At 29.4% G+C, this 72,089-nt stretch overlaps 1 protein-coding gene across 2 annotated transcripts; it reads left to right on the top strand.

Moving 5' to 3' along the window:
• Positions 1-16,949: 16,949 nt before the first annotated feature.
• LOC111296881 (P-loop containing nucleoside triphosphate hydrolases superfamily protein) lies at positions 16,950-37,965 on the top strand. 2 transcript variants are annotated; one of them, XM_022891355.2, is made up of 33 exons: positions 16,950-17,105; positions 17,200-17,289; positions 18,288-18,406; positions 19,787-19,900; positions 19,981-20,062; positions 20,337-20,404; positions 20,485-20,565; positions 20,714-20,859; positions 20,940-21,042; positions 21,942-22,022; positions 22,228-22,296; positions 22,383-22,442; positions 22,527-22,688; positions 24,120-24,176; positions 25,807-26,052; positions 26,127-26,192; positions 26,282-26,473; positions 26,607-26,711; positions 27,523-27,609; positions 27,804-27,950; positions 28,118-28,231; positions 28,373-28,447; positions 28,540-28,743; positions 28,823-28,999; positions 30,224-30,430; positions 30,560-30,649; positions 30,757-30,897; positions 33,904-34,001; positions 36,225-36,303; positions 36,392-36,535; positions 36,652-36,771; positions 36,859-36,930; positions 37,578-37,965. In XM_022891355.2, exons 1-33 carry the CDS (start codon positions 16,982-16,984, stop codon positions 37,794-37,796), a joined length of 3,939 nt encoding a protein of 1,312 aa, XP_022747090.2. In that variant the 5' UTR covers positions 16,950-16,981; the 3' UTR covers positions 37,797-37,965. The 2 variants fall into 2 exon arrangements, with proteins under 2 accessions (XP_022747090.2, XP_089625362.1); XM_089769236.1 differs by having other exon boundaries at positions 28,361-28,447.
• Positions 37,966-72,089: the final 34,124 nt, after the last annotated feature.

Raw genomic sequence — 72,089 nt, 5'->3', positions numbered from 1 at the left:
GTGCTTCATCTTTTTCTTGCATCTTTGCTTGCAATTATCCATTTTCTTTCAAAAGTCGAGCTAACTCATGATTGGTGGATGACTGTGTGATGTTAAGATAAAAAAAAAAATTCTTCCATTCATCAATTTCTTGTTTGATTATTTGAATCATTTGGTCCATTTTTCCCTCTAGCTCCTTTTTTAGCATTTTGTTTTCAAGCTCTAATTTATCTTTTTCAACTTGGAATTTTCTTTTAGTGGTTTCTGCTATTAATAGAGGATTAAGAGGTGATGATTTCATTGGACCATTTGGAGTTGTTTCTTCAAGGATTTTAATGTTTTTACCTCACCTAATGTGCTACATAAAATACTCGGAAGTAACCTTATTTGAACACTTTTTCCTATCTTCCCTTTGAGGCAAATTCCAAGCTCGTAAGGCTTTCACTATTTTTATAGGGGCATCGATTTCAACATATGAGAACTCCATTTTACTAAGTTCAAAAATGGCTAGAATAAACTGTTCATAGCTATATTGTCTTTGCACTATGATGGGAGAATAACTCACTGTATCCCAAAGGCCTAAAAAAGAAATCCAAAGCCTATCTTTACAACCATACAACACTAGTCCATAAGCATCCAAAGAGCTCTCCATATTACATCTTGGCTAGTGTAGAAATAAGATCCATGCTTCCTTGGATTTTTGTGTAAGTTATTCATTCTTACATAATTCCTTAATGAGAGTGCTTGTAGTGAAATAAGGCTTGCGAAATTTATCACCATTATTTTTTATATGACTTTTCATCCAAATGGTTAACAATTGAACACATCCAATAAAACAACCCTTTCCATTTTGATGATAACGGTTTAAAGATCTAATGGTTTCAACTAAAATTACAGGAATAGAGTTGATTTAGTAACCAAGTTGATCAAAGAAATTCACCACTACAACATCAATATAACCCATTACTTTTGGAAATACTATCATCCTATATAAAGTCAATGCCATCAAATCTATTCCTCTTTCAATACCAAAATATCTGTATGTAAAGTCATGAAAAATAGACCAAGGAATATCGATACTTTCACCTTTTCCTTTTACTCAATTTTTAATAGTTTAGACATCTATAGGCATCATTTGAGATAACTTTTTATGGTAACCGATCTTTTTATTTTCTTAATATACCTTGTCAAGATTAGGGAGAACCAAGTGAAGGAAAGTTGAATATTCTTCAATACTTAGCACTATGTTTACCTCATTAAACACAAAGCAGCAATATGAAGGGCCCCAAAATTGAACCACGGCCCTAATAAGTTGATCATCAATAAGGACTGAAAAAAATACTATAAGGTCCCTAAACTTTTTTTAAAAAGTCTCATTGGCAATCACACTCCATTGGTTCCAGAAACTAACCAAATTACTAAGATCATTTCATTAAAGGTTGAGATGGATTTTGGCAGGCAAAGTAGTTACATAATTGACTGGCAAATAATCACCTTCTTTAAGCTGAACTTTTTTGAACTTCATTCTTATGCTCATAGGGAACTTTGATAAGCTCTCTATGGATGTAATTACAATTCTCTTCATTAAGATTATTTTGTGGCAATCACTCATTATGTAAATCTAATAATGCATGTATGCAAAACAAAGTAGAGAAAAAGTTAGTTAACATATGTAAAGAATAATGTAATATATATAAGGAACAATATAAAAGTTAGTATGTAAATATATATATATATGGAATAACATAATTACAAGAATAATAATTGTCCCATCATGTGTCTTATTTATGTTTTGCCTAATAAAAGAAGGGCAATGCTCTAACTTAGGTTTGGATTCTTAAGGTTCATGTACATGTTTGGTTCAAAGGCTTGATAATCTAAAGCCTTCCAAATTGTTTCCTACATCATCATCCATTACAGACTAATAAGATACCCTAATCGTCACTCAACATTATAGGTTGAAATGGAATTGGTTCAATTTGAATTGGACTATTCACTAGCTCATACGGAGGTTATCACCTCACAAAAGTGTGTGTACTTGCTCCTTTCTAATAAAGGGTAAAGCATAGGTATAGAGTTTATGCATGAATGTAAATGTGATGTGTGTAAAGGGACACACTAATAATTAAATAAATTAATGCACATAAAAAAATTAAAATCTATAAAACAAGAAAACAATAACAAATAAGTTAGTAACATGAAAATCATAAATAATTACATAATAAAACTAGCAAAGTAAGGCTTAAGATAATACATGACTAACTAATGGCTTGATTCCCTAATATATGAAGTGAATAATAGATGATGCAAATGTCAAGTGTATTCTTTATGGAGCTCTTGACTCTCATAACTTTAACTTGGTCTCAAATTGCTCCACTTTAAATGAGATATAAAAAAAGTTGGATGAGCTATATGAAAGATAAATTTTCAACCAAAATGCATCATGTCTTATGACTTTTGAAGAGTCTAAGGTAACCTCTAACTTAATTGATTCAAATTCATACACTTTTGATAAATTGCAAGATGCTTATAATGAGCAATATATTGAATGTCAATCAATGAAAAAAAATATAAAAAAATAATTTTAAAATTAATTGTTAAAAATGATTTTTTTCATGAATGCAAAATATATTTTTTTTAAAAAAAATGAAAAAATGAAAAAATGGAAATAGATTTTGAAATTTCTCAAAGTATAAATGAATTTTTAGAAAAAGAAATTTGATGATTTGATGAATGAAAAACAAAATCTTTTCAAGACTTGTTTAAATGCTTAAATGATAAAATACAATTTTTGTAATTTTCATGATCATACTACACATACTTGTCCTATAAAAAGAAAAGTTTCATTTATAATTAGATAAGTGTGGGTTTCAAAAAGAACTAGAGACTTGGTCACTAACTCTCAAGGACCTAAAGCAATTTGGGTACCAAATATCAAATGAAAAATGTCTCTTGTAGGTGTGCTAGAGGAAGGAATTACATTGTGATTTTGAAGATTGAATAGTCTAAACACACAATGGATATGGGTAACTTCTAAACTTTTATTTTAAGTGAATATGAAATTGGTTGCCTATTCTTGTTGAACATTGAGTGCTTAATGGATACTGACATATGCTTTGTTGATATATCTTGAATGCACCAATTTTATTTGATATATGTGAGCTTGAGTTGAGTAGCCATTTATTTATTTTTCTCTTGAATGTATGATTTTAATATATTTCTCATGCTTGTTGATATTGTGTTTAATATTTATTTGCTTGAGATACATTTTTAGGAGAATTCATGAATGCTATAATGAATTTGTGGGATTACAGATAAATGCTCTTGATATTGGGTTTGCATGAATAATCTTGATATTTTGATATTATTTGTGAAATTGTTATTGGTGCTTGAAGTAATTAATTGTGTGCTAAATTATTTTTATATTTATGCACAAACTTAAAGGGAGCATTCAAAGCTTAACAATTTTGAAATTTTATGTTTTGCTTTGAAAATGATTTTTACTAGGTCAAGCTTTAAAATATGAAATATTGTTTTAGTAATTTTTTAAATGAAAATAAATTTGAATATCTTGAATTCAATGATTTAAACTTGCTTAAATAAAATTAACTTGATAACTTACAATGGTTTAAAATTTTCATAAGTGCTACATGCAAGTTTCAAAGGATTGTGGAGTTTAAAATATCAAATCTGGTTTTTTAACATTTTTGGGTATAAAACCATTTGAACTTTTTCAATGTGTGACATAAAACTTTTCTAAATGGTTTGAAGAGCTTAAATGTGTGTTTAAACATATTTGCCCATCTTAATAACCTTTTTCAAAGAAATATGGTGATTAGGAGTTGACTTTTTGATTTTCTTGTTTCTAATGTCAAATGATCACTTGAACAACTTTGTTTCGTCATTTGAAATTTGTTGGAATGGTTCAAGTTGGTTAAAAATGAGCTTGACTAGTTTTGAGATTTATTAAGGTATTTTTCAAGCAAAAATAAATTTTAAAATGTAGAAATCAAAATCCTAGACATATTAAGCTTTGAATGGATTATCTTATTGTATTTTGCATAAATACATTTGTTTGAATGATTTTGGCATGATGAAAATGATTTTTGTGATTTTAATGCATATTGATTTGTGATTGTTGAACATGCTTATATAACCATGATATTTGGAATTGCTCCACTTGTTGGTAATGCTTGGATCTTGTGAAATGTAATTTAAACTTAATTATTTTATTCTTAATTATTTTAACTCTTGATTTGTGATTTTAAAAATTGATGATCACCATATGCTTAAATCATAAATATTAATTATTAATTGTTCATCTTTTGATTTCTTATGAAATAGTCTCGAAATATGCTTTAATTCTTTATCCTTATTAATTCAAGATTTATTTATTCTCTTTTGTTAATAAATTGATGAACTTTATGTGCTTAAAATATATATATATATATTAATTCATTGTTTATCTATGTTTTTGGTCAAGATGTGTGCTCATGTGATCATTAATGCAACTTGACCTTAATGCTTATGATTTAAAAATACTTAAATTTTTTTTATCTTTTTATTTTTAAAATATTTTAAAATATACTTGCTCTTGTGCTAAATTGCTTTATTAATTTTATGAAATATTTTGAAACTTATGCTTAATTGACTTGTCTTTTGGTTTGGGATTAAGTATTGATAAACTAATTGTGTTTAATGATATGTGTTGTTAGTTCATCTATTATTCTTATCAAGTGTGTGCATATATGATAAATATGATTTTTCTTGACTTGACATGGTTGCAACATGACTTAGGTAAATGAATTTCCTATAATGCTTTTTTTTTTTTTTTTGCTTTAGTTATTGTTGATTATGGCTTATAATTTGTGTAGACATACTTATGTTTTTATGCTAAAAATTTTCACGAATATGTTTTTGATGATAAATAAGTCTTCTTAAGTTTTTAGTTTTCATTTAACCTAAAATTCATTTTGATATATTCTTTGTTGATTTCTTAAATATATATGATTATTGAATATGTCCTTTTTGTATTCATAAATGATTTGGAAATATTGATGTTTTGCACATTACTTAAGAACTTTTTCTTTAGTGCCACCATTGTGCCATATGATGTTTATTATGATGAATGGTCTATAGTTTTAGTTAATATTGAATGATTTGCTAGCAAATTGGTAACTTGTGCTTAATGAGCAAAATTTTACTTTGCCTATAATGACTTAGAATATGGAATTCATTTTCTAACAATTAGTATAATTTTTATTTTTAATGTTATTAATGAACATTTTTTTATCAAGAATATTTTTTAAATCTATGCCAGGAGAACTTGAAATGAGTATGAATGAGCCTAAATTTTTAAAATTTCAAATGAAACATGCAAAGCAAGTCATCTTCATAAATCAAGCCTAAGTACATTAAAGACTAGCTCAAATAATGTGAAATGGAGGATTCAAAGCCTCACTCAACTACAATAAGCACAATAACATAGCTTGACAAGAATGGGGGTAATTGTATTGAATTTATGCTATTTGCCTATGATTTATAATGTTTTATACATGATTTGATAAATGCTTGCTTTGATATGTCCGAAAATAAGATATCATGTTTGAATTTGTGAACACTTTGCACAAATTAATCACCAAGCTACTTGATAGAATTTGTCTTAACTTTGTTAAAAGCTTGGATTAATTAATTCACTTTGATTAGTATCCATGCCTAGTTCCTAATTACTTTGATGAGATTGATAGTTTTAATGCATGAATATTTGGTCAATGCATGAATCCTTGAACATGGATATGAGTTAAATTGATTGATTTCTTTGAACATGTTCATTGATTGAGATCATTGAGATGGCAAGTACCAAATTGTGCCAAATGCTTGTATTTTTTTTAATTAGGTATATTGCTTATGTATTTTGCATATGCTTGTACGATTTTGATTAAAATATATAATTGACTACTTGCATATATTTGAGTTAAGTACATTGCTATGCATTGAAATAACTTTCATTATTTCTTTGTTATAGCATATGTGCTCATCATATTTGAAAAATCATGCTTGAATAATCTTTGTTATGACATAATGATAATTGAACCTTATTGCTCATTAGTATTCATGCTTATTAAATACATATGAGCTTTTGGTTCTTGCTTGGATAGGATAGCTTATGAAATATTACTATTATCATTTATGCATGTATTGAATGAATCTTTCGTATGCTTGAAATATGTATACTCTGTGAAAGTTATTGAATAAAATTGTTAACAATTGGTAACAATTGGTATCAAAATTGCTAAAAAATTTTTTTAACTTTCATGGACACTTGTTTATGTGTCTATTCTTGATATAATTTGTACACTTGTTTATGCGTCTATCCTTGATATAATTTGTACCTTTCATGCAAAATTGTGTGTGCCTCATCTTGATTAATCTTTATTTTGAAAATAAAAAGAAATCTTATAATACAATTTTGCTTGATTTATTTTGTGATAACAATTGGTATGCTTCTTGATAACATATTTTTAACAATTGATATCCTTTACATTTGGTATGAGCTCAAATATATGTTTTTGAATTGTATGCTTAACTGATATTAATGTTTTATATTCAAAGCATATTTGTTAAAAACATGATTTATGAGTATTATGAATATCATTCTTTTTTTTTTAGCTCATAATTATCATGAAGTAAATTATGAATGATTTTGTGTCAAATTGCTAAAATTGGATACATTGATACATTTATGCTCTTGTGTTTGAATACATATATGTGAACCTCTTGTGTATATTATATTTGAATGAATGCATTTAATATATTCTTGATATTATTGGTATCATGCAGTTTGTCTCATACCTTAACTTGATCTCTTTTTTTTTTGAAATGACAAAAAAAGGAGAGAGTTTATGGATATTTCTTCTTATATGTTTATAGCAATTGGTATAGGTTATGGATATTTCTTCTTGTATGTTTATAGCAATCAGTATAAAATCTTTGACATTTGGTATGAAAAGCTTAAACAAAAAAATGGAGAAATGCTTCATGAATATCTTTGTTAATGATGCCTTTTGTATTTATATACTCATTAATATGTTCATGCCTTTTTGTTATAACAAAAAAAGAGAGAAATGTCATATAAATAAATTTGCTTGTGCTTGACATGCATATGCTTGATTGTGCTTATTTGATATATTTAACTAACATATGTTTGTTAAGTTGTGTTGGATTAGGATGCATTAATCGAGGGAGAGTTTTGTCATGCAAAGTTTAAGGGGAGTTTTTCAAAATGTTTTCCAAAAATCTTAAATATCTTAAAAAAAGTTTTACATTAAGCAAATTTATCTTTAAGTTTTGTTATATCAAAAAGAGACAGGTTGTTAGCTTTGAATTAATCTTTATTTTGAAATGATAAAACATTAAACTAAATAAGCTTGTTCAAGATTTTGAAAAAGATTTATTTAGTACAAGTTCTTAAGTTTTATTATTTTGATACTAAATAAATAATATGATTTTCAAAGTTTAAAAAAAACTTTCTTTACATTTTCTTATTTCTCAAATCAAAAGTATCTTTAAACATTATTTATTTGAGTTTAAATGGAAGTCCAATTGTTGTAATTAAAGTAAACTTATTCATTTTAGACTCAATGCAATTTAAATAATTTTGGTTTTGAGAATTAACTTAACTTAATAAAGTTGTTTTATAAAAACAAAGTTTTCCAACATTAAACTTGCTTTATTTTTTTGTATTAATTCACAAAGTTTTAACATTTGAATTTTATATGGTTGAAAAGTTCTTTGAGTCTACTTCTAATGGATCAAACAAAATCAAGATTCAAATTTTCTAAGAAAAGATTTTAAATTTTTACTAGACACTTTGTAGTTATCTAAAAACTACATAAATGATAGATTTAAAAATTCACTATAATTCATATACAATGAATTAGGTGATAAATTTTATATGGATAGAAAGCCCTTTAAGTCTAGTTTCTAAATCTTTAAACGATTTTTGATTTGGAATTGTATAACTAAAGATATAATCAAATTAGTGAGTGGAGTGCAAAATAGGAGACAACCACCTAGCTTGATTGGATTAATCCTTTCCCTGTAGGGATCGATTCATTATGGTTTCAAAATGACTCAATTGATCTTCCCTTTAAAGGATCGATCCATTTTTTTTTATAGAGAAAGCTTTTTGGGTTTAAAACATGCGAAAGGGATCGATCTTCCTACATAGTGGATCGATCACTTGGGTAGAGGATCGATCGAGTCCTTTACCTGATCGATCGAGTTTACGCAGAAATGTGCATAATGACTAGTTTTTCAAGCTTCCAATGGGCATTTCTTCTTCCAAACCATCCCCAATATCTAGTTCGTTAATTCTTCTATAAATTGAGCACTCCAACACACTAAAAAGATTGATAAATCAATAGAGTAAAAACTAGCAAGCTATATTTTCATTCTCTTAAAGAATCAAAAGTTGTTAAAGCTTAAAAATCCATATTTCACATTTGTTGTTCATTCATCATTTCCTTCTGCTTAAACTTGGCAAACATTTTGCCTTTGAGAGGTGTTTTAAGTTTGCATTTCTATTAAGTAATTTTGTAATCATGAGGTGAGATATCCCCTTAAATTTGTTAGATTAAAAAGTTGTTACTTAGCCTAGAAAGTAAAGAGTGTTAGGTTATTATTGAAGCCTTAAGAAAAAGATAGAGTTGTAATTTCAATCTAAGAATAATGGATTGAGGCCTTGGTGTGGACAACCAAGAAGAGAGTTTATAGGTGCCTTATGAAGAAGAACCAAACCTCTATAAATTCTTGTGTTTGATTTTTCTATCCCTATTTCTTTATTTTGCATTTGGTTTAAGATTATCAATTTATTGTTATTTGTATCATATTTTGATATTGATTTTAATTTTTCATTCAATTATATTAAAATCATTGTTTGGGAAAATTTTGGAGAAATCCAATTCACCCCTTTCTTGATCACCATCTCACCTAAAAAGCTAACATATTCATAATTTATCATTTATTTTTAATTATCGTGCATTCATCATACGTTATTAATATGTTCATGCATACCATATTTAAAAAAGAAATGTTTTGAATAAGATGATATCTCAAATAATTATAGCTTTTAAGATAAAATGACATCTCAAATAATTATAGCATTTGAGATCTTGCCTAAATATAAGGAGACTTTCAATAGTTATAACTTATTTGAGGTGCATTTCGAATTTTGTGGGGCAATTTGCAAACTCTTAAGTTATTTTTGAAACTCTATTCAAATATAAAAGAGTGGAAGAGGTGTATTGATACTTAGGACTTTTATGATCTTGATCCAAAAATAAATTGTTTTGCCTTTTAAAAAATTAAAATGATTTGCTTTCAAAAGGAAATTTAAAAAAGAAAAAGATTCAAGTTTCTTTTTGGAAAGAAAGAAAGGAATTAGTTTATAAATATTAAAGTGAGACCATCTTTACCAAGATGTAAGATAACATATAATTAATTGGTACCATCTTTTATAAGTGTTGTGGGGTGTTAATCTTTCCCCACGCATAAATAATTCCCAAACCCAACTCTAATTTTCTTAAATCGTAAAATATTCTTTTAGTAAACATTAAATTTGTTTTAAATGTTTTATTAAAATGACAAAAATTTTAAGTGGATAATCACACCCTAAAAAAGATTAGTGTTGACTCATTATTTTTATTTTTATTAAAAATGCTTTTTAGTTTCATTTTTTTTATTCCCCAAGTTTGGCAATCAAATTCATAGAGCCGTACGATGTGACATAATATTGATGAAACTTTCATCATAAGCAATTTTAATATTTATGACTGTTTTTTAGACGCTTTAATGAATAGTAGTGAGAATATCTTTGTCACTATTATAAATTTAGTTGTGAAAACAAAATTTTCTTAATATTGTTAATGATTTTACTGTTGGCATACTAGTCCCAAAAAATTGAGTTCTTGTGGCATAGTTACTAATTGCAAAAGAATTGAGTTATTATGATGAAGTCAATGGTCACAAAAGAATGTAGTTATTATGACAAAGTCATGAAAGTCATTACTAATACAATATTGACAGAATTATTTGTGACAATAAGTGACAACTTAAAAAATGGTAAATAACAATTATAATGACGAAGTTTTATGCTTTTAGTGACCATTTTCTTCATCGGTCATCATTAAAATTCATATGAATGAAACAAAATAAATAATGTGAATGTAAAGTAAAATGTATGAATGCAATAAAATAAGTTATGTATATGACAATTAAAAATGTAAATTCATGCAATAAATTATATTAAATAAATAAAATGCAAATGCATGTAAATGCAATATGGATTTAGGGTTTTGGGATTTGGAAAAGCGTTCACTTTTTATGATTTAACTTTAGGTTTAGGGTTTAACTTAATGTTTATGGTTTTGGATTTAGGGTTGGACTTAAGGTTTTGGTTAATTTAAGTTTCAGACAAAAAGGTAAATTTTAAAGTTTGGATAGGATTTTGGGCAAAAGGTGATATTTAAGGGATTAAAAAAATGAGTATCAATGATAATTTAGATCTCTTCACAAATTCTTAATATTTAGATGGATTTTTGAAGCAAATTTAATTATCATTATCATAACGTATAAATCAATGGACCTACCGCTAGTCATGAATAAAAATGAGTCGTCGTCAATCTTTTTTTCTTAGGTATGATTGGTTGCTTGATATAGATTCTGGTCTACAAAATCGAATGTTAAGTTCAGGAGTCGGTTACACATGAAAAATGTTATAGCATCTCTACAATGCCCATCTAAAGGATGATACCATTAGATTTCAAACTATCCTAGCCTTGATTATTTTATGATTTATCAAATAATTTAATATTGAAAATGTATCTTAAAATTATCTAAATAGTTTGGTAGCAATCTGAGATAATTCTCTCAAATCAAGAGTATTTATAGAGATTAGTGTCCCATTCTAAAGAGGTTCCGTTATTGGATTTATTAATATATTTTTATTCAAAAAAATTAATAAAGTCTCCAATAGTTTGGTAGGACTTACTTTAAGGCAATCTTTCAATATTTTAGAGGATAAAAATTATTTTTTATTTTTTTTGAAAACTGATTTACGGAATTTCTCAATAGTTTGGTGGATTTTATTTTAAATCTATGAAAATTCTCTAATAGTTCGATACGATTCATGCATTTATTTTGAAATTTTTGTTTTATTTGAAAATGATTTTCTTAAGATTTTTTTTTTGGGTTTTTATAAAAACTTTTTTTAACTTAAAAAAAGATTTTTTTTTTCATTTTTTAATTATTTTTATTCCTTTTTTTTTATCAATTGATTTATGAAAGTTTTTAATAGTTTGGTGGGTTATATTTTAAAATTTTAAACTCATAAAAATTCTCCAATAATTTGATGGAATTTATGAATTTATTTTGCAATGATTTTTATTTGAAAAAGATTATTGAAAGGATTTTGTTTTTTATAAATTTTTTTGAAAACTTTATTTGAAAAGAGATTTTTATTTGAAAAGATTATATATATATATAACATTATTTTTCTTTTTTTCTTTTAAAAAAATTCATTTACTTTTAGAAATAAAATGGCAGAAATAAAATTTCTTAAAAATAAAACCAAAAAAATAATATAATAAAATAAAATGAGTTAAAAGTAAAATCAAATCAAATCAAATCAAAAAATAAAAATCAAATCAAAAAATAAAAATAAAATGAAAAAATGAAAACCTGCAATCGGGTAGGGTCGATACCAAGATCAACGAGCAAATCCTTGTCGGATCACCTGCGAGTTAGGACTTGCAAAACGCTGTCATTCCGTAATAGTATAAAAGCTAAAGCTTCAGCATTTTCCTCAAAATTGCCCGAGCCACTCTTTCTTTCGCTCTAGGATCATTTCCCTTCTCTCTAAAAAATCTATCCAAAAATTCAAACAGAATCTAAAAACTTTGTTGGATTCTGAGAATTTTACTAGAATTTGAAAATCATCGTTGGATTCTGGGAACCTCGTAGAAATCTCATTAGAAACTTCAAACCCTCATTGAAAAAATCATCGAAAAATTTAAACCTTCATCGAAAAATTCATCCCAACCCAGAAAAACCCAAAAAGTTTTAGAAAAAACCCATATTTTTTTTTATTTCTTTAAATTTTTTCAGATTTCTCCCAAACTTGCCCTAATTGCTCCCAAAATTATCCAGAATCCTAATTCTAACCCCAGAAGCCTAAAATTAAATCTAAAAACTTTATATTAAACCCATAATCCCAAAATCAAACTTCCAAAATGCTCTCGCTACCCAAAATTTTCCAAACCTTTCTCTCTAATAATTTTGTGTGTGTTTGTCCTCTATAGAGCTTGCCCGATTTATAAGCAGCCTAAAATCCAATTTTTGAAAACGGATAGAATCAATCCCAGGCTTGAATCCCAGGATTGAGTTCTTATCAGCATGATTTTTAGGCTGAATTCTTGTTAACGTCTAGAACCCGAATTAAAGGCTTTGTAATCTATATCATAAACCTTTTTTAACCATGATCAATTGATTCGATTTTAGTTTCCAACATCCATCTCGCAGATTAAACAAGAAAAGAAAATATAATGATAATAATAATAATAATAATAATAATAATAATAATAATAATAATAATAATAATGTACTATGTATTATACTATACTACCATCATATACATTATAACAACATCTACACCATAGTAATAAAAATGATAAAGACAAAAAAAATCGACCCTACTCGATCTCGGACATAAACAGGTGTCTACAATTATAATTCTCACTTTTTTACATACATTTACACTTAACAAACAAAGACCAAACTTTATGCCAAATGTAATTAATATATATGCACATAACTTGTATTAACTTAAATGACATTAAACTTAAATGCAAATTATGGATAAAGTAAGTAAAAGTAAATGCAATGAATTCCTCAAATGACCTAAAAGAACAAAAAGGTTTGAAATTTAGTATATAAATTTGGATTCAAGTTTCAAAGAAACTATCAACGATTTATTCAACCTCAAGGTTCATTTCTACCCTCATCAACCTGTGCATTCATTATTAAAACTATCACCAAAAACATGATTTATTCTAAACATCATAAGCAAACAAACATAAACTAATACATTTTTCATTCAAAACTTAAAAGAACATAAAACAAAGCAATGTAAAATCGTAGAAGAAAATGGAGGTCTCGGCCAAGCATGATGAATTGCCTAGGCCAAGAGCCTTCATAGCCTCCTTAATGTCATTTTTTGCTATTTAATTAAAAATAAAAACTAAACTTTCAAACACTTAGATAAGCAATAAGAAAATGAAGAAGTATTATCTTAACCATCCATAATAAACTCACATCTAAGAACATAAAAGATAAAAACAATGCAAGCATAAAGTTCTAATCATGCAAAACAAAAAATATATGAAAAAAGAATAACAAAAGCATAAAAAGGGAAGGTATAATCTTGATCTAGGATGAATCCCCTAGACCGAGAGCTTTCATGGCTTTTTCTCATCACATCTTTTAACCTTTTTCTCATAGGAAGCCTTTTGCAACTTAGATCAACAAATCAAAATTTTTGGAGCATTAAAAACCTCATTCCATTCATCTACCATGGATAAGATAGAAAGAAATGAAGGATCAAGCACAATTTTGAAGAAAATAACCATAGTAAAAGTTGCTTCTTCACAAAATAAGGAACTACAAGCATGAAAATGGAGTTTGCATGGAAATTATCAAAAGAAGAATAGGAAGGCTACCTTAGAATTTTTGGAATTTTTTTCTCATTATTTTTTAAGAATGCCATGACTAGGAAGTGAGCAAAAAAAGTAAGTCCTCCCTTAGTTCTTGTGCTCTCTTTTTAAAGAAAATTTTCCCTTTTTCTAGCCATTAGATTAATGTTCATTCAATGGAGAGATTTGTTTGGCATTTTCTTACAAAACTTGATGAGAAAGGTTTTGAATGTAGACCATTGGATTAAGGTACTTTAATCTAAAAGTGAAAAATACTCCTTACATTTTCTCTTGTCTTTATACACTTTTTTATTAGCCTTTAAATTGAAATCCATTAAGGAAATAGATTGATTTGTTTTTATGTACTAGATGTGGTGAGCAAAGCAATGACTGTAGACCCCTTGGATGATTAAACTACAAAATATGATTGTTTACATTAATTACAACACATTCTTTTAATTGTAAATGGTGCTGTCCCATCATGTAATGTAAAATTATGAATTTACCCTTTTTTGAATGAATTAGGCATTTTGACATTTTTCTTTAGATTTTTTCTTTCTAATGTCGCTCTTTTGACTTTATTATTCTAAAAATTTATAATGGGGTCTTTAAATCTAAATTCATACCTGCACCAAAAATCTGACTTCATTTTGATCAAATTTATAGAAATCCCTTTAAAACTAGTTTTTAGACTTTTATGGTGCTTTTGGAGTCAAATTTTGATTTTTGATATCTTAATTGATATTTATTAATTATAAACCTTAATAGTCCCAATCAATATAATTTTTGAGAGTTGACTTAGGTTTAACCAAAATTGACTTGGTTTAACTTAGGGCATTTTGGTTTAAGGTTCAAATTTTGATTAAATAAAATTTTTTTTTTATTGAATTTCCTTCAAATCCTTTAGTTTTGATCTAGGTTTGACCAAGTTGACCTGGTTGACCTGAGTTTGACCATGTTGACTCGAGTTTGACTAAATTTGACCTGAGTTTGATTGAGGGATATTTTGGTTAAAATCTAAGCTTTGTTAAAATCAAAAGGTTTCCCAATTAATTTCTTTTGAAACTTTACCATATGACCATGTTTGACTAAACAAGCCAATGTTTAATCATGTTTGACCCTAGTTTGACCTAAAAATTGGATTGAAGTATTTTCAAAGTTTTAACACATGTGTTGACCAACGGCCCCAATTTCAAACAATTTCAAAAAGTTTGTATTGGTTTTTGGTCCCAAAAGTATAAGTTTAACCAAATTTAAATAAATTGACTTTAAAATTAACATTCGACTTCACTTTGACTTTCACGATATTTTTTTATTGTTTAGCCTAAAATGAAATTATACAAAAGACATAGAATATCCATGAAGTTCAAACTTTTAGAGAAGACTTGGATCTTAACTTTTAAGTATTAGATTTGATTAGAATATGCCCAAACAAAATTAAATGTCTACAACCTCATAACAAGCTTAAGAAAGAAAACTAGAGAGATTATAAAAGCAAAAACTTATTTCTTTTCTTTTCTTTTTCTTTCTCATATTTTCTTTCACTAGCTTCTCTTACTTATGTTTCTTGAAATAAATAGTATCACATATTTATATCTACCAATTCCTTGAACATCAAGAATTTTTACTTATTAAGAACTCTTACTCATTAATAATATTTATCCTTAAATGAACTTAATAACCAAATAATTCTTTAAACAAAAGAATTTTATCAAAATCCAAATTGATTTTCTATTAGATTTTGAATCAATATCTAAAAACAGTTGATGGAAGGTAAGTTATAATTGGAGCCCTTAAGAACACATAAAAAAGAGCACATACATACATATTAGATACCATTTGAATCCAAAAACTTAAGTTATTGAGTTTTTGGATCCTTCATATATATGTCACCTTTTCATCCCATTCTTTAATAATGTGAGATTTCTTGCTCAATGTGAATCATCTCAGTAAACCCTATTCATTTGTGAATCTAATTAGCTACTTTCTATAAGTAAATCTTATTAACGCATCTAAATAAAGTGGTGACAACACTTGATTAGAATAATCATTAACATTATTAAATCTTACTCTTTTATCTAAAATCCAAAATGATTTTTCACCATGTGGAACAAATTTTGAAAGTAGGAATTGGCATTGAATTTTTATTTGAAAAGAAAACTCATGACACTCAAGTACAATTGTCAATAAATAAGGCAAACATGCATGCTCCAAAGATATTATGAATGGTAAAAGATCCCCAAACATAATTATGAATTAGAGTAAAAGCTTTTGAAGTTTTTATATACTTATTGGAAAAGGCAAATGTTAATGTTTTATAAGTTCACATACATAACAATGAAATATTTTCAAATCAAATCCTTTAAACAAACTAAGAAGCATTATTTTAGGAATATTCAAAGAATGATGACCAAGATGAAAATGATACAATCATATTTTATTTTTATTGAAAAGAAGAAACTCAAAATGCAGAAACAACATAAATAAGATTCTTAATGTTGTTTTACTCATTAGGTTCCTCAAAAAGTAGAGCCTATGTTTCTTCTTAAAAAGTCCAATTATCATTCCCATGTTTCGAACTCAAAATTTACAAATTGTAGAAGAAAACTTTACCATATATTTTCTAATCTTTTACACGTATAACCTTATTAATTGAACTAATTAGACATGTCATATTCGTGTTAAACACTTAAATTTAAACTCTCTTAATTTTGAGTCATGTTAATAAGTATGGCTTAGATTATGAACTTTACACATACATGTCATGTAAAGTTGACGCGATAGAAATAGTAATCATAAAATTATATATGTGGTAAAATAATGAATTTTAGTGATTTTCATATAGGAACTTTACATGTACGTGTCATGTAAATGTTGACGCGATAGAAATAATAATTATAAAATTATTGATGTGGTAAAATAATGAATTTTAGTGATTTTCATATAAAATAAAAATTTAATTAAACAAAAATAATATCATTAAGTGTTGAATTAAGTACAATAAAATGATAGAAGCTTACAGAGAAAAATATAGGAGTTTATTTTAGAATTTTAAATAATTTTTTAGTTTAATTTTTAAAATAAAAGAAAAATAAAGCCCAAGGGCCAAGGCCATTCAGGTAATTTCGGCAATCCCATGTTCGTGGGGAAAAAATCCACAGGCGGGAAAGTAAGGCAAAGTCCAAAATAGGGTGCTTTTCAAACTTTTTACCATCAATTCCTCTCCACTACTCTCTGAAAACTTGAAACTCGAAATGGAGAGAATTCACGTGGCCGTACGGTCGAGACCGTTATCTCCAGAGGATGCAAAGACAAGTCCTTGGAGAATCTCTGCCAATTCCATTTTCATCCCCAATCACTCCACCAAGTTCGAATTTGGTAGTTCCTCTTTCAAAATAATCAATTGTTGGATTCTTTTTTAAGTTCATATTTTCTTATTTTTTGACCACTTTTTTCTTTTTTGAAAATTTAGACCGGATATTTGGTGAGGATTGTAAGACTGGGGAGGTTTATGAAGCTCGTACCAAAGAGATTGTGGCGGCCGCAGTTCGTGGATTCAATGGTAGCATTTGGTTTAATTTAATTTGAGTATATATATTTTCATTTGTCATATGTCAAAAAACGAATTTACGAATATGCACAGGCTGTCTTCATATGTTTTAAAAAAATTAGGTTTTTTTTTTTTTCATCTATTCTGTTTTTTTTTTTTTTTTTTTTTAAATAAATTTGTCTCTAACAATCTGCGTAAAGAAAGTATGTTTCAATTTTCCTTCGAATTTGGTTTTTGAACACACGGTTTGGCTATTCTCGGGATGGAGGTGGGGTTTTGAGGTATTTTACACGCCAACTGGTAGGTAGTTTCAGTTTCTGAGTGGAATTTCTTCTGTTCTAGCAAAAGTCTGTTGGAATCTTGGCATTAAACAAATGTAGCTTGAATCCAGCTCACTGGTATCTATTGCATTTTCTGTGAGCTATGTCTCCTAATTCGAGATTGGTGCTTGCAGCAAAATTCTGTAGATATTGTTTGTACTTGTTAAGTGGTGTTATCCCATGCTGGCTAGGTTTATAGTTTGTCGTGGTCTTCTTTTAATTTATTTCCACAGTCAGAGTAACTTGTTGTCATGTTTGTTGGTTTTTATTTTATTACCCCTACGTGGCGTTATTTCACATTGGTTAAGTTCAGAATTTGCTAAGGCCTTGTGTCTTTAGTTGATTTTAGGTTGCATGCTTAACTGTTTTCATTCTAAGTATTAGGAGCATTTTAGCACGAGCCACCAACTGTTAAGGAGTTCTTTTCTAAATGTTATAATTGGAGTCACTTACACAAGAATTTTCAGTTAGTTAGGTTTTCTCTTTAAAAGCCTTTTCTCCAATTGTGGGAAAAAGAAAAAAAAAAAAACTGTCTCATGCCTTGTCCTGTAATTTAATAAGTCTAATTAATTGAAATTAATGTAATTAATTGAAATTAATGTGCCTGTTATACACTGCATGCCGATTTTGTTTGTTTCCCTAACGATATGTGCCTTTTATATCTTCTCACCTTAATTGTTTTTGTTGCAGGTACAGTTTTTGCATATGGACAAACTAACAGTGGAAAGACCCATACAATGCGGGGTTCAGCTGCTGAACCTGGGGTCATTCCTCTTGCTGTGCATGATTTATTTGACATAATACAACAGGTAGGCATACCAACACTTCTTAGCTTTCAAAATCTTGTATTGTTTATGCATTTTGGGAATTGAATAAGATATTTGGAAAATCTGTATGAAAAACATTGAAAATTGGAAGAATATATCTGAATATAAATATAAAACAAATGAAGTCAATTACAGAAAAGAGATAGTTAAGGGTTTGAGGTGCTATTTGGCTCCACTGTTCTAATTATCACAATTGTAAGTAATATTGTTTTAGTTAGAGATTAAAGAGTTTGTTGAGCGATTCAAAGATGGAAGTTCTTTACATGAAAACCATAAACTGTGATTTTGAACCACATTTAAGGTAGAGGGTGCCTTGGTGGCCATTCCTTGAGGTAGAGTGTGGTGCAATGCATGCTTGAGTAAGAAATATATGCCTTTTGCTTTATAAAGCGTTGCTGACATCAATTATCGGGTTGCCAACAAAAAAGTTGATTTTTCTTTCTATTGCAACTCCTACACATAGCAACATCAAAATTTCACATGAGGTGTTGCATAGAGTAAAACGTTCTCTTAACAAAAGTTTTAATTATTATATTTATGGTGGAAGATGCAGGCATGATGCAACAAATATAATATTTTGAGGATACCATATACTTCCTGTAGTTTTTTCTTATTGATAGTTACAAATAGATCTTTGACCTTAATAGTGAAAAATCTAATTGCATTGATATTGTGTTCTCTTACAGGATCTAGAACTGGTTTAATCAGGTTTGCTTTAGGTTATAGATATATCTTCAAGTGTCGAAGTTGAATGTTTTGTTTGTACTATCTTGTACATCCATCTAAAGTTTTTTGAAGCTCAGTATGTTGCCATGTGCAACTGATCTATATTATTCATGTCTTCGGGGGCATCCCTGAAATGTTGCCAAGTTAGTCATGTGTCCTAGCAAGCTGTTCTTGCAACCCAAGGTGGGTAGTTGGTGGTTTGTTTGGTAAAAGTTGCTACTACTAAGACAGTTGTCTTATCTTTTCTTACTTGGTCCATTATAATAATCCATTTTTATCCTTGGTTTAGCAGATTATCTAGCTTGGTGGTTTGTATTTGTTCATGTGGTTAAATCATTTAGCTTGCCATTGACTATTTGGGAAAGCTACCTATTAATCACGATTTCTATAGTTTTGATTTTTTTACACTTTTAAAATCTTAAGTTGTTATTATGCATTTAAATGCTAAAGTTTCTGTCCAAGGACATAAAGATGAGCAAGAAAAATGGTTATCAAGTAAAAAAAAAATATATAAACTTCAAATTTAAGATTGACTAATTAGTATGTGACTTTTTAAGTTAAGAAGAATTTGTTTAAAATATTTTTAAATTGTGGTTCCATGCAAATTTTTCTTTTTTTTTTTTGTTTTTGTTTCAGGATATGGATCGAGAGTTTCTTCTTCGAATGTCTTATATGGAAATATATAATGAAGAAATAAATGATTTATTAGCCCCAGAGCATCGAAAATTACAGATTCATGAAAGTATAGAGGTATTAAAATTCACAAATAGTATTTTCTACTTAATTTCCTATTCTCTTACTAGTGTATAATTTTCTTTTCATAAATGCAGAGGGGAATATATGTTGCTGGCTTAAAAGAAGAGATTGTTGCCTCCCCTCAACAAGTACTTGACTTCATGGAGTTTGGCGAATGTATTATCTTTATCTTTTTAATAGTTTTCACTTTTGCGTTCTTTTTTTAAATTTCTTCATTTATTTTGTTTTTTCTATTTGAATTGTCATTAGTGTTCAAATAAAATTAAAAAATGTCTAAAATTGTGATGATTGTCCTTTAAAATAAAAATACAGGAGAAAAATGTGACAGAAAAAAGAAGAGTTAGCTTACAAATATTAATATCTCTTCGTCAATCACATTCTATTTATTTGAATTCACTTTTCTTTTTGCTTTTTATAATCCAAAATTCAGCTCACAGGCATATTGGTGAGACAAATATGAATTTACACAGTAGTCGATCACATACCATTTTTCGCATGGTAAGTTATAAGTGCTTAATCTTAATGTTAATTGTAATATGATTACGCTTGCACATTTTCTTACTATGCTAGCTATATAGATAATTGAGAGTCGGGATAGAACTGAAGATGGAAATGGGGATACAATTAGTTCTTGTGATGCTGTTCGAGTATCAGTTTTGGTATGTGATTAAAATGAAAACCATATTTCTTCTCTTATGTCAAAAATATTGATAAAATGTTTTGCTAGTTGTCAATGAATATCTTGTTCAGTCTTATTTGTACTAATTATCATTTTCTTTCGATTTGTATTTGTTCTTTGGCTTGTAGAATTTAGTAGACCTTGCTGGATCTGAACGTGCTGCTAAAACTGGTGCAGAAGGTGTTCGACTAAAGGAAGGTTCCCATATTAACAAAAGCTTGATGACATTAGGAACTGTGATTAAAAAATTGAGTGAAGGTGCTGAAAGTCAAGGGTAGGTTCTTCACTTATTTGAAAACAAAACTGAAGTGCTATTATTTTTCAAGTATTAATGATTTTAAGAACATTTTTTAGGGGTCATGTTCCGTATCGAGACAGCAAACTTACACGCATATTACAACCTGCTTTGGGAGGAAATGCAAATACAGCTATAATATGCAATATCACACTTGCACAGGTGGTAATCTTTAAAATCATTTATAGTTTATATCATCTTCGCATGTATGCTTCACCACATCTATATCCATTCCTTTTTATGTGCATTACAAATACTACTTTAGGCACTCCCTGTCTCTAGAATTCTGTCACTTGTTGACTTTTCATAGAGTTGAGGAGTTATAAAAAAAAAAAAAAAAAGAAAGGATAAAGTGGGAAAGTTAGAAGTTAAATTGTCTGTTTAGTGGGTTCCATTACTTTAAAAGGATTTTGATAAAAGGGTAAAACAGTACAGACATGTTTTAAATTTATTAACTTTTTCAAGGAGATATTAGAATGCGACACTTTTAAAAAGGTCAAAGTAACGACATGAGTGTAGTAGTAGTAGATGGAATGGTGTTAAAGAATATAACTAAAATTTAAATGATTATGCATTTTTGTGGGTTGTATTAGTTTTAGAAAATGAATTTATTTCGTGAATTAGCATGAAACTTTTACCAATTGAGAGTGTTTGTCAACGGAGAGGTTTTCAATTTAATGCATGCGAAGTCTGGTGCTTTTTATATAACTGGTACCTTTTCTCATATTGAAGTAACAGTTCTATAGATTTGCTTATGCAGTAGTTGTAACATCTTTCCGAGTTAATGTTGAACATTGTTGCTTCCTTTCAGGCATGTCATATACATTTTAATCATTGGTTCTGTATTTGTCTTTTTAAATTTGACTAACTTTTTAGTTAAAGTTAAAAGAGAGATTTATTTAATAGTGAAATTAGAATCTCAGCTTCATATGTGCATATAAATCACTATTTCTATTTATTTTGAATTTGAATGCTTTCAATATTTTTTGCTACTTACAATGTGGTTGTTAGTGTTGATTTACTTGCAATCCCTCCATTTAATCAATCTTTTATAATGACAGATTCATGCAGATGAGACTAAGAGCAGTCTTCAGTTTGCGAGCAGGGCATTGCGTGTTACAAATTGTGCTCGTGTGAATGAGGTTTATTTTGATTTTTCTTGCATTTCCTATTTTGAGCTTTTTTTTTTTTTGCATTTATTCTTGTAGCTGGCTTTTAAGATATTTCCTAGTACCCAGTGGCATGTCAAATCACTAGATCTTTATGTGTGTTGTTAACTCAAGTTCTTAATTCAAGGCTAACATGTTGGTTTGCTTGAATCTTACTGTAGCATTTTTTTGGTGTTAGATTTTAACTGATGCTGCTCTGCTAAAGCGTCAAAAGAAAGAGATAGAGGAGCTTCGAGCCAAATTGCAGGTTCGCAACCATCTTTGTGGTTTACTTGAAGTCCTAAAAGATGCTTTCTGGAAATAGTGACTAATTGAATATTTTGTGTGTTCTAGGGTTCTCATTCAGAACACTTGGAAGAAGAGATTCTCAATTTGCGGAACACATTATTGCAGGTATTATAGTTTTCACTTGATGATTTACTTATATTTTAGAGAATGTTGGAGTATATTATGGAAGTTGCAATGCTCATTTGACAGTCAGAACTGGAAAGAGAAAGGATAGCTTTGGAATTAGAGGAGGAAAAGAAAGCACAAGTAGAACGTGAAAGGGTGTTGCAAGAGCAAGCAAAGAAAATAAAAAATTTGAGCTCAATGGTCTTGTACTCAAGTAGAGATGAGAGTCGAGATCAGTTTAAAAAGGTTTCTTTTTTTTTTTTTTAACTCTACCTTTTTCTTCTTTTTTTTGGATAAATAATTCTCTATTTCTGCAAGTTATTTGCTTTTATAAGCGTGTATTCATTCTCTAATTTTGTTAGCTTATCTAATATTGCAATCACAAATGCTATGAATCTAAATAATTTTTTGCTGTTTGTAACAATCATACTAGAGTGTTTCCAACTAGATAAGCTGCTTGAGTTTTAACATGTAAAAATGAGGAATGTAAAGGATTTGGTCATCTATAATGAAAGCCTGAATTGGAGAATCAATAGTATTGTATGACAAGCATGATACTCTATAAAAAGGGAACTGAATAAACAAATGATAGTTGTGGAGATGACAATACCATCTTTTAAGGTTTTATTAAATTGGTTATTAGATTTCAACATGATTGGTTTGATTTGTGCATTAAGTGAAGTTTAAACTGGTGCAAATGGTTTCTCAGGACCTGAATTAGTTGATATCCAGCTTCCATAACAAGAAGTTAATTTTCTTTTAAAAATTTATTGTCTCTTATTATAAGGTCAACACCAAAGTGCTTAGTTCATTTAAGTGTCTCACTTTTAAAATTAATTTAGCAACCTAGCTTTGTTTTATGTTCCGTTTTATCTTGTCACTTGTGTTAATGGTTCAGTAAGCAGATAAATATGTGGATCCTTTTTGATGCCACTCTCACATGTCTAGAAAAAGCTTTTATGGCATTATCCTTGATTGAATTATTATATTGGTTGATTTGACCAAGAATACTATATGTTGTTTAGTTGAAGAGTAGGAGAACACATTTATAATATGAATCAATTATATCATGTTCTTTTAAAATGAGAATTATTTAGTGGTTTGTTTTGGACCAACCAATATGTAGGCATTAGTTTGGATTTTGAAGTCCAAATTTGTTGTTTGCATTTGATTTAATTTTACATGGATTTTGTTTTGGGTCAAATATACTCTGAATTTTAAATGGTCCAAATTGAAGATTTCAATTTACTTTCTGAAGTTAGCATTTGAGAACTTCAGTCCAATTACAGTCTCTGCTCAAATCTAAGATTATTTAAAAGCTTGAATTTTGACTTCTAGATTTACTGAAAGTCCAAACAAAGGATTTAAAATTCAAAAGTTATAAATAAAAATTTAAAATCTAAATTAAATTTAAATTCCCAGGCACAACCTAGAGAATTTTGGCATTATGTCTTTGCTATCTCCTGGTGTTCTACTTTGAGTACATGAAGCAAGGGTATGCAGATAAAGTTTGCAACTGCGAAACTACTCAAATTAAATTTCAGTACCTTAGCACTGTTTGGTAGTTTTGTTGGATGTATATCGGATATATTATAGTTAGTCTGCTTTCATCTTCATCTCATACTATCTTGCCCTCTTATCCTAGTTCTTGATTGAGTTATTTGCTTGTTGCTATAGGAAAAGAGGCGAGATACGTGGTGCCCTGGAAATCTTGCACAGGAGGCTCTTAGAGAGGTAACTTTTATGTCACTTGCTGCTACGTGGATAATAAACTTAACTCAGGCATAGTCACAGAATTGCTATTTAAATTTTCCTCCTTCCTTATGGGAGTGAGCAGTAAATCAATTTGATTTATTGTAGCTCACATTCATGATCGTTGATGTAAGCTATTTGCTAGTTTGATTGAGCATTTTAATGTTTTCTTTGAGCAAAGGGTTATGATGTAGGATTCCTTTGATAGATAAAAGCATGAAATTTTTTATGATGATGTAAGCATGTGGAGGACATTGATGCTTGCAAGATTTTCTTTCTTCTTGTTGTTGGATATATCTCTGTTTGCTAGAGTCCAGGAGCATCAGAATGTTGTGTTTGAGAAAAGTGTGATGTAGGAGTTCCTTTGCTTGGATGGCATGAAACTTTTTGTGATCATTTAAGCATATCAATGAAATTGCCGATTTTAGTAGTTATTTTATTTCTTTCTTTATTGCTTGTCTTTCCATCCGCATCCTCTTCTCAAAGCTAATCATGGTTTGAAAGAAATAAATAGGATATAGGAAACTTCCGCATACTATGTTACTTGGAGTCAATGGTGAGTGCCAGATACAATTATGTGTCTGGCATTAGTATGTTCCATCTTTTGCCAAAGTTTTTCCTTATATTTGGAGGGATGGATCTCCATTCCCATATCTTTTGATATGTGTTGGACACAGGTACTTCAAGGAAAATGAAGAGTTGGAGCAACATTGTCTGTATAGGATATTGTTAGACAATTTTAAGATAAGACTTGGTCTTCTACATTCTAATTGAATTTAGGATGGTAAAAGTTTTGAATCTTTAGATAGTTTAGTTTACTTAACAGAATTTTGGAATGGGGTAGTATTAGGTTGTTTCTTTTTGGACCTGTCACTTCCTTGCTTGTCCTCTTTGTTGATAAGATTGGATTAGATTAACCAGCTCTATGATACATATTCATAAACCTATATAAACTCCACACAGGTTAAGCCAGTGGCTCTTCAATTATTACTGATGGAGATTTTGCGTGTATTTCTAAATTAAAGGTGTGTAGTAATTGATCCTATCCAAGTTCTTGAGATGATCAACCAAGTGACATTGGAGGGAGGCAACTGGTTCAAAATGTTGACCAAAGTCTAATTGATGTAGATTTGCTTGGTATTGATTCCTATCATACTGTGTTATATCATTTTAGTTATCTATGAAATCAACAATTAGTTATTATTATTTAGTGACAAATTGCTTTAGTTGAATTCCACAATATAGTTCTAAATTGTTGTTTTGCAATCAGAAGGCTAGAAGTTTTGATCAATTGTTGTTCTGTTAAGAAGCATAGTAACAACAATGAGTATTTTAATGGTTAAATGGGCTTCATTGATGGGGAACTCCATGTAAGTAGGAGTGGTGAAGTTTCTATCCCCATAGGCAGGGATGGGGAAGATTAAGTGGGACCGTTGTCAAGTAGTGACTTCCAGGTTCTGCCCTGTTCTGTTGCTGTTCCTACTTAACAAGCATAAATAATAATGCTATTTCTACCTCATTTGTTTTATGCAAACTCCGAAAAATATTCTCATTGTGCTTTAATTAATCTTTTTCCTTTGGGTGTATGGTAACATTAATTTCTGTGCTTTAGGCGTACTCAAGTATCCAATCAAACTCATCTGCAATAAAACCAACTAGATCTGAGCGTGATATGGGACCACTCCTTCCTTTTGAGGAGTTGGTGAGTGATACTGGAACTGCAGATGACTACTCATGCAAGCAAGATGAAGATTGTAAGGGTAGTGTCTTGGAAGATTGTATTCTTCCTGATCCATGTGCTTTACTGCATGTAACGAACAGGAGAAAACTGCTACCCAGAAAGAAAAGCTCCTTCACGGTTTGTTCTATGTGCATTTTGTATAAATGTTCTTGAATTGAACTTTGCACCCTCATAGGTATTTATTCATTCAGGAGGACAGCGAACTACTGGAACTGCAAACAGAATATGAGAATTTGCTTTTGAAATTTGAAACTCAGGTCACTCATTATACTTGTTTCTTGTTATTTTGCAAAGCATTAGCACACTAATTTTTTCAATCTATATACTGATGCCTTTTTATATGCAGAGAACCATGAGTGAGATACAAATTGATTGCTTAATGAGAAAGCTCGTTGAGGCTGATTCCTTTCACAATATGAAACATAGTGAGTCTAATGACTATTATGCATTTCATGGCAACAAAACAAATTATGCTGACAAGAATATTGGTTTGAGGGAATTGGAAGCTATTCTTGTTATCAAGCAACTTCAAGAGAAGGTTTATTTTATTTTTTTTTTGATAATTCTTTCTCTTTCTCTCTTATAATTTGTCTTTTGTTCCAACCACCAAGAATTTGTTGATTGATGGTTTATTTGTTTTGTCTGTTTGTGTCTATTTATATACCTTTTAGATTGAGATACTGGAAACAGAAAAGTCTTCAAGCCAACAAAATCTGAATAGTCTTGTCGAACTTGCAACGGAGCAGAATATATGTGCAAGGGAGAAGTTTGATGAGGTAATATTTTAATCAATTTTTCATGACCTTGCTATGCTTCTTATCTTGTGGGTAGCTAATAACCTATTATTTGCTTCACGCACATTGTGATCTGGAACCTGCTGGACTTAGCTAGGCTTAAGGAAATCTGAAATTTTGTCTTGTATTGGTTGCAAATGGATAATAAAGTTTTAAGTCCATTTAAGCCTCCCCTACTTTGGAAGCATCTGAATTCAATAGTAAGAGGAATAAGGAAAGCTAATTGAAAAAAAAAAGATTGAAATTTATCATTGAACCTTAGACATCTTTGCTGCATAATTGTGTGTTCTTTAGTGCAAATTTGTGGCTGCTGTGGTCTTGTTTTCAGAATCTGAAAGCAACATGAGATGCTAGTATAAAGCTCTCTCATTTAGTATGGTTGTTCAAGAGCAGCATTGAAACTTTACAATTTTAGTCATTGTTGTCATGATTTGAAAGATTAATGCCTTTGTTTTCTTCATGAAACTTCCAATGATGACAAAGATCATCTTTCTCATCTTTTTTAGATAAAGGAGGTTTTGCACATATGTCTATTTGTAGACTTCTTGTGCATCTTTTGCTCATTAGTGGTTGTATCAAGGTTATTAAGTAGTAGTTTTGCATCGATTGTAGTTAATTGGGTGGGTTAGTAGATATGGATGTCTGTCTTTGTGCATGTAATCTATATGTGTGCGCTAGTGTCGCCTTTATCATTTAAAAATGAACCCTTTTTACTTTTCTGAAGCTATGTTAAGGTTTCGTTTTCTTAATCTGGTTTCAATATGGTTTTTTTAATTGGTGCAATCTTTTATAGCTTTGTGAAGAGCTTCTTAATGCACAGGAGGAGGCAAGGGTGGCTCGTGAAAAACTTGCTTACAATGAATCTGAGGGAAGAAAGAATGTAAGTATCTTCTGTATTGTGCAGATGTGTTTATTTTAGATTTTACGCAGATATAAGTATGTGTGCGTGTCTTCAATTTTGCATTCATTTTTCCTTTTCTCAGTTAATATCATCTAATATATATTTTCTTTATTAGGTGTAAATATTATAATGTCAAATGTGCTTGAAACTGATTTTGAGTTTTGATTTTGTAGTGCGATTTTGATTTCGCAATCGAGATGTCAAAGGAAGTTGAAGATCTGATTTCTGAAGCTCAAGAGTCAAAAGAAGTTGTTCAAAATCTATCTTCTCTTGTGGATGAGGCTTTTCAGAGTTTTTCTGCTATAATTAAGGAATTTCTTGTGAGTAATCCTGAAAAGTCTTGGGAGAACCACCCTCATTGTCAACTGTTAAATTTTTTTGAATAATAATTCTAAAATTGAAAGAAAACTGCTGAAGTCAATATTTGTACTATTTGTGCTTGCATCCTATCTCCATCTTATTGTTTAGTTTTATGCATCATATCCAGGATTTCAAGGATATGATATGTTGGAGCTCTGTACAACAAAAAATAATTATTACGAACAATGGGGAATTACGCTGTTGCATGCGACAAAGGATTTTGAAGCTTGAGAATGATAAGGTCAGACATGTTGCATTCACATGTGCAAACTGTGTTTTATCTGAATTGGCTAATCCTTTTCTGTTATATTAAACTATCATTGCTATTAGCATACCAAGATAAAATATGTGAGCTAATACTGGTTTGCAGCTTAATTTGCAGAATCAATCTATAGATCTGCAGAAGCAAGTACAGGAACTAAGAGAAGATGCTAAAAACCATGAAGCATCCTTAACAGTGAGATTTTTATGTCTCATTTAACTTGTTACAATATACATAGCATATATTGGTGAAAATGCAGTTCGCTGACATGGGTAATCTTGTTTCAGGCACTCTCCGAAGAACATGACTTCGAAAAATCAGAGTATCTTTCTCATATTCAGAGTCTTGAAAAGGAAATATCATATTTTTTGTCATGTTCCTTGGCAAAAGAAAAGGAGAGTTTGAGAAAAGATCTTGAAAAAACAAAAATGAAGTTGAAGGATACTGAATCCAGGCTCAAGAATACCATCCAGGAGAAGACAAAACTTGAGGTTCAATGCAAATATCTTGAATTTTAAAGTTTGACTTAACTAAGTTACAAGTTATATTAACCTGCATTTACATTTCTAGGGGGAGAAAGCATTTGCTGAACGAGAGATCAAGCGATTGCTTGGTCAGAAGACTCTTCTTGAGCGTGACATCAGCAAACGTGATTCACTAGCTGGTAGAAGGCGTGATTCAGTTTTTGATAGGAATTCCAAGGTGTTTGATCCAAAAAAGGCAAAAGCTCTCGAGCAGACAATGCAGGTAATGTGACAGGACACACATTTCATAGTTCTGAAATGAACATCTGAAATGCAAAAAGCCAGTTAACTTGGTGTGCTAATTTTGAATGGAAATTAAACATTCAATGTTTTTTTCTCCAAATTCTTCCACTAATGAACTTGTTTTTTGAGTAAGCAACCAACCACAACACAAGACACCACCCGAGAAACTACCCAATTCCCGAAAGGCAAAATAATGCTAGGAAGTTACCAAGCAACTCCAAGTGAATAACCCGACCACGACTATCTTACTAACTACTGATGAACTAATCAAAAACCGAATAAGACTGAATCCAAGCGAGTGAATGAATGAGTCAGGAGTTTGAAAAGAGCAAAGGACTATCAAAACCCTACCCAGAATAGGAGTCTTGGCTTATGAGTTTGAGTTTGAGAAGGAAGAGGCATAATAGCCATCAACCGGAAGCAGTGCAAAAATTGGAGAGCTTGTCTAAGCAAGTGATTGGGATTGCCGACGAGGAAAGAGTTGCCCGACCGCGAGGAAGGCCCTGGACGAGTGATTGTTGAACATTGGAAATGGAATACTTCCTCGTATTTTTTATTAAAACTTCTTTCCTTATCTTTGACCACTATTAGCACAGCTTCAAAAATCGTTATCGTTTATTTGCCTATGCCTATATGTGACAAATAAATAAAAAAGAAAATTGAAAACTTGATTGAAGGGAAGGCAACAATTCAGAGACAAAGATAAGGCTTGGTGGCTTGTGAGTAAAGACTAGCTAACAAGGGAACGAACAAGAGCTTCTACATGTGTTCCTGTTCAAGCTCCTATATCAGAAACTGTATATGCTCTGACAAGACGCTTTCTATGCTCTACTGCTTTCGTTTTATTATTCCTACTCACTTTGCATGATCTAATTGGAATCTGGTAGTTCTTTTTTTTTTCTAAGCCTTTTGTACTTCTTCGTAATCTTTTAATATATCAACCTCTCAGGACACTAACAAGCTGGGTGCTTTCAGTCATAAATTTCTAGTATTATTTGGAAACATGACAAAAATGTCTAAAGTCTTTAATGTGCTTGGTTGGGTTACACAGTCATTTTGATGGATTTTCTCACCTAGGAAAAAGGAACACCTCTTTATAGCTTACTGTTGCAGTTTGTTGTTTATAAACTGGTTCAATACTAAAACATTCAAAGCATGCAGAATACTTAAAATCTGAATCCTATTTTTATTTTTCTGCTCTTAGGAAGATTATAAAAGGCTGGAAGTTCTTGCTTTTGAAATGGAGACAACTATAGCTTCCTTGGAAGAGGAATTAGCAGTTGCACACAGAGACAGGGAAGAGGCTATATCCAGAAGTGAAGATTTGGCCTTAGAATTTGAAGCCCTGACAAAAAAATTGAATATGTCAAGCTCAGAAATAAATGCTCTGCAAGAAGAACTCTCTGCCCTTGTCAGCTTCCTGTGCTTCCTTCATTACATCTCTTTGGTTCCTCAATATTTTTATCCCTATTTAAGGTCAAATGGTAGCATGCATCGTTTTGTTTAAATATTAAATATGGCATTCTCTCTCACTGCACAGAAACTTAGTTTGGAGCAATCTAATTCTAACCAGCAAGGAATGGAAAACTCCATTAAGAGGTTGCTTGCAGAAAAGGAGGAGTTGGCAATGGTAGTCTAATCTATTGTTGAATTATGAAGAAAATTTAACCTTTTCCCCCTTTGTTGTGTCTTTGTTAGTGTAATTGTGTTTATTGGATTGTGCCTTTGATCTTGCAGCAACTTACTAATTCACTATTGGAAATTGAGGAAGAAAGGGCAATACAGTGTGCTAGAGAGAAGGCTTCAATTGAAGCCATAAAAGAGAAAGCAAAGTTATACAATTCTGATATAACATCTTTATCAGAAGCATTGTCTGGGGTAAGAGTCAGTTTCTCATAGAAGATTTTAGAACTTTGCTGCATTACTGAATGGGTCTTATTTTTTTTTCTTTAGAATGTTCTTATCAGTATGCATTATATTTATTTTTTGGAATTAAATGTGTAGCATTTGACTATTTTACGTGGTTTTTCATCATGCTGTCCCTTGCATGGCGGTTAACACCTTGCTCGTGGAATTTGTGAATTTTCTTTGCCATATCATTTTGGATTTCATTTTGCATCCTTCGTAACTGGAATTGTAATTATACTTTTTACCTTCTGTGGAATAACTTAGATGGACAACAAAGGTCTCTGTCTCTTTCATTCATAATCATATTGATCAAGTACTCTTGCTCTGCAGATCCAATTTCATTCTCTAATAATGTTTAATTCTTAGTTGTTTTGCTGCTGAATATACATCTCATTGGAAACTGAGGTTCCTTAGTATTTAGACCCGTTCATGTCTAGCATATACATACTCTACAAGTTTAATTATTTATCTTTGTATATTAGTGTGTTCTGATATTCTCTCTTTGCTGTGTAATAATGGCCTTTTGATTGCAACTACAGGATTGATTAATCCTAGCATTCATGGTATTGTGTGTGTAGGTAAGGGTGATGGTTTGTTGAGTGACTTTGTTGATTGATGCTTCTTCATTGAAGTGTCTTGTGTATAGGTGGCAATTGGGCAGGACTCAGATGGGTCATTTCACGTTGTAATTGATTGGGCATAAGTTATCTTCTTACTTTTCTTTTGCTAGATATGACAATTGGGTTCAGGTCTGGCTGGTCAACGACTTTGTGTTAATTCAGTTTAGGTTGGGTTGGGTTGGATTTGGGCTATCAGATTAGGTTGTTAAGGTTAGCTCAGCTTTTCCTTCTATACTTGTGTGTTTTATGTCTCATTTTGTTCATTTTATGCCATAGGAGAACCTTTATGAGTGAAAACTTTCAAATCTATGCTATAAGTTAATCCAGTAAAGTCATTGAAAAGCTTTCAGCCTGAGCTTGGCCGCAGACCAGGCTGCCCTTTTGCAGACATTTGAGAAGTTAAAATGTTCCTATCCAATCAAGCACATCTAATCTTATTCTAATTCCAAAATATTTTTCTAATCTGTGAAAAAAGGTTATGCATGCAGTCATATATAACCAAAATCTATAAGAGATATCTCTACATTTTTTTACTTCATCCGTGAGAAAGAGATTTTGTACCATTAAAGAAAAATATTTGATTTTATTTGGTTTAAGTGTACACTAATTCTTAGTTGCTTCTATTCAACAATCTGTTAGTTTTTGTTTTTGTTTTTTTTTGTTTGGTGATGTTTCATGGTTCTTTAACATAGATGCAATTTGATATTTTACATGTTTTAACTAAAAGTGGTTTTTTTTCCCATACTCTGCTTTTCTAGCAAAATACAAATTGAAATTTAACTATCATAAACTTAATTTTGAGGTTAAAACACTTTAATTTTAAAATCACTTGGGGATTTTAGGTGGTTGATGCATGTGCAATATGATGGAAGAATTTAGAGGATTAAAGTCAATATCCTTGAACATTTGCACAAGTGTTAACTGAAGTGGGGTTTGTGTAGAGATTCTAGTAATTTTGGTTGAAGTTTGAATTTGATCTCTTTACTATCTCAATTTGGTGGTTTTAGTGTTCTATTCTAATTTTAATGAATTTAATACTTACTCATTTATTAAAAGTAGATTTAAGTACAATTGACAACAATGTTAAAATCCTATCATTAACTTTAGCCACATGACCTTTTTGTTGATGACATGGCATTTTAACTTGGAATTTTTGGTCATGTGGCATACATTAGCATAAACAGCTATAGTTTTTATTAAAAAAAAAAATACTAATAATGGTTTTTTTAGAATCTAAAGAAATTTAAGCTACTATTTAATTAAAGTTAAAATATTATTACAAAAAAAAAATTGTAAAAAAAAATTTGTAAAAAAATTAAGCAAAACAAAGAAAAGAAAATTAAAAAATTGAATTCAAAGAGAGAAATAATAAGTGTGGTAGAGAAAGAAAGGAGTGGAAAAGGAGGATGGGTAGAGAGATTGGGGAAGGGGAAATGGAGGGGGAGGGAGAAGGGGACTAGAGGAGGTGCTTGGGATACTCCCACTTCCCTTATCTCTATTCTCTTTCTCTTTTGGACCCTTTCTTTCCCTCTCTTCGATTCTTCTTATTTTATTTTATTATTTTTGTTTTTATTAAATGAAGTTTTTAGATTGATATGTGCTAATGTAACAAATAATTTCCACCTCCCATGCCATGTCACACAAAAATGCCACATCATCTAAGTTAACATAAATTTAACATCTTTATCAATCTTGAATTAACTTTGAATGGAAGTGCATGAATTAAACTCATTAAATTGGCTTAAAGGGGCTAAAGCCATCAAGTTGAGATAGTAGAGGGACCAAACTTAGATTTCGACCTTTAACTCTCAGGCCATTGCAGTGAAGAGTTCTCACCTGCACCTCTTTGGACTTACGTTGACATAGAGTTTCCAATTCTTTTGAATGTCATGATATGCATCTACCAAATGTTATGCGTTCTAGACAACCTGCAAGAATTTTGTCGTGAAAATTTCAGGTTGTTGCATCTGACTCTTGTACAGATTTTAATATAATTGTTGCTAGTTCATATTCAAATTTGCTTGATTAGTTTTGGCATGACTTTTGGAAGTCCTCTTTGTACAAGTGTGGACAATCTAAAAATGAAAAGAAAAACAAATCAATGTGGAATACATCCAATCAAATTTTTACTTCTAATTTATTTTATTACTGTCTTGGTTTCTTTTGAACTAATTTCTCATTTTCTAGCTTGTGTTACTCCTATTTTAAAAGGTATTTTTGTGCCCTTTGGCCCAAACAACTGCCTTGATTTCTTTTTTATTTTATGTGGATGTCCTTTGCAACAAAATCATGGTATAGAATGTTAAAATCCGGAATGTAAATCTGTTAAACTGATGAGGTTTTTATTGTACATAAGATGATGGAGGAGTTGGAGTCCTGCAGAAAAGAATGCAATGTCCTCAGGGAACGATTGGCATACTTAGATGAAAATGCAAAATTGGAGAAAAATTGCAGGTTTGTCTCCTAGATTCTTTGCTGTATGTTTCTAATGGCAACGTGGTTGTATTACATGTGGTAGCTGCAAAAAGATAAAACCTTGTTTTGGATGGTAAATCAAACAAATCCAAAGTCATCAAAATGGTGACAATGAGCAGGAGCATGGAAACCATAGGTGAAATCTGACAAAATTATTTTAAGCCTCCTACACTGCTATCACGGCCTTTATTTTTAAGATAGACATAATCCTAATGCTGCTGAAAGGCAATTATTTCTTTGTTTATTCTATACCTAGGTTTGAATAACAAAAATTAAGATTCCAAATAAACCTGGCTACTGTTTATTTGATTTGTGTTATAGCAGTAACATCCTTGATTGTTCAATGAACATAGTAATCAGTACAGCAGTAATCTACTCCCAAAGTTCTTTTATGTTGCATTTGTACTTTTGAATTTGAAGGGAAAACTTGAATCTCATTTCAAATATAAATTGTTTGTTGAGTCTAAAATTGTTTTAAATTATTTTTGTCAATTCATGGATCACTCTTTACTACATTTGGATTTGAATGTCTAGATATAAGGGTGATATTTCAAATTCATCACACCTTGCTAGTTCAAGTTCATTAAGCCTTAGATAATTTTCACATCTTACCCCCCCTCCCATTTGGACTTTCTTTTTCTTTAACCAAACTAAATGAGAAACCAAATGCTGAAGAAGTCACTTAACCACGTCTATATTTGGTAAGAAAATAAGTTGTTTTATCCTGGAGCGAGTAGTCCATACTTGGTGCTTTTCCATGGGCTCTCAGAATTGAGTAGAATGATATGATCCTTTTGCTTGAATGATGTACATCAATTTATACTTACTGTTCAAATAAAGTTCAAGACATCTTTTAGATGTTAAAGGAAGCTTGATTCCACTTTCATTCCTATTCAAATAATTTCCCATCCACCCTGATCCCTAAATTTCAACAAAGAAAGCCAACGCAAAGTGATTACTACAATCATTGATTGCTACCTATAAAGGCGCAATATCATTGTCATCTGTGAGTAGTCTCAGCACCAAAGATGATATCTTTTATTACCAAATATAAAATGTCATAATCACTAAGAGCTTATGATGATTTTTCTGCACTCTCCTTCCCCTTACTTGAGTGTGTATTCTTATTAATAACATGATGATGTGGGAAGCTGACCACTAACTTAATGAATTCTACAAGTAGGTTTCATAGGTTAAACTATTGAGCAGACTTGGTCAATATGGCTGATAACCTTAGCACTCTCATGTGTGACTATTAAGATGCAGTAGACATTCCATCCGACATATATGTTTATTTAATTTAGACATGAGAGGATCTCATCTACATTAAATCTGTTGCATAGACATCGTATGTGACATTTAATTGCTATGCTACTAAATCATTTTATATGTTCACAAAGTAGGCAATACTTTGTAGTGAAAAGGGGTGAGATTATACCATGTTAGGTGTTTAGGTGAAGAATATATTCATGGTCCCTGCTGTCACTTGTCTCTTTAGTTCATGCTCAGTAAAGACTAAAGAGCTTCTTTTTCTTCCTTTTCCTTTTGGGTACAATACAAAAGACTAAAGAGCTTTTCTGTGTTGATCTTAGCTTTTGGGCCTTTATTGTCTGGGTGCACTTCCATTTGCAGTGTGTTCAAGATTGTGACAGTATCCAGCTTGTCTAGATGCTGTTACGAGCTTTTTCTTTGCAGCAATAGTATCTGACAAACTTAAATATTGTGTTAGAAACATAATATTTAGTTGCATGAAAATGAGTTATTGCTTGGGAAGTTAATGCTATTCTTCTTGGATTATGCATGGTCCTTTGTATGTAAACCTCTTTGAATACATTGTTCAGTTCTATCAACTCTTATAGTTTAATTTTCTTTCCCGCTTAACTTAAGAATTTGACAGAAAGACATGTCCTGGGACAGTTAGTTAATAGAAGAATAATGATTTATAGTAGAGTTCTTGTGCCACCTCATTCTCCTTTAAAGTTTTCACTTCTCGCATAGTTGGTTGATAGGCTTTCTGTTTTTGCTCTAAAGAAAACATTTAATGTTATTTAAAAATATGAAATCCTCTGTCTCTGGTCAAGATAATGTTATATAAGGTTATAAGAATTATTACATTTTTCTTTTTGCTATATTTATGAGTATCTAGTTGTTTACACTTTGAGATTGTGAAGTTCATTAAAAAACCACTTTCTGCTATTGCAGTGTTCAGAAGTCTTTAGAGATTGGCCAGCTGAAAAAAGACATAGAAGATGCATATGCTGAAAGCAAACAAACTCAGCAAGTATTTTCTTATTCTGCGCTTATCCTATAATCAAAACACAACATAATATCATCAAGGGATGAATGGTTAACAGTAATTTTCGTTGCAGACATTGAATTCAAATGTGGAGATGCTCTCTTTGGAGCTCCAACATGCTCAAGAGGAGCTGAGTATTATCAAAAGAGAACGAGATGATTTATCGGCCAAAATTGAACAGTTGGTCACTGGGTCTCACCTCTCAGATGAACTCCAGGTTTTCATCTGCTGCGCATTGCCAAATAATCTAACAAAAGCAAACATAAGTAAATTATCACTCGAGAAACTAGTATTTAAATTTTTGAGACTGAAATTTTTAGTTTATTATTGCAGAATCTTAAAAATCAACTTCTCAATATGTCAAAGGAAAGGAACAAGCTAATGACACAAATTGAAGAGCAACAAAACAGTCTGGTTGAAGTGGAAATGCTTGGAAAAGCCTCTAATGATGTGGTTGGTTGTCTAAAAAAAACCCCTTTTTCTTGTTAGCATCTAACGAGGTCGAGCATTATCTAATATGATGTGAGATTCTATTGGCAGTTAATGGAGGCTAAAGCTCAGGTCGAGGAACTGACTAGCAGATTATCCTGCATGGAAGTCAAGATGCATAAAGTAATTGGCTAACTGCACACTTTCATTGATTGGATAATTATAAGCAAATATGAGTTTGCCTAATCATTTATATTTACTTTTTCCAGAAGAATCTAAGTGCTGATCTTTAATCTTGTATAGAAGTATGAAGAAACAGTCTTATAAACTGTGGAAATCCCAAGTCCGGGATGGCAGCTTTCCACTAAGAAAATGAATTTCTCAAAATATTTGAGGAATTAAGTTTACAATTCAAGCAGTGTAGACTTGTGGTCTTTTATCATTTCCATGTTTACATGGTCGCACAGTCATGTAGAAGTACTATCTCTGTTATTCTGGCATTATATTTACCTTTTGCAATTCCCTCTAAAATTCCAACATTTAAACTTTCCTCAATTGTGCTGCCGAGTGTTGACAGAAAGCTGACATGTTCTAGCCAGCTAAAGTATGTTGCAATGTTGTTTTCATATTTACATGGAAAGGATGATTGTAATTATGAACTCTTGTTATATTCCATTCATTTATAGCCTTTTGCCATCCTTTCGTGTGAGAAAATTGAATCATGGCAGGATCGTCTGATCTCTTTTTTTTCGTTTCGTATACTTTTATTGAATTTGTTTTCTGTGTTTTACATCTCAGACATTGATATTTATGCTTTTCTTTTTATACAGGATCATGTCAACAATGGCAAGGAAATGGCTAAACTCAGAATGAGGCTCCACAGGACTCAAGCACAGTTGGATGCCTTTCGTTATCGATACAAACAAGCTGTGGATGAGACAGATATCATGAACAGGAAGTTCGAGGAAGCTTCAGCAAACTTGAAGGAAAGGTTAGCATCAAAGGGAATTGAAGTACTCAATCTTAAGAAGCAGCTTGCTGCAGCCTAGTGCCAATAATCAAATCATCTCTCCCATGTGTTTTAATAATTTAGGTTAGAATTGTATTTTATGATAGAGATTTAGAAAATTCATGGTTACCTAGTTGTACGTTGGAAATCTTTTATAAATAGTTATTGTTAACAAATCTTTTATAAATAGTTAAACATGTTCTTATGCACACTGATTAAGATGTCATTTTAAACTTTTTTCTTTTATTTTCTTTGAATTTAAATTTTAATCACTGGAATTAAAAGTGATATTTTACCAACACTATAGCAAACAAGAACTGTCTTTGCTGCAAACATTAAATTTGGTAGTATATAATAAGATCGAATGTCATAAAATAGAGGGAAAATCTTTTGAGATTATGTCATGGTTTGTTTTCTACAGCATTGCTTATTAATCAGTCATTTGCCTTCAGGTTTCCCCTCAGAAGTGAGAGCCTGGGGTGGTGCATAAACAGAGATGCCATGAATCAGGACTTTACATGGGGTTTTCCGTTTTCCTTCACTTATTCTTCCTTTTAATAATATAAAATTATTTAAAAAAATTATGAGTATCTTCGATTACTCAGGATTGAAGATTGCAAAAATATTTCCTACTTTAAATTTAACTAGGAAATCATTTTAGTAGTTGATAGGCGTGTCTAAGAATTTTATTTTACTATGGCAATACTTTTTTGGAATTTGCAAAAGGATTTCGGACTTTCAATTTTTATTTTTTTTTTTTAATTTGGGTAAGATTTAGGAGGTCAATCTTAAATGCAGTTGATGAAATTGTTTATTAAATCATAAATATTATATGATAAAAGAAAACATAGAGTCCATATAATGATATAATCATTGCTCAGAGAGCGTAAAACATAAAAATTAATACGTAACACATATATATATATATATTTCTTGTCTTATGTACGATTAAATGGATCCATAATATATAAAAAGGTTAATTAAACATAGTGGTACAAATTATTATTTCCTCTTTGTAAATTTAGAACTTGTATAAATTGATTTTAATGACAATGCATTTTTACGTTTTTTAGATTAATAATTTATTAATTTGCGTTCTTTCCATGGTATTACAAATAAGTCCAAATTAAAATATTTAGAATTTATCACTTTTGTTACTTATTTAATTATTATTTTTATTATTTTTGACTTCCTTAAAAGTTGTTCTAAAATTGTAAACCAAAAAAAAAATGTTAACAAACAAAATTTTTATATGATATAAAAGGTAATAATTAATATCAATTCAAATATAGGTCTTTATATACAACAATAATAAATTAAGTTTTATATCTCATGACTTTATGATAGACTAAATTAAAAACAAAAGCAAAAAAAATTCTTGTTATGTAGGAGTTTTGAATTTTTTTATGTCATTATTTTTATAAAAAACAACTTTTTCTTACTTTTTTTAATTTTTATATCATTTTTTATTATTTGCATTCACGTATTTTATGGTCTATTTCTAGAAGTTTTGGTCTTTTTTAAATCCATAAACTCATTTTTCTAACAAGTACATAGATAGACCTATGTTCTATAGGTCCAAATCATCTCATACAATTCTCTTTCATATTTTTCTCAATTTGGGCTACCTCTAATTTTTCTTGAATATTTTCAGCATTTATCTAAGTATCTTTATCTCAATTATGTTCATTTTCTTCTCATGTTCTTTCTTAATGGCCTAACACTCAATCCTGTATAACAATGTAGGTCTATCCCAATAACAATGTAGGTCTTATAGTTGTTTTATACAACTTCACTTTTAGTTTTAAAGGCATGTTTTGATTATACATCATACCAGACACATTTCGCCAACTCACCTATCTTACTTAAATCTTCTGATTTATATCACTTTCTATTTTAGTATTGCCTTGAATAATTGATCTTAAATATGGAAGATAACTATTCTTTGGTATTATCTCACCATCCAACTTAAACACATTGGTACTTTTTTTTCGTATGGCTACTAAATTTACATTATTTATATATATATATATATATTCAATTTTAGATCTACTCAATTTAAAGCCTCGATACTCTAGCGTTTGCCTTTATAATTCTAATTTCACATTAAGATCTTCATTAGTTTTAGCAACTAAGACTATATTATCAGCAAATAGCATACACCATGACACCTTATCTGAGATATGTCTAGTGAGCTTGTCCATAACTAATGTAAAAGCAAATGGACTTAGTGCTGTGTCTTGATGCAATCTTGAGGTGATGGGAAAGTTACCAATCAAGCCCCCAAACATCCTCACATTTGTTACAACATTTTTATACCTAATTTAACTATTTTAATGTACTTTAAATGAATTTTTTTCTTTATTAAGGTCCACCAAAGTATCTCTCGGGAAACTCTATCGTATACTTTCTTTAAGTCGATAAATACTATATGTAGATTTTTCTTTTTTATCCAAAAACCCTCAAACAAAAACTTCAATAGATAAATTACATCTGTTGTGGAACGTTTAGGCATAAGCCCAAATTATTTTTTGAAAATAGTGACCTTATATTGCAATCTATATTCAATTACTCTCTCTCAAAGTTTCATAATATGACTCGTAATTTTTATTTTTCAATAGTTTGAACAATTTTGTATAATACCTTTATTCTTGTACAAAGGTACTAAAGTACTATTCTTTCATTCTTCTGGCATCTTTTGAGTATATCAAATTTTGTTGAAATGATCCATCAACTATCCTATTCCTATTTCACCTAAGCACTTCCAAACTTAAATCAGGATTCCATTTGGTTCTATAGTTTTCTTTGGTTTTATCATTCTTAGAGCCTATTTAACCTTATACATTTTAATATTATGTTTAAATATGTGATTTATATTCTTAAAAGGTATGTTAATCATACTCAAAATTGCCATTAAAATGATTATCAAAATAATCTCTCATCCTTTCTTAATCTTCTCATCTTTCACTAAAACTTTTTCGTCGTTGCCTTTGATGCATCTTATGCCATTAAGATCCTTACTCTTCTTTTCCTTCTTCTTAGTAATTTTGAATAATTTTTTTTCTCCATCTCTTGTCTCTAGTTTTTTTATATAATTCTTCATACATCCAATTATTTGAATCTCGAATAATATTTTTGGCTTCCTTTTTTGTTGCTTATACTTCAAATAACTCATATTGTCCCTATTACTCCTTAAATTCTTATAATACTTTTGCTTAGCTTTAATTGTCATTTTCACATCCTTATTTCACCACCAAGATTCTTTTCCTAATGGTGCATGACCCATAGATTTGCCAAGCGTCTATTTAGTAACATTTAGAATTCTAGTAGAAAATTTTTCCCATATTACTTTTACATTTTCATCAAGTTTCCAATCAATCTTTTTTGCTAGTCTATCCCTAAAAGCTAATCTTTTTTAAAATATAGGATTTATATAAGAGAAATTATTTGATACACTATTAATGGAGTTTTTTTAACTTTACAAATGGGGTTAACATGTTTCACTTTAGTTTTTTTTTTTATTCTTTTAAAAATACCTAAGACATGTGTTATCCTATTAATCCCGTTTGTAAAGTAAAAAAAATTACACTAACAGTATATTTGATAATTTCTCTTTATATCATATATATATATATAAGTGTGAATTTCAAAAATGTTAAAAGTGATCGATATAAATACCTTTATGGATTTTAAAATAACAAATTTACCTTTAAATTTTTAGCATTTTTTTATTTATTAATAAAAAATTATTTACCTCTAAATATATAGCTTGTATTAGTTACTTATTTAAATTAAAATCAATTAAAAATTCACAAACAAAATTCATATCAAATTAAACTAGGTTAAAAATTTATTTATGGGATATAGTGAAGATGTTGTTGTAAATGAGCCCAAATTTACTTTGATCTTCTTTTTTGTTTGTTAAATTTTGTTTTTTCATTCAATTAAATTTATATAAAACATGTTTCTCACATCATGGAGTATGGCATACTATAAGTCTATAACATCAAAAAAAAAAAAAAAACATAGAGAAAATCTTTCCCTTGTTCTTAATTAGTTGTTGTTGTTTTAGTTTAAATTATTATATCATAATTAATTTCGTTAGGAACAATTTGAGTTTGTTTAATTTTTATTCTTGATTTGAACATTTTAATTTGTGCTTATTTGAGCATTTTAATCGGATTTATTTTGTTGGGCTCATTTGATTTAATTTTAGATTAGTTATTCTTGGTCGATCATTTTGCATTGATTAGGCTTAGTAAAATTAGTATCATTGGTCATTTGTATCATTTATTTGCTTCATTTTTCATCTTGCATTTTACTATGGCCAAAAATATAAGTTAATAAATTGTGATTTTAGAAAATTATTTCTTATAAGAAATAAAGTTAATATTTTTAAGTAAAATATTTTTTGGAACCATACCTTGGTATTGGAGGGATTCTTAACAACAATTATTCTTTATAAAGAATATTATGCCAGATTTTGACAATTATTATGAAAATCCCAAGTGCAGAAATATTTTCAAAATTTTAACTAGATATTGGGAAATTTAAAAATTTTTTTTGAGACTAAAAATTTTTATTTTATTCCTAAATAAACTGTATGAAAGGAATTTTGCAAAAATAAATGAAGTTAGGGGGATTATTGTAAGTACTGAATTTAAGATAGTTTTTCGTCAATACTAAAGATAACATGTGATCAATTAGTTTTGTTTTTAAAATATGTGCTAAAGGGATGTTAATCCTTCCCTACAAATAATCACATTCTCGAACCCAACTTTGTTTTTTGAAAACAAAAACTTATCATTTGAATAAGTTTTAATTAACTTTAAATTTTTTTAAAAGATAAACTTTTTAGGAGACCAATCATACCTAACCAAAAAAGATTGATAATGATTCCCTATTTTGATTTTAAAATTCATCCAAGCGATTGGATTCTCAAACTTGCACATTATAATAGTTTAGCGACTCCATTTGGGAGAATTTTTGAGAGTCAGTCTAAGATTAATCATATGTTACCCTAAGTTTTAATTTTATGGTCTTAATTGATGTGTAAATTTGATTTCTTTGACTTTAATTTTGTTTTTTAAAAAAGAAAAAAGACATATTTTACATTGTATGCATATTTTAATTATGTTATTTATTTTTAATTATATATATTGTTCTTGATAATTATTAGGGCATTTAGGATAAGGGTGTAATGTTATAAGACGTTAACATGTTCTTTCGCACACACAATTACATTTTCATTTGCATGCATGAGCTCTATACTCGGGTTTTAACCCTTTTAAGAAGGAGTAAAGTACTTACACTATCATAAGGTAAGTACTTTTGCAATGGTTAACGAAATACTCCCACTTTAATTAAATCATTTTTATTTGTAGCCTATCATGGGTAAGAATCAGAGTGTTTTACTAGTTTATAATAAACGATGCTATGATGAATAATTCGAGAACTTTTAAAAGTATTTCCCAACCTTACATGTAGTATACCTTAGGGGACCATCCTTAGGTAAAGGCATGTCGACTTTTTTGTAGAAATTATTCGAATTAGGACACATGAGGAACGCTCTGATATAATATGTATTTAGGGGTAATAATAATATAAAAAAATTAAAACAGAAAAAAAAAATTTTCCAATAAAAGTTTTTTTGACATACTGTTTGATTTGTCTAGCAGTCATCCAAGGTTTGCATTTCCAAAAAAAAATGGTTTTAAGATTTTGGGTTAAAAAGAGGTTTTTTTTTTTTAAATTTTTTTGTTAGCCAAATAAAAGAATAAGTGACAAAAATATTTGAATTTTGGTCATTTTATGTGCTTATTTTTTTCATAGGAAATGTTTTCTTGAATTTTAGGAAAAAAAAAAGAAATTGATTTTGAATGTTATTTGATCCTTTTCATTTCATTTGATCCTTTTTGCATTTTTTTTCATCATGTTTTGTATTTGAAAATAATAAAATTATACATACTTTTTATTATATGCACATTTGAATGGTATTGTCAATTTTATTAAATTTGCATACTGCATGTATTGAATTTTAGGTAAACATATCTTATCATGTATATAATATGTTAGTGCTTTTCATATAAATATGTTTCATCATTCATATACATAAAACTCATTGCTCATGTAATATGCCATTGTGTTTCATGCATATACATTCACAAATGATATGATCATAAACTTGCATTATACGAACATTACATTCCATCAAAACACCTCATCTTTCATGAAATAGGACATTGCATTTCATGCATTTGTATTCACATGGTTTTATTATACATATACTGTATTTCATATAAATGCATCCATCACTCATGTATAGGGACATTATATTTCATGTGTATATATTAGGAAATGATATAATTTCCACATACTCGAATTATAAATACACTTTATTTTGTGAAAATATGTCTTGTTATTTCATGTGTATATATAGATAAATAGTATGGTTCTTATCAAACTTGAACGGTATATGAATTGCATTTTAGAGAAGTATGCATCATCTTTAGTGCACATACATTCACAAATTCATCATGGAAATATCATGTCAATTAGACATTTATTTAACTATTCTCTTATGACATCCCATCATTTGATGAATAAGAAATGCTCCCCATGGGTGAAAAAAAAAACATCCTATAGTTCTTATAAGAAAGATCATGATCATGAAAATTTTGGTGGAGCCCAAGTTGTCTTCCAATTTACTTCCTTGTCATTTGAGTTTGATAAGAGTTTTGAAAAGTTTAATATGAGAGAAGATTGAGCACCTTGAAATGAATAAGTCCAAAGTGAGAAAGAAAAAATATTATCATGGGCATAAAAGGCATAGTTTTGTAAATAATTTGATGTTGGAAGCTCTTAAAGGTGAATTGTTGCTTTATTTTTTTTTTAAAAGGATGACTTTTAATTTTTGAACTTTGTAAATGATAACATATTGATTCATTAGATTGAATTTGTAAATACTGTTTTTTTTTTTTTTTGTTTTTAATGTGTTGTTTGAATGGTTTTTAAGTCTTTTTTCTTTTTTTTTTTAAAAAAAAATCCAATAAAATGGGAAAAGTTAGTTTGCAATTGTTTGAAATAAAGCCTTACATAACCAGTTCTTAAAATCATAAAGAAGATATAAGAACAAAAAGTGAAGAAAATGTTTATGAAAAATTTCTTTTATAATAAAAGGTAAAATGGGTCTTGAAAGAATTGGTGATTTCTATTAGGTGTCAACTTATAGCCTTTCATTTTTCCCCTTTCCAAATACTTATATGACCTGAACCATTCAAAAGAGGTCTATAAAAGAGCCTTAATGTTCCAAGTGGTGTAAATTTGATTTCTATGAACCAATTTTTCACTTAATCGTATCGTAATAACCTTTCCTTGGCGAGGAACAAGGAAACCATTAATTTGAAAAAAAAAACCTTATTGGATTTCTTGAAAATAACTTTCCAAGTCTCTAAAATGACACTATTCCAAGCTTCTATAAAAGTAACAAAAAATCCTTCTTTTCTTTAAAATTCAATTTTTTTTTCTTTCCTTAGATTTTAAATCCTTTGCCTATTATTTAAAAACCAACTAGAAATTCAACCAAATCCCAGAAAATAGCCACGAAACCTAAATTTTGGCATTGAAAAATTCAATCAGCTACAAAAAAATTCATGTTTTTCTAGAAAAGTTCATAAACCCAGAATTCAACCACTATCTTTTTCTTTGATTGCTATAAAACTCACCGAAAAATTTAAATTTTCACTGATAAATTCAACCTAAAACCCAAAAATTTTTAGAAAATTTCCTAAAATCCAAACAAATTTCAAAAATTCAAAACAAAACCTAGAAATTCAACCATCCAAACCTAGATTCAAATGAAAATTTTGTGAAACAGAACAAATCAAAAGTCCAAAAATTGATCAAAGTCCCAAAAATTGCAAACAGATTAAAGATCCCAGAATAATTTCAAAAAACACCAGAAAACTAAACATGAACCCAAAAACCTAAAAGTAAAAAAAAATTCTTATGGTTTGGTTGTTGTAATTGCTAATTGTTTCTTGTGTCTTCCTACATTCATTGATTAAGTCTTTTTTTAGGGATTGAATTGTTTTCAATTTGAAAATTCTTAAATTCTACCGAATCTAGGAGAACTTTTTGAGATTCATTTTTTTATGATATTTCCTTTTTTTGCGTGAATTAGGGGCCAAGTTTTCCTTAACTATTCCATCACTAAATTCCAAAATTTGAGATTGAATTGAAAACCAAAATTGAATCCAAGATTTTCCAAAAAGAAATCCACTCATTTTCCATTTTCTTTTTTAGGTTTTTTGACTTTTTTTATTTGACCTTGACTTTGACTAATAAAATTAAAAATTAGAATTAGAATTAAAACCAAAGTTAAAATTAAAATTAAAATTAAAAATAAAAAATAAAAAATAAAAAAATCTATGTTTTAATCATGGAGCCTAAAATTCACTTTTTGCATTGAGGCCCAACTACATTAAATCAATTTTTGAAGTGCAATGATTTTCGAAAAATCCCCATATAAAATGGTGTGTTTACATTGAGTGCATGATGAAGCAATAAAAAGTTTTTAAAAAATACAATAAAAGAAAAAAATGTGGCTCTAGGATGAAAACCCTAAAAGAGGGTTGTCTAGTGTGAACTTGGAAGACTTTGAAACCATTCTTAATGTTAAGAAAAATAATAAAGGTCAATAAGAAGCAGCTTAGACCCTTGAAAAATCCTAGAATACCTTAAAAGTTTGAAATCCATTAAAGGGATTGATATTAAAAATTTAAGCCTTTTTACCATTCTAAAATGACCTTCTAAAATCTTGAATCTATCATAGTTAACCTTGACATTTATCAAAATGCCATGTTTGGGCATTAAAAAAAGTGTCAAATATGTTTAGTTTTCAAGGAATTAATATTTTTTACAAAATTTATTTTTCTTTTGTGAGCTTAGATGGAAAGGTATACATTTTTTTTCTTACCTCAAGTTGCGAAGCCTTTTTGAATGAATCAAGACTTAGATGTGCTAAATCGTTCAATCTATTAAAAAAAAATTGTCACCTCTTTCATTTCTAATAGTAAATGCCAATTTTTAAGAGACTAAATAATCACATGTTTAGGATATTTCATTATATTCGATCATGGAATTTAATTATGTTGGGTAATTTTGTTGTCATTTTGAAAATTTTTGAGTGTATAGTTAGTCATTTAAGAAAAAAAAGAATAAAAGAATCATTTTTGTGCAAAATGCAAATTAATAAACAGTGAGAATTTTTAGACAAACAATGATTCAAGAAAAAAATGTTTCCTTTCAAACAATAAACATTTTTGGAGAAGGAAAATAGAATTATTGAAAAAAATCAATTTTGAGCAAAATAAAAGACATCATTTTGTGTATGCAGCATGAAATTATTGAAATCAGAATTGACACAGATATTTATTCACTAATTGTAGACACCTATTTGTGTCCGGGCTCAATTAGGCCCATTTTCGGGCTTGATTGGGTCCATTGGCATCCGGGCCCAATTACGCCCATCCTTGCTCAGGTCCAATTAGATATTTTTATTAAGTTGTTATTATTACATTATATTATTATTATTATTATTTTAATTTTAAATTTAATTTTTGATTTTTTGATTTTTTGTTTTTGTGTTCTTGTTTTTTTCTTTTTTGCTTTCCTTTTTGATCTAATTTGCACGTGGACGATCGTAGAGAGAATTAGAATCAGGATCCTTAGTTAAAGTTTTAATTGTAAATAGAATTGCTGAAATTTTGGACCCAAAAATCACACTAGATAGAATGCAATCCTAGGATTCAAGCTTGGGATTGATTTTGTCCATTTCCTAAAATCGTTCCTAAGACTACCTATAAATTGGACTAATTTTACAGAGGGAAGACACATAAATTTTTTTTAAAGAAAAGCTTGGAAAATTTTAGACAGTAAGGATATTCTGGAAATTTTGGGATTTCAAGTTCAATTTAGAGTTTTAGGCTTGATTTTAGGTTGTTGGAGTTGGAATTAGGATTCTGGGAGGTTTTGGGAGTAATCTAGGGGAGAAATCTAGGGAAGGTTCAAAGAAATATGGGTTTTTTTGGGTTTTTTGAAGAGCATGAGTTTTTTTATGAAGTTTTCGATGATCGGTTGAATTTTTCGATCAAGTTCTGGCCAATTTTTCAGAAATCGATGGGATTTTCAGTTTTCGATTGAATTTTTTGGCTACTTTTCTAGAACCTAGTAGAATTCTTGGTTTTCGACTGAGGTTTTTAGTGGATTTCTTAGGAGTTTTAGAGAGAAGGCAGAAAAAAGCTAGGGTAGACAGAGAGAGTAGAAGGCATCTAAAGAAAAATGCTGAAAAGTGCCATTTATATCGACCCAGAATGACGCCATTTTGGAAAGCCTTGACCCATCAAGGATCCACGCATTGACATTGGTCTTGACTTGACTCAATTGTAAGTTTTCCTTTTTTCCATTTTTTTAATTTTTTTATTTTATTTGTAACCCATTTTATTATTATTTTTTATATTATTTTTTGGCTTTAATAAAAAAAGAAGAAGGGTTATTACTGCCATTTTGTTTCTAAAAGAAAGAAAAAAAATTATAAAAAAAAAATCTTTTCAAATAATAAAAATCTTTGTAAATAAAGTTTTCAAAATAATAAAAAAAAATTTTCAATATAAAAAAAAGAGGGTCTTTTCAAGTGAACAAAAATAATTTTTATCCTCTAAATTATTAGGGGATTGCTTCAAAGTAAGTCTTACCAAATTATTAAGAGACGTTATTAATTTTTTTACAATAAAATAAATCAATAAATTCGATGACGAAGCCTCTTCAAAGTGGGACACTAATCTTCACGAATACTTTTGAGGTGAGAGAATTATCCTAAATTGCTACCAAATTATTGAGACAATTTTAGGGTTAATTTTCAATATTAAATTATTTGGTAAATCACCAAAATGATCAAGGCTTGGATAATTTGAAATCAAACTAGTATCATCTTTTGAATAGGTATTGTGAGGGTGCTATAACCTTGCTCATGCATAACCAACTCTCGAACCTAACATCTATTTTACAGATCAAATTCAATTAGGTGGCCAATCACACCTAGACAAAAAAGATTAGTGGTGACTCCTTTCATCCATGTCTAGCAGTAGGTCTACGGATCTATACGTTATGACAGTTTAGTGACTCCACTAGAGATCATGAGAGTCAAACTAGTAAATGATTTCCTATCATCCAAGCCTCGCTTAATAAATTTAGAATTATCTCATTTCATTGCTTATATTTGCTTTATTATTTATTTTTCTTTACATTGTGTATACTTGCTTTATTATTCAGTTGCTTTTCTTTTTAATGCTTATATTTGCTTAATTGCCTACTTATTGTATATATATTTATCATTCATCTGTATGTGCATAACATAAGCCCTCTTCCCGAGCTTTACCTTTAGGAAGGAGTGAAGTATCTATGGCCTCGTGAGATTTCATGTCTATGCATGAGCCTGTGAAACACTCATACTTAGAATGAACCCTTTCCGCTTGAAGTTTATGATGGGTGAAAATTAGGGTGCCTTACTAGTCTGTAATGGACCATGATTTAAGGAACAATTTGGGAACCTCTTAGAAATAACCTCAACCTCATATAATTAACTTTAGAAGCCTAACTATAGATAGAGCCCTGTTCTCCCACCCTTTATAGTTAACCTAAAATCCTAGGTCATGTTGTTATCTTAACTTGCTATATAGTGTTTTTTACTTGTTTTATTGAAATGACTAACTAATTTCTTTTCATTTTGTGCCCATTCATAAACATGTTTATAGATGGCATAGTGTTCTTGCCCCAAAAGTTGTTTCAACAAAAGCTCTCATGGATTATCAGGTTTTCGCCTCATCTATGCTTTTCAAATGTAACTCACCTATAGAGGTAAAGTTAGAATAAAAAAAAAAGCACCGAGAAGAAAGAGATTGCTTACCACCGAGTTATGTCTTTACACTATCAAGAGACGTTCACCTACTCTTCAAACATAATGATCTGAAAAACCTATTAGATATATGGAATAATATGACTTCTTCAAGGCAGAAGGCTTTTTGTGAGAAGTTTGGGCATATTGCGTATCTTTTGTTAGTGGAGGTCAGCCACTCACTTATCAAGGCAAGGGTATAGTTTTGGAATCCTTTCTATCGATGTTTCATTTTTTATAAGGTTGATATAGTACCAACAATAGAGGAGTACTCAACTTTAGTGGGTATGCATTTACTATATCTAGATAGAATATACATGAAGAAACATAAATCAGGAAGTTGCAGGAAGTTGGGTCATATTCTGGAAGTGGGAAAGGAGGTCACAGATTCATACATCAGAGAGAAAAAAGATTACAAGGGTATCCATGAGAAATTCTCTGAGATTTCATTATCAAGCATCTAGATAATGATCAAAGAATGAATGCATTTGCTCTAGCCATATATGGGTTAGTCATTTTCCCCAAAGTCTTAGGCCACATTGAGATAGAAGTGGTGGATTTATTTGAGTAGATTGAAAATGGGTGTAATCTTTCACCAACTATCTTAGCAGAAACCCTCAGATCTCTGAATTTTTGTAAGTTGAATGACAAAGCACATTTCATGGGCTACATACTCTTATTATATTTATGGATGAAAAGCCATTTTGAATGCAAGAAAAATGCTTTTACTAAACTCTATTTCTACACTCCGAGTCTAATTAGGGAGTTCTGTCAGAGCATTTGGCCAGAAGCAAAGACTTAAAAGGAGTAGAAGTGTTTGTTGTAAGGGTTCATAGCTAGTAGGTAAAATGGTTAGCTCTATGGTTAAACAGGAAACCTATGTTGTATCAATGTGAAGATGAGATAAGGGTTTCATTTTTAGGTCTATGAAGGTCAACAAGTTATGCACATTTGATGGTAAGGAGACAGCATGGATTCGAGCAGTTTACTTTTATGACCTGCAAGCTCGACCAGTTTGATTGTTCATATGGGGAGCCTGAAACTTTTCAGAAGATTGATAGCATGGTTAAGGCCTAAAAAAGCCTAAAAGAGTCAGCCCAGGGCCATTCACTAATAGAGTCACTTAGAGGTATCTGATTTGGAGAAATAAGAGGGGTCAGGATATTAGATTTATGCCTCAAGATCATTATCTGCTAGTGGGCCAAGAGTCAGATGATAAATTTTTAGAGTTAGAGCATGAAATGGAAAAAGAGAAACTGAAGCAAAAAATTTTTAAGCTGCAAGAAGAAAAAGACCAGTGGAAAATAAAGTAAAAAAATTAGAAATTTAAGTCCATAGGATCTCCAAGAAATACAACAAGGCCTAGAAAATTGTTAGAGAATGAGATGATATCCTTAAGGAACTAAAAGAGATGTGATAAAAACATAAGAGGTTACGCATATAGGTGCAAGCCAAAGAAATAAACAACACAGATCTGGCTCGTAAGAATGAAGAGTTAAAAAAAGAACGTGCCCAAATATAAGATGACTTTGTGGAGGTTGAGTAGGAGAATCAAATGTTTACAGATTACATTTTGACTCTAACATTGAAGTTGAATGAACAAAAAAATTTGTTAAAACCCTTACGAAAAGGCACAGAGAGTTATCCTATCAAGTGTGGTATGGCAAAAGAGAAGGGTTGGAAAGACAAAGATACATAGAGCATCTCACAGGTCAGATAGGCAAGGCTGTGATCAAAATAGGTGAGATGGTAAAAAAGGTTGAGGTACTGAGAGCTTCAGTTACACTTGCAGGAGAGCATGGACAGAGGTTCCTAAACTTTATTGAAGAGGCTAAAGATCAGTATGAGCAAGTTAGGTGTTTCTATAGAGAGAAAATATTAGATTTGATGTGAAATAGACTATTGTAGAATAAATAAAAGTTTACTTTCGTTGAATTCCTTTTAAGGGGAAAATATTTTTTTTTTCTCTTTATTTTCTTTTATTTTTCATGCATTTGCATCACACTCATTCATTCATTATCATAACATCATCATTGAATCTCCAACTGTTGTACAAAGGTGCAAGAATAGCTACACATCCATATAATACCTGATCTCGAGTTAGAAAGATGGAACAGGACAATATAAGTCACCTTGAAAGGATAAAAAAAGCTCAAGAGGCACTAGAGGAAAAGTTGAACAAGATTTTGGAAGCCTTAGAAAAAGCAAATAGAGGAAAATCGATGGAAGAAGATACTTCATAAGAAGTTACTGAATCAGCATATCCTTTAGGCTTTGGTCCACAACAAACTCAAACTGCACCAATATTTCAACCTCAACAAGTAGTTTTTTCAAAATACAATTACTCGTTAATGACTTATACACCCGATCATGAAAACATCTAGAGTTATGATAATCTTATTTTTGTTAAAAAGAGAGCTGAACCCATTCAGCTCTTTACTTTAGATGATGCAAAGGAGAAAAAAAGTTACAGATAGCTATGCCCTTGGAGAATTCTAAGAATGATCAAGTAATGAACAAAAATTGAAGAAATATTACAGGCTGTGGAAGAAATTGACTTCTACGGATCCATGGATGTAATGGGACTTTGTCTAGTACCATATGTGATGATGCCACCCAAGTTTAAAGTACCAAAGTTTGAAAAGTATAATGGTACTAAGTATTCTATCACACATATCATCATCTACTATCATAAAATGGTAGCACATGTTAGTAATGAGAAGCTGTTTATGTATGTGTTTCAAGACAGTTTAACTGGATCTGTAACGAGGTGGGACCTGTACAAAGACATAGAAAAATTTGACCTAATCTTTTATTAATCAGTATCGCCATATCATTGACATGGCTTTCGATCATTTTTCCCTACAAGCAATAGAAAAAAAAGTATCTAAATCCTTTAAGCAATATGCCCAAAGGTGGCAGGATGTAGCTGTTCAGGTATAACCTCTCTTAACAAAGAAAAAAAATTACCATGCTATTTGTGAGCACTTTAAAGTCATCATACTATGAAAGAATGATTGAAAACTTGATTAAAAATTTTATTGATATAGTGATTTTAAGAGAGATCATTGAAAATGTCATAAAAAATGGTAAGCTTGAAGAAGATAAGTTTTTCAAAAAAACAGCTAGGAAGAATGTGAGTGAAACTTAAGCTGTGAGTCTTCAAGGATAGTAATTTAGAAACTACTCTCAGTTTACCTATGCTGCATACCACCACACAATGAACCAAACTTTTACATCTCCTTACCAATCAACCACCTAACCATCTTATCCATCTTTACCAAGATCTTCTGCTTACCCAATCAACACTATAAGTAATACTAAAGAACCACAAACCAGGGAAAGATCCACCTTTGATCCTATACCTATAAGCTACATGGAGCTATACCAAAAACTTTACAAGAGCCATTTAATTGCTCTTATACCTATTAAATAGCTTGAACGTCTTTATTCTAAATGGTATGATTCTAATGTTCATTATGACTACCATTTTGGAGTAGCAGGACACTATACTGAAAATGTGTTCCCTTTAAGCATAGGATACAAAGTTTGATCAAAGAAGGATTAATAAGCTTTGACACTAGTGAAAATTTAGCACCCAATGTCAGTAGGAATCTCCTGCCCAGTCATACAGTCAATGTTTTGGATGTAGGTGAAAAATGTGTGAAAAAAGAGTAGAGAAGCTTAAGATGCCATTTAACTAGCTATATAAAGCTATATGTAACATTGGGATGATACAACCAGTAGCTCTATAAACTTATGCGGGAAGATGTATCCCAAATCAAAGATGTAAGCATCATAACGAGGCATCTGGACACTCAATTGATGTCTACAAGCAATTTCATGGTAAAGTTCAAAAGTTGGTGGACTCTTACCAAATAGAGTTATATGAAGAGTCAAGAGCTTTAGAAGACATTGATGTGGCTATGACAGATAGATGGGTGTTGAAACCTATCGTCATACGTTATAAGAAAAAGACACAATCAGTTGGGAATAGGGTTATCCCTAAACCAGTAGCTTTCAAAGTCTCACGCCCATTCCCTTACAAATATGATAGGGCAATACCGTAAAGGTATGACTATGAAACGATAAGTCAGTGGTAACAAAAGGGTATGCCAAAATTTGAATCTACTAACATAACAGGAGTATAAGGTATAACTAGAAGTGAAAGATTTTATACTTCAGAGACTTTAAAAAAAATAAAAAAAGAAAAAAAGAAGCGGACTGAGCCAGAGATTTCAGGGAAAGATATTTCAAAGTCTATGCCTAAAAAAGAGGCTTATGAGTTCTTGAAGCTAGTCAAGCATAGTAAATATTCTGTAGTGGAGCAATTGAATAGGATGCCAGCCATAATTTCTTTACTATCATTTTTCTTGAATTCTGAACCATATCGTAATACGCTGTTAAAGGTACTAATCAGGCTTATGTGGCCTATAATGTATCCGTAGAGTATGTGAATTACTTGGCAGAGAATCTAATTATGCCACATCATATCTCTTTTAGTGATGATGAGATTTTGCTTGAAGGTAGAATGAGCACCAAGGCATTGCACATCACCGTTAAATGTGAAGGCCATGTAGTAGCTAAAGTCCTTATTGATAATAGATCAGCTATTAATGTCATGCCTATATCCACTTTAGCCAAGCTACCCTTTGATATGTCCTATGTCTAAAACAATCAAATGGTGGTTCAAGCATTTGATGAGACTAGACGAGAAGCCTTAAGAGATGTTGAGCTATCTATGTAGATTGGTCCATGTGTCTTTAATATAAAATTTTAAGTCATGGATATCTCTTTATCATACAATTGCTTATTAGGAAGGCCATGGATCCATAAAGTAGGTGCCATCCCTTTTTCACTGTATTAAAAGATCAAATTTAATTTGAAAAGATAATTGGTGATTGTGGCTAGGGAAGAAGACTTATTGGTGACCCAGCCTATAAATGTCCTATATGTGAAAATGGCAGAAGAATCATTAGAGTACTCTTACCAATCTTTTAAACCTATTAATGAAGTGGGTGAATGACTTAATTTTATCAAATTGTGATCAATCAGATAGTTAATAAAGGTTGGAGTATTGGGTTCAGTTTGGGCAAGAATCTTCAAGGGATAAAAGAGTTCTCAAAATTTAAAGATAATAGTGGTAGAATTAGACTGGGTTATGAGATGAAGGAAGTACCAAGCCATAGCATGAGGGTAAAAAATGGACTGATGGTTGTTTTTCATTTAAATGAGACTTTCATTTTTGGAAGAGACATGTACTTGAGAGTTGAAGAGAATATAAAAGAAGAACCAAAATGAGAGGAAGCTTTCACCAAACTATCTATTCATATGATGGATAATGAAAGTCAAAATGAAAAAACTTTAGTTTACCCCTACCCGTCGAGATATGAATTACAGAATTGAAGGGTCATCCAAATGCCTATTGTTTTCAATCCAAATCACATCTCCTAATTGCTTATGCCTAAAAGCATTGGGATGAACTCTTATGTTTGAGCATTTTATTTTTTAGTTTTTGAATAAAAATAGGAGCATGTATTTTGTTCATTTCTTCCATTTCATTCATTACCCCATTAGAGTTTCTTGCCAATATTTTCTATTCTATTAACTTTTAGGTCCCCAAATGAATGTAAAGGTAATCATGACAATGATCTAAGGTTTAACTTTAAAAATTCAATTAATACTGATGAACTTGATACTGAAGAAGATTATGAGGAATACACTTTATCTCTGGATTTAATGAGGCTAATTGAACAGGAAGATAAATCCATTGAGCCTCATAAAAAAGTTATTGAATTGATCAATCTAGGTGACGCCAAAAATAAGAAATAAGTCAGGATTAGTATTTCACTCTCAATTGTTGATCGATAGTAGTTAAAAGATTTACTTTGGGAGTTTGTGGATATATTTGCCCAGTCCTATCAAGATATGCCTGGATTCAGCACTGAAATAGTGGAACATAGGCGACCATTAAAGCCAAAATGGAAATCGATACAGTAAAAGCTAAGAAGAATAAAACTGAAGATGCTATCAAAAATAAAAAAAGAAGTTAAAAAAATTTGATGCAGGCTTCTTACAATGGGTGGCTAATATAGTACCTATCCCCAAAAAGGATGAAAATGTATAGATATGTGTAGACTACAAAAATCTGAACAAAGCTAGCCTTAAAGACAAATTTCCTCTACCTCACTTTGATACTTTAGTGGATAATACAGTCGACATTTGATATTCTCTTTCATGGATGGATTCTTTGGTTACAATTAGATAAAGATGGCTCGAGATGATATGAAGAAGACTACATTTGTCACTATATGAGAAACTTTTTGCTAAAAAGTTATGCCTTTTGAACTAAAAAATGGTAAGACAACTTATCAAAGGGCTATGGTAGCACTCTTCCATGATATATTGCATAAAAAGATTGAAGTATATATGGATGACATGATTACCAAATCTTGAAAAAGAGAGGATCATGTAGTCAATCTTAAAAAATTATTTGAAAGGTTGAGGAAGTTTCAGCTCAAACTGAATCCGACAAAATATACATTCGGAGCCAAGTAAAAAAAGCTGTTAGGATTTATAATCAGTGAAAGAAAGATACAAGTGGATCCAGACAAAATCTGGGTTATCTAGAATTTATCTTTGCCAAGCACAGAAAAGGAGGTTCAAGGTTTCTTGGGCAAATTGAACTATATATCTTGATTCATTTCTTAAATCACTGTTAAATGTGACCTCGTTTTCAAACTTTTTTAGAAGAATAATCCTAGAGAGTGGAATGAACAATGCAAAGAAGCTTTCGATAAAATTAAGTAGTACTTATCAAATCCTTCAATATTAGCACTCCTTGTTTTGGGAAAACTATTGATTCTATACATAGTGGCACATAAGGGATCAATGAGATGTGTGCTAAGCCAACAAGATAAATCCAGTAAGAAAAAGAAAGCTATTTATTACCTGAGTAAGAAATTCATAAAGTGTGAGTCCAGGTATTCATCACTAGAAAAAATGTATTGTGCTTTGGCTTTGATAGCTAAAAGACTTAAGTAATATATGTTTTACTATAAAACTTGGCTCATAGCTAAATTGGATTCCATCAAATACATCTTTGAGAAACCATACTATTAGAAAGAATTGTAAGATGGCAGGTGATGCTTTTTGAATACAATATAGTAAATGTGAGCCAAAAAGCATTCAAAGGAAGTGTCATTGTTAAATTCTTGACAGACAAAACTGTTGATGATTATAAGCTCATGGAGCTTAATTTTTCAAATAAGAAACTAATAATCAACTCAGAGTTAAAAGAAGATGATGATAAGGAATAGATATAGAGGATATGTTTTGATAGGGCTGCCAATGCCATGGGATATAAGATTGGAGTAGTTTTAATATCTTCAACAGAACATTATTACCCTATTATAGCAAGATTGAATTTCAACTGCACCAATAATGTAGTTGAATATGAAGCTTGTGTTATGGGGTTGCATGCTACTTTGGACAAAAAAATTGAAACATTAAGGGTATTTGGGGATTTAGATCTAATAATTTATCAACTAAAAGGTGAATAGGAAACACGAGATTCAAAACTTATTCCTTATCACAAATACATCTTAGAGTTGTATAAACAATTCAAAGCAATTCAATTTGAACACTTACCTTATAAAGAAAATCAAATTACAGATGCCTTAGCTATCTTGGCTGTAATGGTATGGATTGGTGATACTATTGAAATTCAACCTATCAAATTAGATATCAAGGATGTGCTAATCCACTATGCTAATTTGAAAGGGAAAGAGGATGACCACCCTTGGTACCATGATATTATGTGATATTTAAAGAATCAACAGTACTCAAATCTAGCAACAAAAAATGATAAAAGAATCTTGAGAAGGTTTATAATGACCTATGTGAAGCACATGCAAATGGACATATGATGGTAAGATAGGTCATACGAGCTGGATATTACTAGTTGACAATGGAAAAAGATTGCATTGATTATGCTTGAAAATGTCACAAATGCTAGATTTTGCTGATAAGATCCATGCTTCACCCAGTGCTTTACATGTTATAACGTCACTTTGGCCATTTTCTATGTAAGGAATGGATGTCATTGGTCCCATCACACCAAAGGCCTCAAACGATAATAGATTCATTTTTGTGATCAATGATTACTTCACTAAATAGGTTGAAGCTGGCTTTTTCACAATTGTGACTAGATCAATGGTCTGTAATTCATCTAAAGAGAAATAATTTACAGATAAGGGTTCCTAAAAAAAATTATCTTTGATAATGCAAAAAATTTGAATAGCAAGATGATGCAAGAAGTATGTGTTCAATTTAAGGTCAAATACCATAATTCAACTCCATACTGCCCAAAAATGAATGGGGCAATAGAAGTTGCAAATAAAAATATCAAAATAATTATGGAAAAGATGACTGAAACATACAAGGATTGGCATGAAAAATTACATTTTGCTCTATATGCATATCGAACTTCCGTACGCACCTCTATTGGGGCAACTTCTTTTTTCCTAGTTTATGGAATGGAAGCTGTATTGCCAGTAAAAGTAGAGTCCCATCGCTAAGGGTCTTAAAAGAAGTGAGATTAGAAGAAGCTGAATGGATTTAAAAGCGCTATGAGCAATTGAACTTAATGGAAGAGAAAAGATTGATGGCATTTTGCCATAGCCAATTGTACTAAAAGAGAATGATGAGAGCTTATGACAAAAAGGTCAGGCCTTATTAGTTTTGAGGATGACCACCCCTGGTACCATGATATTATGTGATATCTAAAGAATCAACAGTACTCAAATCTAGCAACAAAAAATGATAAGAGAATCTTAAGAAGGTTAGCTATGAGATTTTTTTCTAGATGGAAAAATTTTGTACCAATGAGGTAACGATCAAGTATTATTATGTTGTGTAGGTGCCTCTAAGGCTAAAAAGATTATCGAAGAAGTTTATAATGACCTATGTGAAGCACATGCAAATGGACATATGATGGTAAGATAGGTCATGCGAGCTGGATATTACTAGTTGACAATGGAAAAAAATTGCATTGATTATGCTTGAAAATGTCACAAATGCTAGATTTTGCTGATAAGATCCATGCTTCACCTAGTGCTTTATATGTTATAACGTCACTTTGGCCATTTTCTATGTAAGGAATGGATGTCATTGGTCCCATCACACCAAAGGCCTCAAACGATAATAGATTCATTTTTGTGATCAATGATTACTTCACTAAATAGGTTGAAGCTGACTCTTTCACAACTGTGACTAGATCAATGGTCTGTAATTCATCTAAAGAGAAATAATTTACAGATATGGGTTCCTAAAAAAAATTATCTTTGATAATGCAAAAAATTTGAATAGCAAGATGATGCAAGAAGTATGTGTTCAATTTAAGGTCAAATACCATAATTCAACTCCATACTGCCCAAAAATGAATGGGGCAATAGAAGTTGCAAATAAAAATATCAAAATAATTATGGAAAAGATGACTGAAACATATAAGGATTGGCATGAAAAATTAAGTTTTGCTCTACTTGCATATCAAACTTCCGTACACACCTCTATTGGGGCAATTTTTTTTCCTAGTTTATAGAATGGAAGTTGTATTGCCAGTAAAAGTAGAGTCCCATCGCTAAGGGTCTTAAAAAAAGTGAGATTAGAAGAAGCTGAATGGATTTAAGAGCACTATGAGCAATTGAACTTAATGGAAGAGAAAAGATTGATGGCATTTTGCCATAGCCAATTGTACTAAAAGAGAATGATGAGAGCTTATGACAAAAAGGTCAGGCCTTATTAGTTTTGAGAAGAAAAGTTGGTATTAAAAAGAATTCTTCAAAGTCAGCATGATGATGAGGGCAATAGACCCAAAATTGAAAAGAACCATATGTTGTAAAAAGAGCCTTTTGAGGGGGAGCTTTAATTTTGTCAGAAATGGATGGAGATGAACTATCTAGTTTTATTAATTATGATGTAGTAAAGAAATGTTTTGCTTAATTAAAAAAAAAAAAGCAAAGTTGAAAACCTGAAAGGGCAATTTAATCTAAATAAATAAATAATTAATTAAAAAAAAGTTCAAGTTGAAAACCTGTAAAGACGATTTAGATCCAAATAAAAAGGTTTGAGTTGAAAACCTTGAAAGGCAGCATGAATTGAATGAATATAATACAACATCACTTGGAAAGCATACCAAGGATAATGAATGTCAAAGAGCTTTGAGGTGTCGGGGCATCGTATTTTGATTAAGTCTTTAAAAGAGATCCAAGATTTGTTGTCATGATTATCTTGTCATTTGTCTTGGGGCATTGCTATATTATATAGTCACTTCTAAATACTCTATTTTTATCTTTATACCATTATTTGTAATTTATTGCTTATCCCAATAAATGAAAGTTATCTTATTGTTCTTTTTTAGTTCTATACATTGCCAACATAGTTGTCTTTTCTCTTTATACCTTGCCATGAATGGAAGAAGTGCATAACTTGCATCTTACACTTTGAAATTGGGATAATGATTAATAATTAAACAAAGCCATAAGAAGTTGTGTGTTACTTTGAAGGATTAAAAAAGACAAGGGCCAAAGATGAATTTTCCAAATAAGAGAAAAGTGGCTTTCCTCGGGGTAGATGTAAACATTCAGTTTTTTTTGCCAAAGATGTGCATTCAAGTTGATGAAAAATGGTTTCTTTACCAAAGATGTGCATTCAGGTTAATGAAGGATGGTTTCTTAACTAAAATATGTAGTTAAGATAAATATTCAGGGTAATAAAAGATGGTTTAGTTGCCAAAGGTGTGCATAAAAGAGAATGCAGGAGCCATAGTACCATAATTGATGTTTTATTTGCATTCTAGATAGGACCTACATTATCCATTCATCTGATTTTGGCTTAGCCCAGAACATTTCTTTATCCACTCATCTGATTTGGCATGATGTGGAGCAAAACTTGGAGGATACATGGCTCATTATCTTTATGTAAGATGTCTTCTTCTACTGCTTTCTTTTTATTTTTTTTTCAAAGCTTCTAGAATCTTGTTTAATTTTTCTTCAAGTATCTCTTGGGCCATTTCTTTCCTTTTGAGATGACTTACATTATCTTGCTCCATTTTCTTGGCTCTAGCTTGAGTGTAGTATTGGTGTTGAGCTATCCTAGAACCTTGATTTCTCACAATTATGGTGTAAATTTAGAATGAAGTTTATGAAACCCTTAGATTATGCATGAGAATGAATGTAGTGATGTATGAATGCATACATACAAAAAAAAAGAAGGTTAGTAAGCATAATATGCAATTTGCATGTATATTTATGAATATGCTCAAAAAGAAAAGAAATAAAAGGAAGACAAGAAAATCGTTAGTCACCTCAATAAAAAATAAAGAATAAACACTATAAAGCATGTAAAATAACAACATGACCTTAAATTTTGAGTTACTATAAAAGGTGGAAAGACATGGCTTTATCTATGGTTAGGCTTTTAAAGTTAACTATATGTGGTTTGGATTACCTCTAAAAGGTTCCTAAATTATTCCTTTCATCATAGTCCATCACAGACTAGTAAGGTACCTCGATCCTCACTCATCTTAAGCTATAAGCAAAAAATGTTCAATTTAAGTGAGAGTGTTTCGTAGGCCCATGCGAAGACATGAAATCTCATGAGGGCATAGGTACTTTACTTTCTCATAAGGGTAGAGCTTGGGTGGAAAACTTATGTTATTGACAAATATACACAAGTGAATAACTAAATAGAATATACACAATGAAAGGAAAAAATAGGAAAGGAAAAAATAGGAAAGAAAAAAAATAATCTCAAATTTATTAAGCAAGGCTTGGATAATAATAGATCATTTACTGGCCTGACTCTTGATTTTTCCAATGGAGTTGCTAAACTATCATAACGTATAGATCTGTGAACCTACCACTAGACATAAACTAGAAGAGTAGCCATCAATCTTTTTTGTTTAGGTGTGATTGACCACTTGGTCGGATCTGTCCTATTTAAATAGGAGTTCAAAGATTGACTTAGGTATCTTTAAATAGTAAATTATGATATATGAAATCAGAGTTAGGTTCAGGAGTATGATTATGCATAGAGAAGGTTAAAGCACCTTACAGTGCCTATCTAAAGGATGGTACCAATTTGATTTTAGATTATCCAAGCCTTGATCATATTTGTAATTGACCAAATTATTTAATATTGAAAATTAGTCTTAAAAATTGTCCCAATAGTTTGGTTGCAACTTAAGATAATTTTCTTACCTCAAGAGTATTCATAGAAACTAGTGTCCCATTCTGAAGAGGCTCCATCATCGAATTTATTAATATATTTTTTTTTATTCAAGAAAAATTCGTAAAGTCTTCTAATAGTTTGGTAGAACTTACTTTGAGGCAGATCTCCTAATAGTTTTGGTGAGATTTTGTTGTAAAAAGATTGATAAAAATTTATTCTTTTGGCGAAAATTCATTAAGTCTCTCAATAGTTTGGTAAGACTCAATTTGGGATGCAATTCTCCAATAGTTTGGAGGATAAAAATTATTTCTTTATTTTTCTCTCATTATTATTTTTTTGAAAAAAATGATTTTTGAAATTTTCCAATAGTTTGGTGGATTCCATTTTTAAAAACTAAATCCATGAAAATTCTCTAATAGCTTGGTAAAATTCATGAATTTATTTTGTAAAGATTTTTATTTCAAAAAGATTTTTTTTATTTGGAAAGATATTTTTATATATTTGTTTCTTTTTTTTTAAACTTATTTATTTTAAAAATAAAATAACAGAAAGAATTTTTAAAGAATAATAAAATTTCTCAAATAAAAATAAAATCATTAAAAAATGCTAAAAATAAAATAAACTTAGAAGATAAAATAAAATTAGAAAATAAAAATAAAATAAAAAAAAAAACTTGCGATCGGGTCGGGTCAGAGTGCGGGTCGACACACAAGTTAGCAGGTCAATGCATGGATTATGGGATGTCTAAAATGATACTATTTTTGGGCTGCTATAAAAGGCACTTCTCATTTTTTTTCTCAAAGCCCTTTACTCTTTCTCTCTCTAGCTCAATTCTCTCTTACTTCTCTCTAGAAAAAAACTGGATTTAGATTTTTGTTTCCCAAATCCCAATCGTAGATTGGAAGAAAGAAAAGAAATAATAATAATAATAATAATAATAATAATAATAATAATACTAATATAATATAGTGTAATATAATATAATATAATAATAATAGTAGTAATGTAATATACTAATATAATATACTATAATACAATAATAATATAATATAATAGTGTGATAATAGTATGGTAACAGTAAAGTAGACTTCAGTTGACCCCGAATACAAATAAATGTCTACAATATATATAATTACATCAATGAAATTCACGGAGTTTTGTAGTTTTCATTTATAAACACAAACTTAGAAAACATGCAGCACTTTGTAAATTACACAAGTTTTTTCTTTATGCAAATATTCACTCAAGACTTGTTCAAGTACATGATTTTTTAGTGCAGCATGTCGACCAGGTCTTGAAATTTAATTTACTTTTAGCAACAAAATTTGTTTGCACTGTTGCATTCACTTGAAAAGATCTTGACGATAAAAATTCTTCACATATTAATCTTCTTAGCGGTTTTTGTGTGCAGTGTGTGTGCCCCATAGCCAATTAGATTAAGTGTGAGATACTTGTCATATTGATTATTATATTTACTAATTAAGGTAGTTTCTATATATGAATTTGTTTATAATTGGTATTATTAACTTATTCTGTAAAGTTCATGAATAAAACATGTTTTACAAAAGCAATTATAAATATTAAAATTATAAGATCATTATTCATCAAAATATTATTTTAAAATTGTTTTAATCAATGTATTATCAAGATAGAATATTGCTAAAATAGTTAAGTGTAACAGACATTTCATTCTTACTTGTGAACTAAGCAATTGGTTTCAAAAGTTGAAATACAAGATATTTTGTACAATTATGTTGATACTTATAAGAGAATAAATTCACTGAACTGGAGAATGTCATTTGCATCGAAAATAAAAAAATGAATCCCGAATTTAAGAATGCTTCAAAAACTGGATAAAATAGATGTGCCGAAAGGAATCAAAGAGCATATTGGAAATAACCATGATCCAACTAGCTATATATCACAACCAAAAGTATCATAATCCAACTATCTATCATAATAACAACTTTGTTAAAGGACTTGATGTCAGCAGATTGATGTGTTGTTCTATGAGACCGAATAATACATAAATACGAACTCTTTATTGATACGTTTTTTTTTTAAAGGAAAATTCAATGCATAGATGGAGAAGGGTACACTAACAGCATTTGCTGATTATGTTTGTAGTTCATTAAGATGTTTTCGCCTGTCATCTGTCCAAAGAATTTGTTCAAGGGTGCTTGTAAATGCACCTCCATTTTTTTTCTTCACATTCTTTTTTTTTTTAATTTATTATAAGTAAAATTATTTAATTATTCTTTATTTTTAAAAAATTATATAACTTTTTAAAAATGAATATCTGAAAAATATTATAACCATCTGAAAATAGATTTTCCAAGAAAAAGGAATGAAATTTTAAAGAAAATTATAAAAGAAGAAAATTTTATTAGAAATTTTTATTAATAAGTGCAATGATCAAATTTATTATTGAAAATCATAAATTTTAAAATTAATAAAAAAATTAATTTTACTATTTTGATCTTAGAGAAAAAAATTAACATTTTATGATGTCTTAATTAAATTATGGATAAAATAGTAACTACAATTTTTTTATAAATTTAAAAATCACAATTTCTTTTTAATAAATATTTTTTTATCTATTATTAAAATTTTATAATAGTTCTAACTACAATGAATTTTTTTGAAAAAAATCTCTCGACCTACTTATCACAATGGAATTTTCTAATTAGCATACTAGATTTCGACTAAATTATATAGTATTTAGTAGTATTACTTATACAGTTTCTAAAAGTTTTAGGTTTCAAATGTTGATCAAACCTAACAAAATTTTTTTATCATTTCTTATAATATCAAGAGATGAAATATTTAATTAGAGTTTCATAAAATCAACTTATTTTTTTATTAATTATAAAATTTATAATTTTTCAATAATAATTTTTTTATTATACTAATTAATAAAAATTTTTAATGAATTTTTTTAATTTTCACTACCATAAAAATAAATTTTTAGAAAGTTATATAACTTTTGGAATATTTATTTTTGATAAATTAAAAAATTAATTGGATATAGATAACCAACAAATTTTGAGAAAGAGTAATTAAATAATTTTATTTATAAAAGTTTTTTTTTTAAAAATAAAGTATAACGAGCAAAATTTGGGGTGCATTTCCCTTAGTTCAATCCCTCTTCTATGAATTGTATAAGATGGTCAAAATAACCCGCATGATATTAAGGAATTTAGCATTTATAGCTAGGGAAGGTTTTCACTTTTCTAATCTAGACTTGGAAACTTTCTCGAGAGGAAGTTTAGAGCTGCCAAAGGGAGATCAAACAATGTCGATCTAATAGATTTGGCTCTCAAGTGAAACTGTTTTGGACAAGCAAAAACTTCGAAAATCAACAATGACTGCAAAGCGATAAATGTTGTCTTAAAAAACTTCCTGTTAATGATGCATGTGATGATGAACAATCTTGATAATAGGTGCCTAGGTTGCTTTATGCATCACTAAGTTTGACTATAACATCTAGACGCCGGGTACGAGACGGTGACTTAAATCTCTAATTGAAGCATGTTTGCCTTTGACACAACCCAAGCGTCTCAGCCACGCAAAAAAGAATGTGTAGAGATTTTCATTTTTGAGGCCAATGATGAACCATATAGGTAGCAAAGATGATTAGAATATAAAAATCTCTTTATTTTAAATTAATTTAAATTTAAATTATTCAAATTTGAATCGTTTTAAAAATTTAACTTGAAACAATTCAAATTTAAATTCATTTGATTTTTTAAAATCAAATAAATTTAAATTTAAAATAATTCAAATCCATAACAATCCGATTCTCTTTAAAAAGAAAACCTCCACCTTACTCGCTCAATTGCCAAACTTGGGAAACCATCTACGACTCACACGTTTTCTTTGCTCGTTGTCATCTCTCTCATTTATGTAATTATTCACGTTATATGTTGTTAGTGAGCTTGTACTTTTATCAGTATTTTAATTTTTCAAGAATTTATCTTAAATTTATTTATTTTTGGTTTGGATATAGATTAAATATCAATAAAATTACGTTAGATCTAGTAATATACATTAGTGGACAAAATGTTTAATTAGAATGTTGAATTAAAAAAAAAAAGTCATATACACCAAAATTGCTACATTAAATATGATCGTAGACACTAACTAATAAAATGCCACGTGACTATTAGAATGTTGAATTAAAAGTCATATATACGAATTGACATTAGGGGGCTTCTAAATGTACCCCTATTTTTGCTCTTCACACTTTTTTAAAAATTTATTTTTAATTAAAATTACTTAATTATCCTTCTTACAAGTTTTTGAATATTTATATATGATAAGTTATATAACTTTCTGAAATTGATTTCTAGAGAAAATGATGTTAAAATTTTAAGAAAATTTACAAAAAAAAAAAAGAAATTTTACTGAAAATTTTTATTGATTGGTTTAATAAAAAAAAGTTGTTATTAAAAAAATCATAAATCTTAGAATTAAAAAAAAAGTTAATTTTATTATTTTAACCTTAGAGAAAAAATAAAATATTATGAGACCCTAATAAAACTAAGGATAAAATAGTAAATGTAATTATTTTATAAATTTAAAATTTATCATTTCTTTTTTAATAAATATTTTTTTTGGTATGAATTATTAAAATTGTATAATACTTCTAACCAAATTGACCTCATTGGAGAATTTTTTTCATTTACTTATCATGATGGATTTCTCCAGCTAGTATACTAGATTTTGATAAAATTGTGTAGTATTTAATAATATTAATTGTATAGTTTCAAGGAATTTTAGCTCTTAGATATTGATCAAATTTGGTAGTTTCTTTATCATCCTTTGTAACATTAAAAGATGAAATGTTTAATTAGGATCTCCTAAGATTTTATTCTCTCTTTAAGGTCAAAATAGTAAAATCAACTTCTTTTTTATTAATTTTAAAATTTATGATTTTTTCAATAATAATTTTTTCATTACATCAATTAATAAATATTTCTAATGAAATCTCTTTTTTATAATTTTTTTTTAAAAAGTTTATGAACTTTCTTTCATAAATTAATTTTAAAAAAGTTACATAATTTTTCAATAATCTACTTTTGGTAAGTTATAAAACTTATCGAATATAGATATTTAGAAATTTATGAGAAAGATAATTAAGTAATTTTATTTACAAAAAATTTTGAAAAAAAGTAAGTGTGAAAAGCAAAAACTAGGGGTGCATTTAGGCCCTTTAACATTAACATAATAGTGGCAAAGCTGAAAGTTTTACTTAGTGGGGGCTTTAGTTTAAATGTATTAAATTATAAAAAACAACAATAATATTATAATAGTACTAACAAACTAAAACTTTCATATCTCGTCATAATTTTTAAAAACTTTACAATTATCCATGACATAATTTTATATTTTAAAAATATTGTATAGTAATTTCTTTATCAATACTTTTGAACACATTTTTTTAATATACACAATTAAGCTATCATTAAACCATTGACCTTTGTTCCATTATCCGTAAATTAATTTCAAAATGTTTATTATTGAAAATGCTTTCTCTATTGTGATAGTGACAATCGATAAAATCAATACTAGCCTCAATACAAATAAACTAGATCAATGAAAACTCTTTAATTTTATCTAAAAACATATAATTTCAAATTTTTTGTCATATTGAGGGCTTAAGTCCCATTGAGCCCATATAACTTCACCCTTAGACTTGTTCTTTTATTTGAATAATCCTTTCCAAGTTCATATGAACTTATTTGAGAAATTGCTTTTAATATATTTATTAATATATTAGTTCAATATGGCATCCTAGATTCAATAACAATTAATATTGTAATTGAGACCTTTAGATTCAATTAATATGAATCTTCATGCTTTATTGTGTGCATAATTCAATGCACTTATTCCTCTTTATTTCCTTGGTTCATAGGTTTTGAAAACCTTTAACATTGGTCTATATTCCTAACCTTTAGTAAGCTTAGGTTTGATTTTAATTCTTAGTTTATGAGAACGTTATTTTTTTTTATTTGAACCTATATTTAATCATGACATAATGTCATAAATGTTTTTGTCTCATGACCTTGTCTTTAAACAAGAGTTTATCATCAACCTTTTAGGTTAATCTCTTAACAAGCATCATAACACACCAAAATAGTGTCATTTTAGTAAACTCCAAAATATAGAATCCATCTCCTTTATATCAAAGTTAATACAATTGAATAATTCAAAATAATTGCACATCAAATCATGCATAACACGATTATTGCAATTATTAGGATTATTAGCAACATAAGTTTATATCCTTTTTCTTCTATTAATCTTAAGCAATTAATATATGCAATCAATCTCATTATTAAAAATCAAATATATTGTATAACACAAATAATCATAGCACATATATTTTCATAATAGTAGTTATATAATTAATTTTTCTACTATTAACCAAAATTAACTATGCAAATTTTATTATTTCAAACATTTCATCTAATAAAACAATCAATTACATGTCTAATCTTAGAGTCATTTAAACATGCTATAGATTTATGTATATAATCGTCATATTAAATAATAAAATCATATTTTGCCAAAAACATCGCATATCCATAGCACATATCAATTGCTATGAAAATTATTATTATGAATCAATTAATGCATATTAGAACATGATTCTACTTTTAGAAAATAAATTCTTAAATATCATATTAAGCATGTAATTTATTAAAAATATCAATTAGTTATGCTTAATAATAGAGTCAAAAATATGCTTTTATAGATTCATGCATCATAATAATCATGCTATACTATTTGTCAAAATATCATAGCATACAAGGTTTTTAGCCATATCCATTTCATACATAGTCATATTCAAAGTATATTCAATTTCAAATTATATTCATATTTAAGCAAAGCAAATTTACTTTTCTTATAAATATTATATTAAAACCAACCTTTGTACCATACTATGAATTATAAATTTATATTGCTTTAACTTAGGTTTCAATATAAATGAATTTGATGTTTGTCACATTTCCTACTTTATTTATAATTGAAATACTTTAAAAATTTTTGCTAACATATATTGCAGCATAGACTTTAACTATCATGCCTTATATATATTTTAGATATTGTAAATTTTGCTTTCAACAATGCTTTCCATGAAGGGCAGTCAATTTCTTTAATTAAGCAGTTGGATGCCTTCATTCCAGAAATTGATCTTTTGATTTTTTAAGAAGGGCAATCAACTACCTAGTATAGAGCAATCAACTCCTTTTCAAATAAAAAGCCAGCATTCTTTTTGTAAGCTATAAGAAGTGAACTCTTTTACATGGGAAATTGACAATTCCTTACAAAAGCTTTTAATAATTTTAAACTTGTTGTTACTTGGTGCATTACTCGTTCTTTAGGAAAATGTAATAGTCATCATTTTCATGACTTTATTTCAATAAACCATGCATCCATATAGTATTAACTTAAAATCTTTCCTTTGAATAAGACTATTGTAACTTCCATCTCATGAACAATAAACTATAATAGTCTTTATTTTTCTTTCATTCCTTATCTTACCAATCTTCTTGTTTGAAGATACCAATAAACATTTCAAAAATTATCTTTCATTTTATAAAAATGATCGTATTGAAAATTCAACTTTATGACGATAGAAGTGCATGAATTATGAAAACAATAAATGACTTGAGAAAATCCTTCTAACATAACTATTCCAAGTTGTTATCACACCTTATAAAGACATGTAACAACAAATAATTAAAATCATTAAATCATGTATAAAATAAAAACAAATATATGACTTATATAATTTTTTGTAAGAACCATTATAACCTTTCTTTGGTGAGAACATTTACTTTTCCTTTTCACAAAATGCTTCATTGAATTTTTCCAATTTTTGGAACACTATAGCCATTTTCTAGTACCTTTGAACCTTTCTATCTTAGGTCTGAATGAACGAAAATAAGCCTTAAGATTGTTAGTTCTAAAGCTTGCATCTCTATGAACATTAAAGTTAATGATGATCTTTCACTAGTATTTTTAGTTGTAGTATTCTCTTTTAAGTCTTAATTGGACTTAAGATGAAACATTGAAATAATAAGAAAATAACTTCAAGGCATGCTGTAAATGTCACTTTCCTTAAGACTTATTTTATCCTTATCGATTATGGTATGCAAAAAGGATATAACTGAAATGCCTACAAGATACAATAAAGTTTTATTTGATTTCATCTTACATTTGTGATATTAAACCATTAAACATCTCTTGATGAAAATGAAAACATCAAATTTTAAACATTAGTTTTTGTAGAAATTATCCCAAAGTAAATTAACCACTTTTTTACAAGAAGGAAAGAAAAGAGAAAGAGTTTTTGAATTATCAATTCTATAGAACTTCTCCAAATAAACACTTGCAACCTCTATTTATAGAAATTATATCCTAAGATTGTAACTCTTTAATTGTATTGTTTTAATAAAAAATCACTTCTTTTTTATTATAAATAGTTCTCTTTGAAAGATTACAAACATATTTGTTCATTTGAAGAATCAAACTTTTACACATAGATAGACTATTTTTCATCTTTTTTGAAATTATAACTTTTCATACAGAGCAATTGACTATTACAAAAAGGTAGTCGACTACCTTTTTATAATTTTAATTTCCAAAATGCTTTTTGTAGTAGGGTAGTCGACTCATAATCAACTCTTTTATGGATCAGTCGACTTTTTCATCTTATAAATGTATTCAATACATAAGTAGTTAACTTTTTTCAATTTTTAAAAAGGTTTCACATTAACTTTCTAAAGAGTAGTCGATTTCTTTTCAATGGTAGTCAACAGCTATAGCAAAGATCAATTTTTCAAAAGATAATTAATTAATAGTAATCTATTCCAATAGAATTTCAAATCAAAGTTTCTCACTTTTAACTATAACAGTCAGTTTCTCTAAGTTGATAGTATATAGAATCTAAGTTTTAACTTCTATAGTTGATTGCTTTCCTTGAATGCCAAAAGCACTTGACTCCTTTAAGCATGATGATATATTGCTTTCATGTAAACCTTTCTCAAGAAGATTTTTTTCAAGTCTAGAATCATGTTATTGATCTTAAGAACAAAATCTTAATTAAGTTATTTTAATAACTTAATATTACTTTTTTTATTAAGTTATTTACTTGATCATTTCATATTTTGAAAATATTTTCCAACATAAACTTTGTTTATTTGATTTTAAAAATTGAAACACAATTTTATTTTATTTTATTATATTTTGTTTAGATGTTGTATTGTTTAATTTAGTTATTTAATTTTTTAATCTTAGTATTTTAATTTAAAGATAATATGCTTTAATTTATAAGATAATTTTTTATTTTTGAGTAAATTTAATATTTTATATGTTTGAAACACTAAGAAAAACATGATTTAAAATTAATTTTGTTAATAATGTTATTAATACTTTTCACAAAACATCAAATTCAATTATATATTAAAATTATAATATAATTTTTATATTTGAATTATTGTTACATTAAAATTAAAATTGAAATATGAAATAAGTACAATAATATATTCTAAATGATTATTTTTATAATAAAGTCAAATGATATATTAATAATGTCATAATGTATAGATCTGTGAACCTATTGCTAGACATGGATTAGAGAAATCGCCACCAATCTTTTTTGTTTAGGTGTGATTGGTCACCTGATTGAATCTATCATATTTAAAGAGGAGTCCTAAGATCGACTTAGGTATCTTTAAATGGTATATCATAATCTATGAAACTAGAGTTTAGGTTTAAAAAAACAGCGACACGTGAGAAATGTTATAGCACCCCCACAATGCCCATCCAAATGATGGTACCGGTTTGATTTCAAATTATCCAAGCCTTGATCATATTTGTAATTTATCAAATTATTTAATATTGAAAATTAATTTTAAAATTGTCTTAATAGTTTGGTAGAAATTTAAGATAATTTTCTCACCTCAATAGTATTCATAGAGACTAATATCTTATTTTAAAGAGACTTTGTTGTCGAATTTATTATAATATTTTATTCAAAAAAAATTAGTAAAGTCTTCCAATAGTTTGATGGGACTTCGAAGCATATCTCCCAATAGTTTAGTGAGATTTTTATTTGGAAATGTTTGTAAAAATTTT

This window comes from Durio zibethinus, chromosome 12 (assembly GCF_047325235.1).
Source record: "Durio zibethinus cultivar Kanyao isolate XHJ-2024 chromosome 12, ASM4732523v1, whole genome shotgun sequence".
Taxonomy (NCBI): Eukaryota; Viridiplantae; Streptophyta; class Magnoliopsida; order Malvales; family Malvaceae; genus Durio; species Durio zibethinus.
The sequence above is the reverse complement of the archived record's forward strand: the minus strand, read 5'-3'. Positions and strand labels throughout refer to the sequence as shown.

Excerpts from the sequence above, each read along its gene's own strand:
- LOC111296881 (XM_089769236.1), top strand. The coding sequence starts at position 16,982 with ATGGAGAGAATTCACGTGGCCGTACGGTCGAGACCGTTATCTCCAGAG. Across the intron at positions 18,407-19,786 it reads TATTTGACATAATACAACAG|GATATGGATCGAGAGTTTCT; the intron begins GTAGGCATACCA and ends TTTTTGTTTCAG. Across the intron at positions 22,443-22,526 it reads TGCGGAACACATTATTGCAG|TCAGAACTGGAAAGAGAAAG; the intron begins GTATTATAGTTT and ends CTCATTTGACAG.